The sequence below is a fragment of the Anguilla rostrata genome, chromosome 7, assembly GCF_018555375.3.
Source record: "Anguilla rostrata isolate EN2019 chromosome 7, ASM1855537v3, whole genome shotgun sequence".
Classification (NCBI taxonomy): domain Eukaryota; kingdom Metazoa; phylum Chordata; class Actinopteri; order Anguilliformes; family Anguillidae; genus Anguilla; species Anguilla rostrata.
In genome coordinates, this window is record NC_057939.1 from 43,400,520 (window position 1) to 43,471,781 (window position 71,262).

Here is a 71,262-nt window from a genome sequence, read left to right on the forward strand (position 1 = left end):
TTTTTTAAAAAAAATATTTACTCAAATTATTGGCTTTTGAGATGCCATTTTAATATAGGCATTTCCAGCAGACATTCACTTTAATGGATGGGAAAGACCAGGTTTATCAGCATATAATGTAGCAGCATACGTGCACCATCCCAGAGGATCACCAGGTGCACATCTCTAATACAGTTCTCCACTGGGCTGTACTGGGGTGCTGTATTTGGCTGGTGTGTGGTTCTATACTGGCCTGCACTGAGCTCTATTGGGCTATAATGTGGTTCTGTAACGATCTGTTTTGTGTTTCTATACTGGGCTGTACTGGGGTGCTGTATTAGGCTGGTGTGGGGCTCTATACTCAGCTGTACGGAGCTGTAGTGGGCTGTCTTGTGGTTCTTTATTGGGCTGATGTGTGGTTCTGTACTGGGCAGCAGAGTTCCGTACTGGGGTTCTGTATTGGTCAGAGTATTCCACAGAGTATTCATTGTATCTGGCTATACAGGCTCAGATTACCTGTAAGGCTGTGTCATCTGGCCTGTGAGCCTGTGCTTGGAGGAATGTAGCTGTAGTTTGCTGTAAAATTCAAGGCTATTATAAGGACCATCACTTTGCATGTCTCCGATGTCCATGCATTTCCAGCCAGGCTCCTCTCTGATGTAAAGCCAGACAGAATACACACAATTTGACTTGCCTTCTGTCGCATCTTAATATCTGATTTGCATTGGAATTTGACTTTTTTTTCTTCCCTGTTATGCATTTAAAGCTATGTACATCTCTGTTGGATTTATGCAGCTGAAGTTGCCATATGAACTGTCACGTCAGATATTGTTTTGTTTTTTAGAAGTGGAAAGTTGTGGCCGTTTGCTCAGAGCGGGCAGAACATATGATTCACTGCTGGAACTCTGCAGCCACTCATAAACACGGCCTTGTGACAGAGCAGAGAAAGTGCTTTTCCGCGAGCGTTTAGTTTTGCCTTGCACCGTGGAGTCGTGTCACTAATACAGCCAGTACCCCTGGATCCCCCTCTTTAATGCTGAGCGAATCGCGGTGACCCCCAGCAGTGACATCACAGTGACATCACTGGCAAACCGCGAAGCGGTGACTTAAAGCATTACCCAGGATGCATCACTCAGCCTAGCACTGAACTGCCCCAATATTCTGGGGAGATATTCTCGCTTTAAAGATTTTCAGTGTGGGCTTGAATGAAGGGAAAGGAGAGGTCTAATTAATGCCCCTCCCCCAAAGAAAGTGGTCTGATGTTCTGTGAAACTCATTAATGAGGAACTGGCCTGGGTTTCCCTCTTGTGTCTGCCTGTCTGTCACACCTAAACCCCACCCCCTAGAGGTTCCCTCCACATCACTCCCTCTCATCTCTCTCTCTCTCTCTCTCAGTCCTTCTCTCATTCTGCCCATTCTTGCCCCTTTCCCCGCACAATCATCTAGAATCATCTAGAACCCCCCTTGACCATTTCGAACCCCCCTCTCCTCATGTTATGCCACAGCTGTCCGACATTACTGTGACAAACATCTGCAGGCAGCAGCTCACAGCTGCAGCAGAGACTTCCCCCATATGCAGAACAGCACAGCACCACCTGTTTCTGGGAAAACAGCAGTCAGAACACTAGAGCGGGTACAGCATATGGCCCACAGGTGAGACGAGTGTAGATGAGATGAGGCACAGCCAGGGGTGCAGATCAGGTGGATATAAGGCAGCTGAAAGAGATGCCGTGCAGGAGGTAGGTATAGGGTAGGTATAAGGGGCTTTGAGGATGGTGAATTTCCCTCTGGAATTTATTTACTTACTTGAAAAAATTGGCTTATAATTCCTGGAAATATACAGGAAAATATGTTTATATAACTGCAAACTAGCAGTGCAGAGTTGTATTGAGCACAGGTGATAAAGATAAAAATGGGATTTATATGCTCAGATGAGACTGAATGGACCCCCTGAGTGATGAGTGGAGCATGCTCCTGGTGCAGATGTCACGTCATCTGTCCACGTGTCCCACAGACAGATGACTGTGCTGAAGTTCTTTGATTGAAGCAGGTCTGATGGGATTTTTTCCGGTTTCCTAAAGTTACGCGCTTTCACTGTGCTGCTTTTCATTATAGCGGTCTGTCAATCAGCCACGCCCATAAGATCTATCTGTCTGACAGCCACGCCCAGATTTGAGCTGTCTGTCTGACAGCCATGGTACCGAGATTTACGGCGGACCTGTTGTGCAATTAGAATAAAGGAGTTCCACCCCCTTTTTCTTTTTTCGCGATTAGAAAGGTTTACGGTCTTGTTTAATGCTCCCTGCGCTGTTACAGCTCCCTGACAGCTTAATTGGGGAGGCGTAATTCTGTCCGTCAGAGCGGAGGTAATTATTTCCGTCTGTCTGCACACACTTTACCTCTAGTCCCAAAGCGGATTTCCCCCTGCATCCTTCCACGGGCCAAAACTCTCGCGGCTCACTCTGAACTGAAATGCTTGAGCAGGTCTCTGCTGCTGGTGCGGTGAATTAGCCTACACCATACCGACCCAGAATGATGTAGCCTACACGCACAAAATGTCACCTTAAAACATGCGAATGCTGTCCACGTCACGCATGATTTTGTTGGAAATTAATTAGCCGTGCAACCTTAAACGCCTGAATTTAGCGAGCGCGTTTACTGTTACACGTACAGTATAGGTTATGTCACGTTTCTATTTCCGAAACATGTTTGTTCGGGATCAGATCAGCCTTCATAAAAGTGAGTGCTGTCTTGAGTGAGGGTCGAACCACGCCTCTTCCCTGCTGCATTAGTTTACATTTGAGGCTGTGTCTCGTCTCAGTTCAATTATTTCTTCTTAATTCAAAAATGGGTCTTGGTGTCCGAATGCACACACGTTGTTTTTGCCCACACCGAATTTTGAAGTTGAGCAAGCGCTGGTTCTGTAACAGTACCTGGAAACATGGCTGTCATTTACAAGTGATTCGTTTTAATTTGGCACACAATCAATGGGGCAGGAATAATAACGAGTTTGACGAGATTGGTTGAATTACCAGTAAATGGGCCGCTTCAATTACCATGGCAATTGGAGTTGTCTACATATTTGATTCAGTACGTGCATGGCTTTGAAATAGACTGATTTCACGTCGTCTAAAAAAAATCATGCTTACTGCCAGCGGTAATTTGTGATCATCTTTGGGAATCGGACGTGTCCTGTATTTAATTAGCATTAAAAAATTGGCACTGAAATGTATGTAGATAATTTAAATATGTATGACCCTGTTAGTGCAGTTTTGTGCGCTTCCTACCCACTGCGCGTGAATTGTGAATCATGCATAATTTTTAAGGCACCTGAGACGGTTTAACTGGCGCAAAAGCATCACGATCATTTCATGGGTTCTGCTCAGTGTGATCTTGTGCATGCTGTCGCGCTCACCCGCTTGCTGTATTTGTTTCTCTACTATAGCTTGCGGCATTTACGTGGACTGTCAAAGCCAAAGATCAAAACCTCTCAACGTTATAGTTACATTATATTAATATATAAACTTCCAGTACACTTACACGTCATATTTACCATATTTACACTGGGTCTATATTTGTATATTTAATTCAGTTGTATTTTATGCTGGATGTTGAAATCATCATGGTCATTTGCTGGTCTGGATTGAAGTTTAAGTTGCTTTGCTGATTGTGACCAAGCAGAACCGATTTCCTTGCACTGGTTCCGAGTATCACTCTCTGTCCCTCTTAAATTTAACCTTCAGCCTCACGGTGTCTGTAGCCATGAGAGCTCTTGGGGCCCCCCTCCTGTCTGAAATGGACACCCCCCCTCCTCACTACCCCAGCCCAGAAAAGTCTGAGCCCCGGGTATCGTCTCCGCGTCTGAACCCTCTCTCCGTGACGGCAGTAAGACACACTGCTCCCTCTCACTGCCTGCGCTGTGCTGTGTGTTTTCAACTAACCAGATCTCCACGCGCACCTAGCAAGCTTCTCGTAGGCAATGCTTATGAAAAAACGGTGCTTCTTTGAACGGCCAACTTTAATCATGTATTCAATTGTGCATGCCAAGGGGGACTTGATGTGCTGTGTATTCTGTGCTGTGTATTTGAACCCATGCTTTGAGCAGCATGATTTCATCTGTCTGCGCTGAGTTAATGGACAACAGCAGCAATGACACACAGCTGCTGCTGTAGAACTGGCTCTTAATGGTGTGTGTGTGTGTGTGTGTGTGTGTGAGAGAGAGAGGTGTGTGTGTGTGTGTGAGAGAGAGAGAGAGTGTGTGTGTGTGTATGAGTGTGTGAGAGAGAGAGAATGTGTGTGTGTGTGTGAGAGAGAGAGAGAGAGTGTGTGTGTGTGTGAGAGAGAGAGAGAGTGTGTGTGTGTGTATGAGTGTGTGTGAGAGAGAGAGTGTGTGTGTATGAGTGTGTGAGAGAGAATGTGTGTGTGTGTGAGAGAGAAAGAGAGAGTGTGTGTGTGTGTGTGTGAGAGAGAGAGAGTGTGTGTGTGTGAGTGTGTGTGTGTGAGAGAGAGAGAGAGTGTGTGTGTGTGTGTGTGTGTGTGAGAGAGAGAGAGTGTGTGTGTGTGTGAGAGAGAGAGAGAGTGTGTGTATTTGTGTGTGCGTATGATTGCGGGTTCTTGTGTTCCTTGTCTGTAACTCTCTGTGTCTCTCAGTTGGTATAGGATTCTTCTGCAGGACCAATGTTTGCGTGCTGGGAGGGGGGGGGGGGTGGTCAGGCTGCTGTCTCGTTAGCAAAGTGGGTGGAGAGAGAGAGAGAGAGTGAGTGGTGGTGGTGGGGGGGGGGGGTGTTAGCTCAGACGAGAGTAACAGGAAACCAAACCTTCCCTCCTCCTCCTCCACCTCCTCTCTCTCTCCCTCCCTCTCTCTTCTCTCTCTCGCTCTCTCTCTCTGGCATACCCCGGCCAGCTTTATTGCGCAGCAGTGCTCGTGGTCCTTATCTATGCGCTGGAGGGAACTCGCAGGTCGTCCAGCCCGGCAGCGGAGTAACACAGGGGAACCCTGACGAACGGCGTCACCGCGGGAACCAGGGGAGGGAACCTCAACGGCACGCAGAGCACTCTGTCCAGGTGGGTCCTGAACTGAGCCGGAATGCAGCTGCCGATGTTGAAAGAATCACAGAGGGCAATTAGACAGGTGCAGCGTGTCGTTAGATTGACCGTGAGACTCTCAGCTTTACATTACCGCTCATTGCGATTGCGTTGAGTCATTTTTTAAAAGTTAGTATTACTTTTTTAAATGATGTATGTTGTAGTCTTTCTTACTAATGTCTATCATTGCTGTTATGTGCCGGTGTTTTCCCTTGAAATTTCTTTCATTTTCTTTAAGCATGTTACAAATAAAGTCATGCACTTTATTTGCATGTGTAATGAAAGTTATGTTATTATAACATAGTAATTAATGTGCTGTGGTGAAGTTTTTCTTCAAATTTTTGAGTGATATGTACTCTCTAGCACATGGTGTAAAAGGTGTTGATTTCGTCCTGGCTGGCTGACAGAGGGAACTCTGATTTACAGTCCGATAGCTGGACTGTGTCTTGTGAATTTCGTGGAACTGAAGTTTTTTCAGGTGTGCGTGTGTGTCCATGTGAATAACACGCTGGAGGGACTGTGTGTAAGTGTGTTAATGTCAGTAATGCACTGTAGGGTCTGTGTGTAAGTGTGTCCATGTGAGTAACGCACTGAAGGATCTGTGCGTAAGTGTGTTCGCGTGTGTTACACGCTGATGGGTGAAGTGACACAGTGACAGGGCATGGTGGGTCATGTGATAGGGTGTGGTGGGTCATGTGACGGGCCTTGGTGAGTCATGTGACAAGGTGCCTGGGCATGGTGAGTCATGTGACTGGGTGTGGTAAGTCATGTGACAGGGTGTCAGGGCGTGTGTGTGGGGGCGGGGGGCGATGTGAGTCATTTACTACCAGCATGATGCTTATTCCTCACACAGTTTGGGCCTGAAGCTGGAAGCCGTGCTGAATTAATGTGGTATTTCACAATAATGACTACAAGTGTGTGTTGAAATGGATATTTACACAAGAATAAGCAGGATAATGCCTGAATGGAAAAATTGAGAATTGGAAAGATCCAGGCTTTCATTATGTTCTGTCAGGGAGTATCCAAAATTAGCCCGCAAGATTTACAAATTATTTATAATCACTCATACCTGATGGAGATGCACACACATCCAGAGGATCAAGGGGATTTAACTTTTCCCTGTTTGTGAAATCCTGCTTCACTGAGCCTGAGGCTTTCCCTGCTTAATTCTGAAACAATGAAGGTTCTGGCAAAAACAGCTGGAGCGCACACAATAAACATAACTATAATATTTCCCCTCATAACTGCCTCTTTATCATCTTCAGGATACAGTTTAAGTGCTATTTTAGAAATGCCAGGCAGGCTATAGGGTCTGGATGTGTAAGGGCCATAAACTGTAGAAAAAAATATGGAGAAAGTGATCGTGATGTCACTTTTTATTCTTTTTTTTGTTTGCAAAAGGAAAACATACGAACAGACAGACACAAGAGCTGCTACATACTGATTGTGGCAGGTGAAAAAAACACAAAAATGGCTTATAATACTCTCACCTAGTACTAATCAATCAATTGAAACAAAAAACAATAATAACAAAAAAAGAAAGAACCATACAAACATAAAAATGATTTAACCCATTGGCTTTCCACAGGCTTGTGAAAAGCATTTTGAAACCGGGAAAGTGTACAAACTGGAGCCAGAGGCTGCACAGTATGGTAAAGGGGGGACTTTTATATAGTCATGAATAGGGCTAAAAGTTTGTCTCCCCTTGTTTTCTTGTATTGTACTTCAGTCCTCCACTAGCTAGAGGTAGCTATAGCCTCTTTGTCAAGCACCCTGTCAAACAATTATCCCATTTGCACAACCTCAATGACCTGTTTATACAGAAATTGCCTCTAATTGAGCACAGATGACTGACAGTGATGTTTGCGAGCAACACTCACCTGCTACATTCAGTTTGATTACTTACTACCATAGACATGCTACAGTATTTTAAAATGTTGTACAGGGGCATGATAGGTTCTGTTAAAAGCAGTGGGAAATGTCAAAATGAAAAATGAGAGCAGTTACATAGCACTTATCCTGCGCAAAAAGTTAAACATAATACATTTATGATTCAACTAATTAACTAATCGTGGTTTGCGATCAAAACTTTAAGTAGAATCAGATGTCTTAGTGCTGGGCTAAAACAAAAACCTCCAGCCACACTGGCTCAGTCCGGATGCGACTGGACACCCCTGCTTTATATGGATGCATTTTTCTTTTTGCTGCAGTGATACTCAACCCTGGTCCTGTACAGTCTTAGAGTCTGCTGGTTTTTGTTTTTTCAGCGCACAATCAGCGACCGGTTCAGACCCCAGAAACCAGGTTACCTGAGTTAACTGTGTAGTCAAATGCTTCAATTGGTCAATTGCTGCGCCATTCAAGTTCTGACTAACAATGAAAGCCAGCAGACCCTCTAGCTCTCCATGACCAGGACCACTGGCTCAAAGACATGATTTACATAGCATTAAAACTTCCATCCATGTTCATTTCATTCTTGACTCTCCCCACATTAGATCAGCTAATTGTTTTTATAAATGTCTCAATTAGAAACTCGTTTGTTCAATTAATCACTTGACTGCACTGTTAGAGTGCCTAAGCGGACCCCTGGAGGATGCCCATTGAAATACAAGTTTAAATTCCTGCTTGTCACATAGTGGAGACAACTCGTGGCCTTAGCCACGATGTCCGGGCCCAGTGTCGTCCACTGAGTGTGTGAGATACAGTGACACGCAGTGACTCGGGATCGATGTGACAGTGATACAAACTAGCCCTGATTCATTCACAAAATATGTACTTATTGTCCCAATCTCATGATAACTTTGCATGTTCTTGTGGGAAAAAATTATTGACCGTATTGGCACCACGATTGACTTACATTGAAATAGGTGGCTGAATGACCTATAGTGGAACCAACTGAGCTAAGAGCCCATTGGACTGTAGGGTGTAGATGTATAAGAGCTCATTGTACTGTAGGGTGTAGATGTGTAAGAGCTCATTGGATTGTAGGGTGTAGAAGGTTAAGAGCTCACTGGACTGTAATGTTTAGATGTGTAAGAGTTTATTGGGCTGTAGGACTTATGTGTAAGAGCTCACTGGACTGTAATGTTTAGATGTGTAAGAGCTCATTTGACTGTAAGGTGTAGATATGTAAGAGTTTATTGGGCTGTAGGGTGTAGATGTGTAAGAGCTCATTTGACTGTAAGGTGTAGATATGTAAGAGTTTATTGGGCTGTAGGGTGTAGATGTGTAAGAGCTCATTGGACTGTAGGGTGTAGATGTGTAAGAGTTTATTGGGCTGTAGGGTGTAGATGTGTAAGAGCTCATTTGACTGTAGGGTGTAGATGTGTAAGAGTTTATTGGGCTGTAGGGTGTAGATGTGTAAGAGTTTATTGGGCTGTAGGGTGTAGATGTGTAAGAGTTTATTGGGCTGTAGGGAGTAGTTGTGTAAGAGTTTATTGGACTGTAGGACTTATATGTGTAAGAGCTCATTGGACTGTAGGGTGTAGATGTGTAAGAGTTTATTGGGTTGTAGGGTGTAGATGTGTAAGAGTTAATTGGGCTGTAGGGTGTAGATGTGTATGAGTTTATTGGGCTGTAGGGTGTAGATGTGTAAGAGTTTATTGGGCTGTAGGGTGTAGATGTCTAAGAGCTCATTGGGATGTAGGGTGTAGATGTGTATGAGCTCATTGGACTGTAGGATGTAGATGTGTAAGAGTTTATTGGGCTGTAGGGTGTAGTTGTGTAAGAGCTCATTGGGCTGTAGGGAGTACTTGTGTAAGAGTTTATTGGGCTGTAGGATGTAGATGTGTAAGAGCTCATTGGACTGTAGTGTTTAGATGTGTAAGAGTTTATTGGGCTGTAGGGTGTAGATGTGTAAGAGCTCATTGGACTGTAGGACTCATATGTGTAAGAGCTCATTGGACTGTAGTGTTTAGATGTGTAAGAGTTTATTGGGCTGTAGGGTGTAGATGTCTAAGAGCTCATTGGGCTGTAGGGTGTAGATGTGTAAGAGCTCATTGGACTGTAGGACTTATGTGTATGACCTCATTGGGCTGTAGGGTGTAGATGTGTAAGAGCTCATTGGACTGTAGGACTTACATGTGTATGAACTCATTGGGCTGTAGGGTGTTGATGTGTAAGAGTTTATTGGGCTGTAGGGTGTAGATGTGTAAGAGTTTATTGGGCTGTAGGGTGTAGATGTCTAAGCTCATTGGGCTGTAGGGTGTAGATGTGTAAGAGCTCATTGGACTGTAGGACTTATGTGTATGACCTCATTGGGCTGTAGGGTGTTGATGTGTAAGAGTTTATTGGGCTGTAGGGTGTAGATGTGTATGAGCTCATTTAACTGTTTGCTGTAGATGTGTAAGAGCTCATCATGATGTTTCAGGGTAGCAGCTGTATTCCATTGTAGCTTAATGCTGTAGAAGCAATGTTCAGGAGGAATGTGCAGTGAGCTGGCTGTACAATGAGGTCAATCTGCAGTAATCCGGGTTTGCAGTCAGATGGGTATACAGTGATCTGGGTGTGTAGTGATGGCTCCAGCAGCTGTACAGGTCTCCCTTTTATAGGGATCATCCGCAGTTCTGAAATACTGCCAAAGTACATTACTGCATCTGAGTTTTCCATATGTCTAATGCACAAACACACATGCACACACACATAAACACATGTACATGCACTCACACAAACGCACACACGCACTTCCAAACCCAAAACATATGTACACACACACACAATTCCAAACCCCAAACACATGCACACACAGACACACACACACACACACCCGCACATACACACACATACATGCACTCACACAAACACACACACACACACATGCACACACAAACACACCCTTCTAAACCCGAGCTTTCTCCTGCACAGTGGTGTTCCTGGGTGAGCAGTAAATTCTGTCTCCACCTGGCCCCGCCCTCCGCCCATACCTGCAGCTGGAATCTAAAGGGGTGGGAGGGGGGGCGGGGCTCTCCCCCCAGAGCCAGTTAATATTTTACCAGCCTCATGTTTAACACATGAGCCTGGAGACCTGTTACAGGGGAGCTTTACTTTTCCTTATGTATAAATCATACTGCAGAGAGCTGAGGTGCTGTGGTCGCAGCCATGGACCCTGCAAAGCCTTTCAGGAGAAAGACGCACTCATGCAGAATATGCACCTGTGGACCAAAGTGCAGTCTCTCAGACCCGATCCTATCTCTGAGTACCGCACTACAGCCTGTCTGAGCTGTTCTTTCCGATGATGCTGTCCCTATTAAATGAAGACAAATGGCAGTGCACTTCTTTAAAACGACTTTTTATTTTAACAGTAAAAGCAGCAACGTTTCAGTCCGCTGCCCTTCTTCAGTCTGTGAGAGGCTCTGATTAAAACAACTTTTTCTGCTCTAATAAAACCATGCTGCAGTTTTGCATTGCATTTAATGTTTAATCTTGAGATTTTTGGAATGCAATCTCTTGGGCAACAGCTACAGTTAACCATTTAAGGTGTAAGATCAATATGTGGTTAGTGTGTTATTACATTAACTGTACATTCTAATGCTGATGTAACAATTGCTACTGGTAATTTGAAAGCAGTGGAGTTCTAGAACATTCCAAAGAATGTGCTTCCAAAGAGTTAGAGGTTTTTAAAGGACAGGCACTAAATAAGGTTCTGAAAGAAATATGCTGCTCCTCTGTCTTGGCGAGACAGTAAACCATGACTTTGAGCGCGATGTTTGTCATTTGTGATGTTGTTCTGGTCTACATTCCTGTCTCCTTTGCTGGAAGTTGATTGGACAGCAGGATGTTGGACATCCGACCTGATCTCCATGGTAACACTGGCTCTCTGTGGTTCTGTTCTGCTTGTGTAGGCCTGGAGGCCTGGGTACGGTTCCAGCAGTCATGGGGTGGCCAAAGAGGGGCGTGGCCCAGTCAGCTGGGGTCACGGTGCGGTCAGCGGGCCCACTCCTCCTGCTCCTCGTCATCAGTGTCTCTGGATTCTCCCAGCAGCCCCTGCCCAGAGTCTTCCTGCCCTTCCAAGGTAAGGAGCAGGGCACTTCCTGTTTACGTCTCAGCCCCACTGGAGCGAAACATTAAATAACTATTACGGCCAACTGCTGTCAGACATGTGTAGGACAGCAGCCTGGCCAAGCACCCCTCCCCCCCTTTCCTATCTCTCTCTCTGTCTCACTTCCTCCCTGTCTGTTTGTCTCTCGGTCTCTGTCTATCACTCTCTCTCTCTCTCTCTCTCTCTCAGTCTCCCCCTCTCTCTCTGTCTTTTTCAGGTCTTTATTTAAACATGCAGTGTGTGCTATGCAGGTCTGGTAATTTATCATGTCGTCTGTGTTATGTGTAGTGATGTCACAGAGTTATGCAGACAGGAAGGAAGCTACCGTGGAGGAAGTTCCTGGAGCTTCAGAGAGGGCAGAGTAAATGTCTTTGGCCGTTTTAACATGTTCTTCTGTACCTCTCCTGGAAACGTGGAAAACTGCAGATAAATATTCAATGGCTATATTTTCGGTGGCGTTCCCCCACAGTACAGGGGAACCCAAAGACATTTGGGCATTCTGCTGGCCCTCTTACCCAGAGCAATTATTTATCAGTTTTTATCTTTTACATACAATCAATTTGCTAGATATGTATTTCAGGTGAAGGATTTGAACCTGCAAACTCTGGGACATGTCCCTAAACATTATAGCTACCGCACATTAGAGGCGGCTGCACAAACCCATTAGGAGCACCTCTTCGGTGGGAACGTGGTGGGGTGTGGGGTATGGGTGGGCGTGCCTCAGGACAGATGCAGGTGGTGTGTTGGGGGGGGGAAGGGTGTTATTTCATTTTCTCTGAAGGAGGAGTCTGAAGTTTTTGCTGTTGCGAGCTACGAGTGAGTGAATCTCAGGCAGATGCAGGTTGTGAAACACTGAGGGAGTTTTGGAGGGTGTCTGCCGCTGGTCAGAACTCCTGAGTTTCTGTTTTTCGCTTCTGTAACTCTAGCCGGGGGTAAAGCGGGGTCGCCGAGTCTGCTTTCGCTTTGCAGGAGCCGCTGTGTCCCGCATTCCTTCTCCGTTAGGTTAGCTCCGGTCCCCGATTGGCTCCGGCTACAGAACGGCCGGAGAGGCACGGTGATGAAGAGTTAAATCCGCAGCTCCGGATCTCAGCGCAAAAACACATGAATAAGCGCCAGAACGTGGCTTCATCGTTCAGTAATGAAAAATAAGAATCCTAAAAACTCCAGTGCCACTGAGGAACAGCGAGGCTCCAGTGTTTGGTAAAAACACAACAAAAAAACTAAAAACGTTTGAGACATTCCTGAGCGTGGATCAGCTTCTATTGTCTGCTGTTGACAGCTTAATCTTAGCTTGCATTTAAGGGTCCGTTAAGCAGTCCTTGGCTCGGCCGAATCATTCGCTCCAAAATAAAGAATATTTCCCGTTCACTTTGAGCTTCAGCCAATCAGCCTTGTGGGTCGGGTCAGGTGACAAACTAACACGCTCATTGCTGGCTGAAGCTCGTACTGAAGTAACAACATGTTCTATTTATTTATTGACTTTTAATGAGTTCTGATGTGGTTTCCAACCCGAGATCTCAGAATATTTATCCTGGCAAGATAATATGAAAGGGAACCTTCCTTCTGCGATTCGTCTTCTGCTTTGTGTGGATGTGCGTGTGCTCTTGGTGGTTGTGAGTGAGTGCGTACGTGTGTGTGTGTGTGTGTGGATGTGCGTGTGCATGCATGTGTTCAGCTGAACAAGTAGGAAAAATTCTGTCACACAACTTTTCCTTCATTCCCTTCCTGTTATAATCCGATTATATCACACTGAATGGGAGCACCTGGTGTCCTTAAAACTGTTTCAGCTGAACATTGTGAGAAAAAACAGTAACTACCTGCAAACATTTTTGTGGTGAAAAGTCATCCAGGCATTCAACTAAAAATCCGGTAAGATTTGGCAGAAAAATTAAAGCTTTCTAGCCAACTAGGACATAACTAGGCTATATCCAGGTAAAATCTGAGCTATATTCCTAGGCCAGTTAGGTCAAAATGTCTCTCAGCCTGGATTTCCACCCCTTGAGACGTGTAGATTCTGGCTTTTGTTCACTGAATACTGAATACAGACACACTCCTCTCTAGCCACAGACACCTGTATGGCCACAGACACACACCTGCATAGCCATAGACTGGCCTGTGTCTTTGCCCCCTTCTGCACATAATGAGGGCAGAAATATGTATTCAGCTATTTTGTTTCTGCTATGCACATGGGAAGGTCAATAAAGAAGACTCCATATTAAATAAAAATGGAGCTGATATTGACCTTAAATCCACCATAGTACTTTGAAGGAGAAAAGAAAAATATTTGTAATAATTGAAAATAATTCCAATGTGTACTGTACGGATTTGACCTTTGACCCCGTGGACATTCCTGACTGGCAGCAGAGCTGGGGGTCAGGCTGCTGTCAGGGTCAAAAATGAGTTTATTGCAAATTCTGATCCATTCCACCACATGAGAGGAAGTCATTCATTTTTTCATCTTTTGGTATATTTTAGTGCGCCAAAAGATTTTAATGATGCTGCACTATGACACATTAAAATCAGCAATACTAATTATATGTAGAAGTCAGTTATAATTACATATTAAAATCAGTAATACAAAATGACTTATATGCTGTATTTGCATTATTTTTTTTCTTCTGATTCAAAGACTTGCTTAATATGTTAAGTTGTTGGTCAGTCTATGTGCGTTGATGGAAATTGAGCTGTTCAGCCTGACCTTCTCTTATGGGCCATGTAATGAATCATATCTATGACCTCACCATCGCTAGGCAACATTGGGTCAGCCCTAGGACCTGACTAGCAGCAACCAGGCCATGGGCTAAATTTACATTTAACGTCACTGAAGTCTTCATCTGTCCACGGCAAAAACAACATGGCCGACAGTGCGCACAGTGCTCGTCGTTCCAAAATCCTCCTGGCCCCGCATTGCCCAATGGTAAGCGTATCGTAGCCAATAACAGATTACAAGCCCATGTCACATGACCCAGTGACCATGCCCCCACACACGTCCTGCGTGTAAACACACATTTACAGCCGCAGGGGTCAGAGGGTCAGAGGAGGCCGGACGGAAGGTTCTAACAGGTGAAGTGGGCCAGGTGTTAATTAGGGCAGCAGAAGACACAGTCTCAGTTCTCATTGGCAGGGAACTGAGGACAGCATTACCCAGAACTGCTTCGTGTCTCCTGTAATTCTACTGCATGTGCTCAGACATTAATAAATTACCACCCGAGCACTTACTGTGTTTTGTTTCTTCATGACTGTTATTTTTTTATTATTAAATATTGATAAATGATAATCATTGCAATTTACAGTACACTTAGCAGGCACTCTTACCCAGAGAAACACGCACGGCTTATGAGTTTTTTAAACAAACAGTCCATTCATACTGCTCAATATTTCAAGGAAGAGATTGGCTGAAGTGAATTTTGCTTGCATGTATAGCAGCAGTGTTTGATTTCCGCAGCCTAGTTGCCATAACCACTATGCTACACCGCTGGCTCAGTGCCCCCTGCCCCCCCCCCGCCCCCCCCCCACCACCTCCCTCCTCAGTCAGCACATATCAGGAGCGAGCGTGTTCTCACTGTCTGTGTAAGAATGCAGGCAATGCAGAGAGGACCGACCCAGAGGCGCTCGTCCTGGGTGGTCTCCATCTCCTGTAGGGCATGGCTGCCTGCCGACGAGGCGGGGTGGGGGGGGGGGGCTGGGCGGGTGATATAAGAGGCCTCAGCACAGACAGGGTCCTATCTGTTCCACGGGTTCCCTCATCAGAACCAAAATATCGCCGGTCACCCAGGAAGCAGCTTGCTTCTTTCTTCCTCCGAGTCCAGATCGGGTTCTTCCTCCCTGCCTGTCAAAAAACCGAGCACCCATGAAAGGGAATCTTGTCTTGACACGGTTGCTTGTTACCTCTCACACAATCAGTTCCACACACAGGTATACGCACACACGCACATACACACACACGCACACACACATGCACACACACACACACACATGCACACACACACACACACCACACACACACACACACGCATGCACACACACACACACACTCATACACACACACACACACACGCATGCACACACACACACACATGCACACACACACACACAGACGCACATATACGTGCACACACTCACAGGGTGCCTCCTGAAAGCGTGGCTCCACAGTTACCTGCATGCGCACATGCTTTCAGTCAGGGCAGCAGTCATGGTCTGGAGGCATTAAGGGTGCACTGAGGCCCAGCCACACATATCAATAATGAAAGACCCCCCCACTCCCCCCCATCCGCCCGGCACAGCCGAAGACACAAAAACATCAATCATTTACACGCAATGTGTTTTTGTTTTGCCGTTACAAAGCTGATTTTTCTTACTCTGTCAAGGACTACTTCTGGAACATTGAATGCGAGTTCAAAACAGCAGGGGTGATGTTTTGTTAACTGAGTCGGTGCCTTCGTTTTCTGTGAGGTGTCTGTTATTGCAGCACTCTTTAGGTATATGAAGCATACGACGAGATTGCAATTCTGACCGTTGCTCGTAAATGAAATCCAGAAGAACCTGCGCATTCAGTTCCTGTGGAAAGCTTCATATAAAACGGCTGTTATGACCTTCTTCAATGGAAATACAGCAATGGAAGTCATTTTTTTATGGTTTGCAGTGTTGGCTTGCCTGTCGTTTGTTTATAATCACTTGCAACTGAAGCAGCTCACGGACCACTTATGGAAATGGTCTCATTCACTGCTGGTATGCCACATGTGTAAAGTACGAAATGAGCGACAAATACAGAAATCAGATGTGCGGAAGAGTCCAATTCAGCATGCACAGGACTCTGTACAACTATAAAAGAGTCCTCCGGGCCCCAGTAAGTGAACATACTCAGGAACGTGGCCAATCCCCTGTCTAATATAGGGTGTCAGGGAATACCGTAACCTGTCCATCAATTACTTTATCTCAGGGAATATCGTAACTTGTGCATTCATACCTCCTGATAAAAGGCATGCATTTAAGCCTCAGTCAGTGTGAGATATGTCTGTGTCCTACTATGAGTCTGAAGTAGTCTTCTACTGTAAGTGTGGGATATGTTAGTGTCCTACTGTAAGTGTGAGGTATGTTAGTGTCCTGTAAGTGTGAGGTAGATCAGTGTCCTGCTGTGAGTGTGAGGCATATTAGTGACTGATACTCTACCCATTCAGTTGTCTGATTGCAACCTACTGAGTCTGGTTAGCAGGTACCGTCTGCATGATTTGAATGGGTTGATTTTTTTAAAATTGGGCTCCATTAAAAGGAATGATATTTGCTGTATTTGGTGGGCTTGTTAATTGTTAAATGTTTTTTTCAGTACAATTATTGGGGGAGGGGGGAAATTTTAACTGTTTCCAACATTGGGGGGAACATGTCCCCCCTCCTCGCTTGCTACGCCCCTGTATAAGGCTGAGTTATATTAGTGTCCTGCTGTTCCAGGGTGATTCAGGAAAGTCAAAAGGCAGAGAATAAGTTGTAAAAATGATTTGGTCCTTTGAGAAACAGTGTTCAGAAAGATGTTCATGTTCACAGGTACATGCAGTAATGTGTACATTCTGCATAACTGCAATGCTGCTGCATGTATTATAAACTAACTCTCTCTCTCTGAATGTATGTATTGCTGCATGTGGGTTACAGAGTTGCTGGCCTCCCAGTCCCTGCAATATTACAGTCTCTCTGAGGAGCCCATGGATTACAGAATCCTGGTGATGGATGAGGATCAGGACCGTATGTATGTGGGCTGCAAGGACCACGCCCTCTCCATGGACATCAACAACATCACCCAGGGAACCCTACAGGTGAGTCGCATAGCAACAGCTTCACCCAGGGAACCCTACAGGTGAGTCGCATAGCAACATCACTCCAGGGAACCCTACAGGTGAGTACCCTTAGCAACAGCAACACCCAGGGAACCCTACCAGTGAGTCCCATAGGAAAGGCATCACCCAGGGAACCCTACAGGTGAGTTGCATAGCAACAGCATCACCCAGGGAACCCTACAGGTGTGTGTTTATAGCACAGGTGTGTAATAATAGCTCAAGCGTGTGATAATAGCTCAGGTGTGTGTCTATAGCACAGGTGTGTAATAATAGCTCAGGTGTGTGTTTATAGCTCAAGTGTGTGATTATAATGCAGGTGTTTGTTTATAGCTTGTGTGTGATTATAGCTCAAGTGTGTGTGTGGTTATAGCACAGGTATGTGTTTATAGTGCTGGTATGTGTTTATATCTCAGGTATGTGTTTATAGCACTAGTGTGTGTTTATAATGCAGGCGTGTGTTCGTAGCTCAGTTGAGTGTTTACAGCAGAGGTGTGTGTTTATTGCTCTGGTGTGTGTTCTAGCTCAACGTTCAGTATATCCCCGTAAGAGATCATTAAGTGTGTTATGCGTTTAGTTAATGCTCTCTCTTCAGGCTAGCCTGTATCATGTATCCCGATCCTGATTGAATGCACACTAATGAATATTGATGGGCTCAGCTTCATTGAGATGTGCATTTAATGCAAATGGCTGTGGGTCCCCGATGTCCAGATAATGATCCTAAATCGAGCAGTGGAGATGTTCCATTAGAGTAAACCCGCATGCATTACCGGGATAATGTAAAGAGTTGAGGAGGCACTGAACGTGTTAGCCATTATCTCTAATTGTTACGCCGTGCCTGGATGCTATATTATGTTTGTGTCCTGCTCAAGCTGAGTGTGTCAACAGATGAGTCCATTTCGAACATTCTCAGTGGCTCCATTTGCGGGTTAATTACCAGGTGAATTCACAGAATCTCTCTAATTGCGAGAAGTGGCCAATTACTCAACCTACAGAGGGTGTGACTGCAGGTTCACTTGCGCAGGATGCTGTGGTTTTATGAGCTAATTTAATACAAGTGAGTCATTGTGGGCAGACTGAGTTTAACTCTGTTTTAGCAACCCAGAGGATGTGGTATACTTCAGCAGGTTTTCAATGTGCTTGTTAAACATGGATGTTATATAGAAATGTTCCTTTTAGTTTTCTGGAAAAAGTGCATCCTTTCGGCATCTTCCAGCGAGAGGTTTTCTCTCCTAAATGATCTATAGTATCTGCGCATGAAATTATAATCTCTCTCTCTCTCTCTCTCTCTCTCTCTCTCTCTCTCTCTCTTTCTCACTTACTCTTGGTCCCCCCTCTCTCTATTTCTCTCTCCTGCTGAATCTCCCCCTCTCTCTCTCTCTCTCTCCCTCTTTCCCTCTCTCACTCTCCTGCTCTCGGTCTCCCTCTCTCTCTATGTCTCTGTCTTTCTTTCCTGCCATCCCCCTCTCTCTCTCACTCCCCCCCCCCCCCCAGGTGTTCTGGCCAGCTTCCAGCAGTAAAAAGCAGGAGTGCCAAATGGCAGGGAAAGACCCCACGGTGAGAGGGATAGCCGCTGTTACCGTGACGACCAACCCACCTTATCTCTGCTGCCAAGCGAAGGAGTAAATGAGTGGAAGAATGAACGCTGTGGGAGGGTGAATGTGTGAATGAGTGGAGGAGTGAACGCCTTGCGGAGTGAAGGAGTGAAAGAAAGAGTGAACACAATGGGGGTAGCTCAGGGGTTTGTTAGAATGACCCCCCCACAGGCCCAGGACCCCAGTTCTACTGATGGGTTTAAACTTTCCGACAACCACAAAACCAATATGTTACAATGCTGTGGGTATCAAACACACTAGCATATGGAGCTACGGCTGCTGACTGTGTACAAAGAGCCAAGTTACTACCACCTCCTCTGGTGGCTAATTGATCCAATTATTGCTTGAGTAACTCATTGATTGACTACAACCAATGGCCTAATTCATTAAAATACTGATAATAGGTGATATGGCAATGGCAGTACATTTCTCTCTCCCCTCCTTGCCCCCTCCCCCCCTCTTTTCCAGCATGGCTGTGGTAACTTTGTCAGAGTAATCCAACCCTATAACAGGACTCATCTCTTCATTTGTGGCAGTGGTGCTTACAGCCCTGTCTGCACCTACATCAACAGGGGTCGAAGGCCAGAGGTCAGTATGAGATCTGTCATCCTCCTTTTGGCTGCATCCTGTGGGCCTCTTGAGGTGTTCATCCAGTTAAGGCACTGTTCCAGTGAGGGGCAATGTGGTTAGCAGGCGGGGCAGTGTGGTTTGCTAACGGGGCAATGCATAGCCTAATGTTGAGTTCACATTCACAGATATTCCTCACAGACGAGTCAGTCAGTAGAGCCCAGAGCTCACTAATGTTTCCCACAGACTGGTCAGCAGAGCCCAGAGCTCACTAATGTTCCTCACAGACTGGTCAGCAGAGCCCAGAGCTCACTAATGATCCCCACAAGCTGGTCAGCAGAGCCCAGAGCTCACCAATGTTCCCCACAGGCTAGTCAGTAGAGCCCAGAGCTCACTAATGTTCCCCACAGGCTAGTCAGTAGAGCCCAGAATTGCTCTGTTTCCTTCACTCACCAGAGAGTCACTGAAGAAGGAAACAGACACGCTGTATTTAAAAACCTGTCTGTCATTGGCTCTCCCTTTGCTTGCTTGTCTGTGATTGGCCCTGCCTCTGTTCTGCTGCAGGACCAAGTGTTCTATGTGGACTCAGAGGATGAATCAGGGAAGGGGAGGTGCTCCTTCAACCCAACAGTCAACACTGTCTCAGTGATGCTCAGTGAGTTATCTGCTCCCTCTATAACTCCTCATACCACCCTTACCTTTGTCTTTCTGTTTCCTCCTTTACCTGTGTGTGTGTGTGTGTGTGTGTGTGTAACACCCCTTACCTGTGTGTTTCTGTTACATCTCTTACACGTGTGTTATTGTTTCCCCCTTTACCTGGATGTGTGTGTGTGTGTGTGTGTGTGTGTGTGTATGTCTGTCTGTAACACCCCTGGGCTCTGGGGCTGAGTGAGTGGCATTTGGGGGTGGGCGAGTGGGGTTTTGGGGGTGAGTGGCTGGCGTTTAGTGGTGAATGAGTGGGGTTTTGGGATGAGTTTTACTCAGCTGTCCCTCCTGCCCAGACCAGGAGCTCTTCTCCGGAATGTACATCGACTTCATGGGAACAGACCCCGCCATTTTCCGGAGCCTCACCAAGAGGAACGCCGTCCGGACTGACCAGCACAATTCCAAGTGGCTGAGTGGTGAGGAGAGATCAGAGATTAAATACTGCCGCGATGTCACTCCTGTCCTTTATACACTTTAATTCTTATCTAACATTTATACACTTTAGGTCTTATGTAATCTAACATTTATATGGTTTAATCTTAGGGCAATTTAATTAAATATTTTAACTGCAATCTTTAATGTCGTGCAAAGCACAGAATTTTTTTTCCTGCTTATAATGATAGATCCAGTGGTGTTGAAGTCTTGCTCCTGGTCTTTTCAGAACCCATTTTCATCGATGCCCAGCTGATCCCCGATGGCTCTGACCCGAATGACGCCAAGCTCTACTTCTTCATACGGGAGAGGATGATGGACAACAGTGGCAACACCAAACACATTCACACCATGGTGGCGAGAGTGTGTCCGGTGAGAACATGCACGCGTGCACATGTGTGTGTGTTTGCGTGCCCTGATGCCTGATGTCTTTGATGGTGTGTCTCTTATATACAGTGTATTACATATATCATGTATTGTGTGTTCAACTGGTACATTGGTGCTGTTGGGATTTGTAGTTCTTGCACTGGGAAGGCAGATTCATGGCTGTCAGCATGACTAGTGGAATGAGTCAAACTCTCTGTCTCATAGAATGACATTGGCGGTCAGCGCAGCCTGGTGAATAAATGGAGCACCTTCCTGAAGGCTCGGATGGTCTGCTCAGTGGTGGAGCTTGATGGCACAGAGACGCACTTTGATGAGCTGGGTCAGTGAGATAAGCAAACCATCCTACAAACATCACCCATATCATTCATCAAACCATCCTCCAAACATCCAAAAAGTCATCCTCCAAACCATCCCCCAAACCATTACCTGTACCATCCTACAACCATACCCCAAACAATCCCCCTAACCATCTACCAAACCATCTCCCAAACATCCTCCAACCATCTTCCAAAGCATCCCCCAAAGCATCCTCCAGAAATCCACCAAGCCATCCACCAAACATCCTCTAATCATTCCCCAACCATCCACCAAACCACCCTCCAACCATGCAACAAACTGTCCACCAAAACATCCACCAAGTGCCAACTGTCTGTGAGCCACCTGTAAACTGTCCACCAATTAACAACACTTACCGCCCGCCCCCAATATGAGAGTTTTTTCCCTGTATTAATCATGGTGATCTGTTCTCTCCTGGCAGTGGTTTCAGCTGTGGAGGAAGTGAAGCTGTGATCTGGTTTTTAATTCTAAGTCTTTCTGTTCTCTTCCAGAGAGTATATTTTTACTGGAAACCGAACATCCCAAGAACCTTCTGTTGTTTGGGATTTTTACATCCACAAGGTAGGTCAGCCGCAAATCCTGTTTCCACTCTGGAATCTGACTGCAGTGTATGATGGATGTCAGCACTGCAGGGCTTAATGTCCATAAGGAAACACACATGTTGTTTAAATGCCAAATGTGTAAAAACACCTTAAGGGGTGGGAGGGTTATCCTGTGAAAGCCGTAGGTCTCAGAGTGACGGTAAAGTAAGTTTTGTGTGACTTCCACGCAGTGACTGCGCAGCTCAGTTTGTGAGATTGCATGGTGACTGCACAGCTCAGCTGGTGAGAACATGCAGAGACTGCGCAGCTCAGCTTGCGGGAATGCGCATTAAAGGCTGCTGCAGCAGCAGGCAGTAGACAGTTCAGGCTGTGTGCTGATGTCTCCTCAGCTAATAGAGTATTACAGTTATTACAGTTAAAGTTATTAGTTATTACAGTTACAGTTACTTAGCTGAACGCCTTATTAAAGTTAAGCAGTATTATAATACCTCTACTATTATAATGTATTTGTGTGCGACACTGAGGAATATCCATAGGCCATGATTTATAATGTAGGGAGTGTGTATTTATGACTTTATTATGTTTATGAGCCCAGCGGCCTCTGGGTTGGGAGAGGTCGTGTGTGCGGACTGTTTACGAGCTCAGATCGGCCTTGTGGCTGGGAGAGGGCGTGTGTTCTATGCGCCGTCTCGTGCCCATATAAAGCAGCGCTGCAGCCGCCCAATGAGGTATTCCATCCGCAGCCAACGCAAACAAGGGCACACCACATTAGTCAGAGAGTGTGTTTCTTCCTCTTCCCGTTCGAGCGCTCTGTGTTTGCCCTGCTCGCTGAGGCTTTTCCGCTATTGGCGCTATTATTCCAGCCAAACCGCGCACTCCCGCTAGGATCCGGTTCCTCCGGCGCCTCCTGCAGGAGCGTGCCAGTTGAACCCTCCAATATCTTATAACTGGGAAGTCCAGAAACACAGCCAGGGCACTGAGAGAGCTCACAGGAAGTGCATTCTCTGCCTCGATGGCTCTGACAGGAAAACCATACTTTGTCCCGTCGGTTCTAACAGGAAGTGCATTCTCTGCTCCGGTGGCTCTGACAGGATGTGCCTTCTCTGTCCCGGTGGCTCTAACAGAAAGTGAGTTCTCTGCCACGGCAGCCTTGACAGGAAGTGCTGTTCTCTATCTTGGTAGCACTTACAGGAACTGCGTTCTCTACCTCGCTGGCTCTGACAGGAAGTACATTATTTGCTCCAGTGGCTCTGACAGGAAGTGCATTTTCTGCTCCAGTGGCTCTGACAGGAAGTGTGTTCTCTGTCCTCAGCTCCGTGTTCCATGGCTCAGCGGTGTGCATGTACAACATGGCCGACATCCTGACCATCTTCAACGGCCCCTTCGCCCACAGAGACGGACCCAACTTCCAGTGGGTCCCGTTCCAGGGCCGGATCCCCTATCCCCGCCCTGGCACGGTGAGTCCTGGGGGGGACAACATTGAGATAATGATGATTTATGATTTTATTTTCCTTTCGTTTCATTTCATTTTTTTTTTTTGGTTGAGCTATCCATGTATTTCTCTCTTTCCCTTGAATGAAGCTGTGAATGCCTTGCTTTCCTCCTGTACAAGTGCCCTGTCACTTAAAACCATGTTCTTCACCAAACTAGCTGAGGGGGGGCAGCACTGAGCCTTCAGTCTCAGCAGATATACGAAAGGTTGCTTGGTGTTTTTATATGCTCACGTGCCCTCATACATTAAAATAAAAATGGATGAACTCACATTGTACGCTCTCTGACCAGAACAGGGCCCTGAGCTGGACGTAATTATCTCCATGTTGAGCTGCTCAGTCTGCGGTCCGTGTAGCTGTCTAGTGCCATCCTGAAGGGTTCCAGTGACACATTATGGCTTTTTTTTTATTATTATTGTGTTTAAGTGACATAAATCAGAACAGGATGTTCCCCCTCAGGCCCGTGTTTAACTGGGTCCATCTGAACCAGTCTGTTCAGCAGCTGAGCCCCTGATGGCATTCCCCCCCCCTTATTTGAACTGCGGGACAAAGAAAAGGAACAACTGGAATCAACCAATTACAGCTCACTGATCTGTGTAGTGACATGCAAATCAGCCAATCACAGCCAGTTGTACATACAGGGAGAAGTGCACTAAAGCACAACAGACAAAGCAAGCAAAAAATGAAGGCCATTATCGATTTTAACTTGATGGACAATAATCCTTCAACAAAGACAATAAATGTAAATTTGAATTTTACCCATAGTGCCCTGGGGGAGCCTTCACCCCCAGCCTTCACACCACTAAGGAATTCCCGGATGAGGTGGTGACGTTCATCAGGACTCACCCGGTGATGTTCAATCCCATCTACCCCGTGGGCAGGAAGCCGCTGGTGGTGCGCACGCAGGCCGACTACAAGTACACCGCCATCGCCGTGGACCAGGTGACCGCGGCCGACGGCCGCTACCAGGTGCTGTTCCTGGGCACAGGTAAATGAGAGGAAGGCATCGCCTGAGCTCCACACGGTCACCTAGCTGATTGGTTTAGCCATTGGTTGGTTTATTCATTGATTGCCTGAATGATGATTGATTGATGAGTTCATTGATTTCTTTTCTTTAATTGGTTTTATTGATGTATTTATTGATTGGTTACTCTATTGATTGGCTTTATTGGTCTGTTGATTTATCGATTGTTTTCTTCATTTAATGATTGAGTGGTGGCTGGTTGGCTTTAATGATGAGTTGGTTTATTGATTAATTGTCTGATTGATTGATTGATTAACTGATTGATTGATTGACTTTATTGATGTGTTGTTGATGATTGAGTGATTGACTGATTGATTTGTTAATTCATTGGTTGTTTTATTGATTGATTGATAGATTGGTTAATTGATTGACTTTATTGATGTGTTGTTCATTGATTGGTGGATTGATCGTTTGAGTGGTTGTCATCAGATAGAGGAACGGTGCAGAAGGTGATCGTCCTCCCCACTAATCGTTCACTGGATGAGGATCTGATCCTGGAGGAGCTGGAAGTATTTAAGGTTTGACCTCAAAATTTTCCATGTAGATACCACACCTTTACATACCTTTACAGCAAGGATATACACACCTTTACAGCAGAGATTTACATACCTTTACAGAAGTGATTTACATACCTTTAAAAAAGAAAGATTCACATACTTTTAGATATGTACACACCTTTACATGAGAGGTTTACACAGATTTACAGCAGAGATTTACATGCCTTTACAATAGAGATTTACTCACATAACCAGGCGATATATACACACTTTTACAGTGGAGATTTATACACCTTTACTGCAGAGATTTACAGACTTTTATAGTAGAGGTCTACACACATTTACAGGAAATATTTATACAACTGTGATTTACACATGTTTGCAGGAGAAAGAGTTACACTGGAATGCAGTTCCGTGTGTTTGGTTTTCTAAGCTCAGTCTTCTGGAGTGCACTGAGTGCATTTATGCATCTGTGCATGCACGTGTGTGTGTGTGCGTGTGCCTGTGCCTGTGCGTGTGCATGTGCGTGTGTGCGTGTGTGTGTGTCTGTGCATGTGCATGTGTATGCGTGCATATGTGTGTGTGTGTGTGTGTGCGTGTGCGTGTGTGTGTGTGTGTGTTTAATGCTGCGCTATAGTAGGACAGGACCAGGCATTTCCCTGGGTCTGATCACCAACAGCTGTCTGTGCTGCTGGACTACAAGGAATGTTCTAGATGACTGGCAAATGTGTGATCTCTATTTGATCTCCCCGCACTAAACATGCTGCAGGTTTTTGCTCTAATAAAACATTTGGTCATGTGGGTGGAAATCACAGCAGAATATTTCCATTTGACGTCTTCCTTTTATTGTCTTTTCCAGAATGAGGCTCCAGTGACAAATTTAAGAATTTCCTCTAAAAAGGTTAGTTAATGTGATCATCATGTCAGGATGTTGGTTCGATCAGAGTGATGTTGATTTGTTCAAAGTGATGTGGATTTGACAGAAATGTGGAATTCATTCAGTCCCTTCACTGTTGCATAATCCAGTGAACAGTCCTGTTCTGCTCTGAAATCTACATAGGAAAGTAGAGGGATGTGTGTGTGTGTGTGTGTGTGACTGTGTGTACTCACAAGGTTAGCGCTGTTTCTGTTTCAGCAACAGCTGTATGTGAGTTCGGAGTACGGGGTTTCCCAGGTGTCTTTGCACCGTTGCCATGCCTACGGCACAGCATGCGCAGACTGCTGTCTGGCCAGAGACCCTTACTGCGCCTGGGATGGTCTGACCTGCTCACACTTCTACCCCCTGGGTAAAAGGTACAGCTGTCTCCCCTTTAAACCTACCCCAATTACCCTACATCATATAAGCCCCTTACTCTCTGGGCAAAAAGTGCTGCGATTGCACCATAATACTTACCTCAGTTACCCTACATCACTTAAGCCACTTACCCCTGGAAACAGATACAGACCACCTTTACCCCAGTTACCATACAGTACTTACTGTATCGCTGAGCAATCTACTGTAACAATAATCGTAAAAAAAAATTTGAGCGCAATAACAATCATGGCCACCATGTAATGTATTGCCTTTCTGTTAATATCTTTTTCTTTTTCTCATGCCATAGCAAAAATCTAAACTTCAGAGGTCACATGAAATGCTTTCAGGGAAAAAAACAACACCGCTGATATGTATTGGGTGTTGATAAGACAGCCAATCAGCAGCAAGGCTGTACAACTTCCATGTGATCATGTGTTGCGCTTTGTCAGTCACATGCTGTAAGCCCTTTCTGCTGATTGGCTGTCAACACCAAAAGGATATCAGTGGTGATGGTTTTTTGCCCCAGAAGCAATTTGTGGAGCCTCTGAAGTTTGGACGTATACTACCCTAACTGCATCAGATATGATTAAAGAAGAAAAATAAGAAATTCGATATGCTGCATAGTGGCAATGATAGTTTATCACCCAGCCATACTACTCAGCCTGCTGCACACTTCTACCCCACACAGCCCACATTCCTACCCCACAGGGAACGGGCAGGGGGTATTCATTTCTCCATGTGTCCATGTCCAACATTTTGCACAGAGTGAATTGGACAGAACCATTGTTATTCAGGATCACTGTGTAATAGTCCAGCTGTAAGGCTATTCTGTGTTATTCACTACTAAGCTTTCCTACTGCTCACTCTGCTACAAATTTTATTGCAGCAGCAAGAGTTGCTCAGGGTCCAAGTTTAGTTTGGTTTGAGAGCAAACCTCTGCTTCTTCTAAAATTCTGTTTTTCATCATTCTTGGCCTCTTGACTGCCTTGCTGAGAAGCACCACTGTGAAATGTGTCTCACACAGTCAGACGCGTCCAGCACAGTTTCCCCGCTCACTTGTTGACATAACCTGTTCTTCATTTGGGACAAAAATCTGATAAATTGAAGTGTAAAACATTTGTTCTGTGTGCCTGTATTTGTATGTTTGTGCTCACATGTGTGCATGTGTGTGTTTGTGCGTGTGTGTGTTTGTGTGTGTGTGCATGTGTGTGTGAGCGTAGCAGGAGAAGCAGAAGGCAGGACATCATTCATGGGAACCCTCTGACACAGTGCAAAGGATTCAATCTGAAAGGTAAGATTCACACCATGTACACCAGACATAAACACATCCATGCTAGCCCATGATGCTCCACTCCAGAGGTCATGTGACCCCAGCTTCCCTGTTAAACACAAAGCCAATGGCCCAGCAGCAGGCCTGTAGTGCTGTCCAGCCAATAATATCTCTCTCTGAGCACTGAGTCTATATATATAAGTGTGTGTGTGTGTGTTAGTGTGTTTGAGTGAATTTGTGTGTATATGTGTGTGTGTGTTGCAGAGTACAGGAATGCTGCAGAGATGGTGCAGTACGGCATAAGGAACAACACCACCTTCCTGGAGTGTTTGCCAAAGATCCCACAGGCCTCCATCAAGTGGCTGATTCAGAGGGACAACGACCGGCGGAAAGAGGTGGAGTTTCACGATGACATGACCGCCTATGTTTTTCAGTGCACTGTTCACTGGTGCATGCTAGTGCAGTTTATAGCACAGTGCATGTCAATGAGCTCGGTGTCTTGTGCTGTACGTTGCCACATGTTTAGCACAGTGTGTGTTCATTGGCACGGTGTGTAGCGCTGTGTATCTTACTTTGCATAGTGTTTTCTGCAGTGCAGGCTAATTTGCATGGAGTTCAGCGAAGCCTTCAAGAGCAGGGTTTAGTACAGTGTTTGTTGATTAGAACAGTGTTCAGTGCAGTGTTTGTTATTTAACATAGCATTATGTTAATTAACACAGTGTTTAATGTAGTGTTTGTTGATTAGCACACAGTGTTTAGCACGGAGTCTGTTAATTAGCGCAGTGTTTAGAGCAGCACATGTTACTTAGCGCAGTGCTTAACGTAGTGTGTAAGTGTAAGTGTCTCTGCGCAGGTGAAGCTGAGTAACAGGGTCGTGTCCACGGATCACGGGCTGCTGTTCCGCTCGGTCCAGCCCATGGACCAGGGCCTGTACTACTGCCTGGCCACGGAGAACAGCTTCAAGCGCACGGTGGCTAAGATCCGCCTGCGCGTGCTGAGCTCGCTGACGGACGGGCGGGCGGCCCCCCCGCCGCCGCCGCCGCCGCAGCCCGGGGTCCTGCAGGGGTCGCTGAGCGCCGGCGAGGCGCTGGCCATGCAGCGGTACTGCAAGGAGCAGCAGCAGGCCCAGCGCGTCGGCCCTCTCCGGGGGGACCTCGCCAAGCTGAAGAAGATCATGGAGCACAGGAAGAGCAGGAGCCGCAGAAACCCCCCCACTCGGGACTAGGCGGCACAGTGGGTGAGGCTGGGGGGCGGGGCTGGGGTTTGATGGGGCGTGGCTTGGGGTATACCTGGGAGGGGCACATGTAGACAGACACATGGGCACGCACACACACACACACACACTCACCTCTAGATGCTTTCCTGATGTCTTTTAAAGTTAGTGTGGTGATTTCATAACTTTGCTCAAAGTTCATGATTACATTTACAGAATAATCACCGCTGATTCACTGTTCACTCACACAATGTGAATGTCATTTGAAATGCTCAACCAGGGGTGTCAGATCTTATCCAAAAAAGGCCAGAGTGGGTGTAGGTTTTTGTTTTGGTCCAGCACGAATTCTACTTGGTCTTGATTGAAGACCATGATAAATTAAAGTGAATTAGGTGGATGTGCCATAGTAACGGAATAAAACAAAAACCTACATCCACATTGGCCCTTTGAGGACCAGATTGGACATCCCGTGCAAAATCTACAGGGCTTTTTACAAATGAAATGAAATAAGCTATTTCAGGTCCCGTTTGATGACTTATTAGTATCATTATTTCTATAGAGAATGTCGATAAAAGTGAAATTGCAAGTAATCTACAAAAAATGATCTGTGTGTGTGTGTGTGTGTGTGCGTGTACTTTAATCATGCACACTAAGTACTAAAAAATGAAATTAGTCAGAATGAGTCAGCTGTGCTCTGAATGTACGAATGCTTGGGTATTCCCAAACATATAAAAATGCACGGAATTCTCTCCACATTCACAGATTAATAGCACTCACATACAGGTGTAAGTAATCCTCTTATTCACACAGTCCATGCTGAAATTTTCTAAGTTAAGCAAAAAACTTGACCAAAGCCCTTAACTGTATAAGGGATATATACTTTCTAATACAGTAAGTGAGGGCTTAACTGTGTTTCAGCTAAAAGCAGACTCAGCTGGATGAGGAAAGTATTTTTTTCATTAGTGAATTGGAACCTGCACATTTTGAAATAGTGTTTTTGAAGAATCAGAGGACTTCATTATTTCTCTTGTAATTAAATATTTTCTCTGGAGGAGGTAGAATTTCTGTCACTTTAATTATCTGATTAAAGGTTCTTCTCTGTGATAAAGCATGTTTTGTCTGACATAATCATACCCTCTTTCTTGTTAGACTTATCATTATATGAATTATGAGGCTTCTGTCATTTGAAATGTATCACACAATTAATAAAAAGCTAATATTGCACTTAGATATTCCCTGAGTAATGTTAGTGTTTAGTGGCTAACTGCTATCATAATGTCATAATGCATGTGTTAAACTTGAATGTGACACGTCTAATTCAATTATTACTCATTTAGATCATTGTGCTTTTAAACAGTAGATTAAGCAGTAATGGAAATAATAATAATAATAATAATAATAATAATAATAATACAATATAGAAAATAAATAATAACCAAACATAATAATAATAATAATAATTATTATTATTATTATTATTATTATTATTATTGTACACTGTGTGATATTCCCTGTGGTTTGTTGTATTAGACAAATTGTTAGTATTTGTACAGTTTTTGGTGTGTATGTGTTTGTGTGTGTGGGGGGGGGGGCGGGTGAGTGGGTGCGTATGTTTGCGCGTGTGTGTGTTGTGTGTTGTTGTTGTTGTTGTTGTGATTTGTGTGTCATCATGTAAGTTTGGATGTATTTTTGTTATTAAATTTACAGTATATATTAAATCCTGTATATAATTTAAGAACATTTCTTCAGGTGTTTTAGACCAGATCTGCAAATTGCGGATTGTTTTCTTTTTAACAGTGTTTATTGTTAAATGTTTCCTCTTTACAGTTTACATGGTTTGGAAGATAAAATTTACTGTTTTAAAATTAAAATAATTTGCAAAGTTTTTTTTGCTTATTTTAAAAGTTAAAATTTTTTCAATGTTCATGTATTTTTATTTATGAATGTAATATTATCAATGCCTGATAAAATTTTCATTAAAATGAATATGAATTTGATACATGCCAGTTATCTTGTTTGAAAATGGATTAGTTCCAGGTGCAGTTTTTGGATCTGCTACGAAGCTTCTGTAAATCCTGAAGGGGGAGGGTACATGCCTGTGTATTGCCAGCTGAGGGCGCTGTTGCCTGAGGAATATTTAAAGGCGCTAAACACACAGGGTTGGTGGTACTGGCCTGGTAACTGATTTTTTACATCTGACACAATATTTGTATGGAACTGCAAATTTCCCTTATAATTAATTGAACAACTACTCCTGTTTTCTCACGGTGATGTTATAGTGAAATAATGTGCAATAGCACCAAATAATGTTGTAATTATATGCAACTGTGTCAATATTGTGTAGATGAAACGTAATTGTGCTTGGTGTCCTCCCACTATAGTTTGTACTGTATCTTACCATCTGCAATAATTGCATCATGTCTTTCATTGTGACATTAGTCTTTGAATAAGACAGGAAAATACAGGGGGATAAAATTTTAAAGAACCACTGAGACTGAATTTTTATTACATTCAAACTATTAAAAATACATTAGGAAGGAATCTACACATTTTGAGTATAAAATCCATCTTTTATTGAATAGTAGTTATATATAGTATGAGAAATCAGAATTCAAAGGGAGGGCTTCTCATCTTGCTATGGCGCTGTTCTAGTGCAGGAATCCCAACTGGTGCTGACTGTGTCCCATAGCTCTGCAAGGACAGGGAGGGTTCAGGCCACTGGGATCTCATGCTGAGATTTCCAGGAAGAGTTTAATCCATTGGGATCTCACACCATTAGAATGTTCTCTGTCCTTGACTCTAAGGTACTTCCATCCACCACCTGGAACTGAAGCAGAGCAGACCAGTCCACCGATCTACCTGTGAGCACTTAGCGCCCTCTAGTGCCAGATTCTTATTATGACTGTTTTGCTATTGTCTTAACCCGGGATCGTTGGCCATCAATAGTACGGTAAAGAATATTAATAATAATTTTAAATTATTGTTATTATAGAAACAATCAAAGGAAGGAAGGCCCAATTCCTGTATGGTCCATGCATATTTCAATGTACAAAAATGTGTTTGTTAAAGGTAATTATACTACTATAATCAGAGATAAGGGGGAACAAAAATATAAATATGGAGAGCTAAGAATTGATGATGTGCCAGAAAGGAAAGGGAAATGTTTCCAGGCTCTGGGGGCTGGGGGATGTTTCTGAAGACCCCCCAGGGGTCCTGGCACAGCAGTTTGCCATGTTCAGGCAGTAAACACAGCAATCAGGCCAGCCCAGAGGATCCTGTCCTAACGAGCTCCGCGTTCCTAACGAGCCGGTAATTGATTTGCTTCGTTCATGTGTGGGCTCCAGTAGCACTGGAGGTGCTGAAAGTGCCATCATTAATATTCACCTGTGAGTCTGCTGCTTGCATCTGTAGGGTGCTGATGGTTTGTAATGTACTGAAACACAAATTCAAGCTCACACATACAGTACACACTCAGAAAACTCATGCATACACACAAACACATTCATTCACATGCTCACACATACGCAGTCACAAACTCATACATACACACACATAAACACTCAAACACACACTCCCAAACTCACATACACACACACACACACACACACACACACTTAATAAGCCAGATCAGTGTGAGACCATATGAATCTAACAAGATCTGTGGGGGAGCCTTGTAGCTGAGTGTTTTTCCTGTGTTCATCGGCAGTAGCTTTGGTCCATCTGCAGTGGATTGTCAGGACAGGAGTTGAATTGTGGTGTCAGACAGAACTGTGGACCTGAGACTTTATCAATGTCAAGGCAGCAACCACAATCAATGTAATGACCCCAAAAATCTTTATAATAGTTTTTCACGCTTAATTACAAAATTACAAAGCCTCACAAAAAGTACTTTGCCAATATGACATGCACTATGATAAACACAATCTCCTAGTGTGTGTTGTTATGAAACACTCTAGTTGTGTGTTTGTTGTGATAAACACACTCTCCTAGTTGTGTGTTTGTTGTGATAAACACACTCTCCTGGCTGTGTGTTAGTTGTGATAAACACACTCTCCTAGTTGTGTGATTGTTATGATACACACTCTCATGATTGTGCGCTTGTTGTAATAAACACACTCTCCTGGCTGTGTGTTACTTGTGATAAACACACTCTCCTAGTTTTGTGTTTGTTGTGATAAACACACTCTCCTGGCTGTGTGTTACTTGTGATAAACACACTCTCCTAGTTTTGTGTTTGTTGTGATAAACACACTCTCCTGGTTGTGTGTTAGTTGTGATAAACACACTCTCCTGGTTTTATGTTTGTTGTGATAAACACACTCTCCTGGTTGTGTGTTTGTTGTGACAAACACACTCTTGTTTGCAGGTGTGCCAGTGTGGAGATGCACACAGGCACTGGTTGTGCTAGACGCTCTGTTCTGCACCTGGTTTCCATGGAGCTAAGCAGTGAGGTTTTTCCCGCATGAGCGCACTGGACAGCTTGTGATGGTGGTTTGCATACTCAGCCTCCTGTCTCCATATCAGATTTACATAATACAAATATTATGTAAAGTCACATCATGGAAGAAAGCTTCAGTGGTCCCCCTCAGCCGGGAGCCTGTACGTGTCGACGCCGCACATTAAATAAACCGGAAAGTTCCACCACCCACCAGTCCAGCCAGACCACAGCTGCCCTGAGTATAACCTTCAGCAGCTGAGATTGTGTTCGTTTACAGTGCATCTGTGATTTTTATTCTCCCATATCAGGACACTTTGCGCAAAGTGATTGGGCACTGTGCACACCGACAGGTGTGATCCTATTTCTCTATATAGTACACTTTATAGAATTGCCTTCAGGTCTTCAATAATCCCCTACGCACACCCACGCTATTAGGCTAATATGTCTGACTTGTGATTTGATGGCCGTTGAGTTGTTTAGCATCAGGTGAACACATTTTCCAGACCACTGAGTTCCCTGTCACATTTTTTGTAGTTTTTATTTTCTTTACGAGGGGAATCATTGACACACAGTTTGTAAACATTCACCAGAGATTAGAGTGCACTCTGCTTCCCTAGGAGAAGTTTTGACACTGCCTGTAATGAGGGTATCTGCATTGCTGTGGTCTCCAGCAGACTGTATACCCTGTCCCCTCACTGAAGATAAAAACATTATTTTTATCACAGGCTGAGTTCTCCTCTCTGTCTGTTCGGATGAGGAATGTGAGTTATCTCACCAAGAGTAACACAGCCTGGTGGAGTAAACAGAAGCCCAAATCTTGCTCTTTAGTATTTCCTTTGAATTTTTTTTTTTTTTTTTTTTTAATGGAGTCCTTCTTTATAAATGTGTTTTCACTTATTTTTCAGGAGATATGTTGCAGGTTGGAAAAGCTTATGTGGTTTAGTACTAACCCTAAAGTGTGTAATTATCACTGATGCTAAAGAGTACCAGGTGGAATTATCTCAGATGCTAAAGGGTGCTGGCTCTCTGCTTTCTGGTAATCCAAACCGCTGCTTATCCAAACCGCAGGTTCACATGCAAATCCATGTTTGGCAGATGGCAGAGCGTGGAGCGTCCCGAGGGCCGGCGTGCCGGGAGACAGGAGGCAGAAAACCCCTTGGGAGCCTTTCCATGTCGGCCGGATGTATTCAAATAGGTTCACCCTCCGAAAGAGAGAGAGAGCATCCCATCTTAGCTGAAGATAACTCAGCCAGGTGAACCTAACCTGTGTGCTCACAGGTCATGTCTTAATTTCCATGAATTTGAATACGAGAGATGCTAAATACATACAGTTCTGTAAACACGTAGCCTAAAAGCACCCAGCAGGAGAAGAAACATTAAGCAAACAAGTGAAAATGTGATCACCTGATATTAATACTCAACCTGAACTGTAGGGATTAAGCAAATGTCCAAATTTCACAAATTAGTCATGTGCATTTGCATCAGTACAATTATCAAACTCAGAAATATATTATACATCCAACCAGCACTACTGTCCGTAAAAACACAGCTTACCAATACTGCTGCTTTGTCGGCAATCACCAGGGTCAGTGAGCATCTGTCTGTGCACTGATGAGTCATTATCTTTGCAGAGAAGCAAATTTAGTGGAATAATTTCAAGGCTAATTTTGGTCCCTGTTATGGAATAATTTTATTAATTCAGCCAATGGCAGCATAAACATATCTCTTTTAGTCTGTTGGGGAAATCTTTTTTTGTATGATTGAAAGTCTGCTAAAAACCTTGCACAGAATGTTGCAAATATTTTGAAAATAAAATGCACAAATAATTGTCAAGGTATAATGTAATTTATATTCATAGCATGACAATATTTTTTTTTTTTTTTGAAAATTTAACATCATTTGAGTCCATTTTAATTCAAAGTAGGCCTACAGTGTCACCACCAGGCAGAAAATTAGGCTAAATGTTTAACCACTGAAGTAGCACCAGCCCGTATTCAGCCTGGAGTGAGTATATTTGCACCCATTCCATTTTTTATGGTGAAATCTTCAATCAGTCTGGTCACACAATATGTGTTAAAACCTACAGTTCTATCTTCACATTTTATTATATTTATTTATATTTTACTATTTTATACCGCCAATCTTTTAGCATGAATGGTTCCTTATTTTGTAACGTGGGGTGGCAAAACAAGCTTGGGGTCCTCACCTTCTATAGGTTTTGGACATCCACAGATGACTTAAATCACTGTAGAGTCAATGTTTTTATCATGGCAAGGATCGAGTGAACAAAATCCACAGTCATTTTTAGTCCAAAAAAACTTGGAGAAGTAGCAATAAAATGTCCATTGTTTGCTTAGTAATTCTCTAGGGGAATTATCATTCTTCTCCTTTTTGCCATTATAAACATGCCTAAAGTATTGTGTACATATGAATGTTATCATCTCTGGTTCAGATAGAGTCTCTGAAACAAAGTGAGTCCATCTACAAGCTTCTCTGCCCACCACGCACCAGCCACGACTCGAGCTGGACAGTGTAAGTTCTGCCCCGTACACAGCCAGCCAGTAGAGTTTACAGTGACAACTAAAAAGTATTTTAGCTGATGGCTTTTCTAATGGTATATAGTTTGTTAGGCTTCCATGAAAGGACACATATTGTTTCTCCTGTGTCCTGTGTAAACAAACCAGAAGATTTTCAGTACACCTGCTGAAAATGTTACACACTGGCAAGAAAACGTCTTGAGGCTTTATGCCTAAAAAGGTTGTTGTTTTACAACAAAATGTATTTTTGAATGCCTTAGTCTAAACAGAAGACTCAAAATTTGTGAAAACAGTTTTGATGCCACAACATAGGGCATGTGCAGTGAAAGACTTGATCCCATTTTATACCAATGAGCATCAAATACATTCTCAAAATATATGTATTATTATTCAGTACACTTATAATTAAGGAGATCTGAGTTTGAATAATTAATGTGACGTGAAATTGTAGGATGTGTTTGACTTGTTGCTGGGGGTGGGATATTTGACGAAAACTTCAATCAGTGTACCTCAATCAACGAATTAGTAAACTAGTTTGCAAATGTAGTTCAGGTGGCAAGGGGAGAGAAAGGAGAGGGGGTGGAGAGGCAGAGGGAGGGGGAGGGGGAGGGGGAGGGTGACAGGCAGGGGGAAAGCAAGCTAATTTCAGCAAGCATCTCCAACTAGCATGTAGTGTATAATATATGGTATTTTAGTCCTTCAAACATCCATAATATAATTTGGTTACCAAATGTCCTTTTCGAGTCCCCAAATGGCCTTTTTGGAAACCCACCTACACAAAGCTTACAAAAAGCATGGCATAATTCACATTTTTGACGGTATTGTCATCAAATTTTAACCAGAATTTGTACGGTGTTGTTGCTGTGGCTCCATTGTGTTTCTAAACCCACCAGGCACACCCACAAACATCTTTATGAAGTAACAGAAGTATTTTTCTCACCTAATATATATATATATATATATATATATATATATTAGGTGAGAAAAATACTTCTGTTACTTCAAAAACATTTAGAGAAATTCTGATGGAAAACAAACTCCCAACGGCTACCTTTCAGAAGAGACCAGGATTATGCCTATTATGAAAAAGTGTTCAATACTAATAACCATTTTATTTTTGGTATGTCATTTTCAGACGTGTGTTTAATTACAGAATACAGGGCGATACAGAGGGGGTTAAATAGCACTGTCCAAAACTTCTTAGCAAACCAATGCATATTTCTAGTTAACGGCATGATATAATTTTACAGCTGGGCTATCTATTGTACGGCTGTGGTCCGCTGTTTGTTCGGTGACTTTTCCACTTTCTCCAGAACAGAAGTCTCATTGTGACATATTTTTGTGTCAGTAGGCTATGTGAAAAATCTCAAGTTTGCGAATGCGGATGCATTCTAGCCCCGCCTGCGCTGCAGCCAGGAGCAGCTCCTGCGCAGGGCGGCGCGTGCTCGCTGGGCGCGGTGCGCGCACGAGCCCCAGTGCTTGAGAGCAGAGCTGCGAATGAACGCGGAGAAGGAGTCACCGCGAGTGGGAGCGTCTCCGTGGTTTTAACTGTATTTCTCATTCAGTGACATTCAGGGAAAAAAATTTAAAAACAGAAATCTATTGACTTCAGCAGAAGGTACGAAACGGACACTCGTAGCCTACTCTATTAGCTAGCTGTCGACACACTGTTGCTTATTTCTGTCCGGTGAACCGTCCTGTCTGTCTCACCCAGTGAGTGTTCGCTTGCTACAAGGACGTGAGTGGTTTCTTTGGATGGTATTTTTTCTCCTTGCATGTGGACATCGCATGAAGTTTATCTTTCCGTTCTGACACCGTCCCGAGGACTCGCATGAGGATGGGGTGCACCCTTAGTGCAACAGGGGATAAGTCGGCGATGGAGCGCAGTAAAATGATCGACAAGAATCTGCGGGATGACGGAGATAAAGCCGCCAGGGAAGTCAAGTTGCTCCTCTTGGGTAAGAAGTGGAGATTTTGGTAAACTTTCCACGGTGGTGGTATCAGATACACAGTGTGGCTCCCCGCTGCCAGCATCATCCATTTCAGAAAATCAAGCGAGTTGTAGTTAGTCATTGCAAACTAAGACTGCGATTATGCATGTGGCATCAACAATCGAGCGAATGCACTTTTCATACGGACCTGTGGAGTGAGTGCATCTCCCTGGCAAAGTAGATTGTTAAACTACGCACACGGCTGTGCAAGTCTGTCTATGAGTGAGTCAGCCTATCGAGCGTTATCAAACTTGGCATGCTAGTAAAACCCACAGTAGGCTACTCCAGCATTAATACAACATATTGAGCACAGCGCTAGTACAATGCTGTAACGTTACTGCGAGTGTTTGATCAAAGATTCTAAAGTTTGCAACAGTGCTACACAGTAACCAAACCCATCAAACATTCAATCTGACACACTGTAATCAGCCAACTCGCTATACCGTTTAGTGGAAATGACAGTGGCCACCTTTTTCTGTATTCATTTGCGGTTTGTTTTTTAGCTGTTGTGATAAGCACGTTTTTACTAATAGACACTTTTGCTGATCGGTAAATTGAAACGAAAGTGTAATTTAAAGGCCCAGAAACGTGTCATGATTTGTTTGTAATATGGCGATTTTAAACCCTGACCAGATAGCCCGCCCCTCCATGTCACCATGGCTCGATAGCTAGCGTGATCGGCTAGCTAGTGAATTGACCGCAACACAAATAGCCGACCTGTTGATCTCAAAATGTCGTTGTCGAACGATCGAAACATTTCTATTTAAGGAAAACAGAAGTCATGTTTACATTTGGTTCTTAAAACGATGCTGCGCCTGTCTGATTATCAAAAAGATGGATTGGTTAATCTTGTACTAAATAACATTGGTTGCTAGGCTAACTGCTGGGACTACATCTGTTGCATCACGATGCCGGGGGGCCCTCGGAAAGAATGATTTATTCTTCTAGGACCTAGAATGGCTATGTGAAATGTTAATCTTTCGCAACAACGTTAATCCGACTCATATTTCTTAATTAGCAGAACTAGCCTAATTCACTAATCACATTTTATGAACATGTAAGCAAGCTAGATATGTTGAAATGTGATTATCACAAAGTATCTAACGTTAAACGAGTAGCCTAATTAATGAAAACCATGTAGCGTATTTGTATTTGAGCATTGTCACAAGTTGTGTTTCGAAGGTAATGATAACTTATATTCGGGTTCTGTCTGGTGTGGGTTCACCCTTCAAAAATCGATATTCAGCAAGGTGACAGCGTGCCATGCCTTTGTTGTCAGATGGGTATTGTTTTCGGGATTCCTTTGCGTGAATGAGCCATGCTGATTTCACTACAGGTCGAGTTTCGGCGTGTAAATGCGCTGCACTCTCTACATTAACAGACTCCCTTTACTCCGGAACACAGCGCGCAGGGAAATTATACAGGGTCATAATACAATAAAAGTGACAGAAGGAGCTGATACCGCGAGTTTCCGTCAGTGCAGCATTTCACAATTAACAGGCTTTATATGTTGAGATGTACCCGGTTTGCACAGTTCCCTCTTCTTGGTCGGAAGTGTCCCTGTTTGTAAGGTGGGCTAGCGGATGCCGTGCCTCACTCACCCACCCTCTCCTGCCACCACCACTGTCACCTCAAGCCCCCACCAGTTATTCCTTGTCATTCTTTGACATTTTCAAAGGCAGTTCTGCTTTCCTGAAAACACAAAATAGTTCCCTAGCCCACATTTTTCCTGGCAGGTTTCTGGACCTTATGAAAGGTTGGAATTATAACAGATAAATATGCACCGAGTGTAAAAGCCTGAAAGGTTCTGTGAAATGTTTGTTTGTGAACAGTGCTGAAGTGGAATGAACAGTGGGTACCAGCTGCAGAACAGGGGAGGCTAACACATTTAGACCTTTAGATCAGGTTCTGCCACCGCACAATCACACAAATACTTGATTTCTTTAGTCATGTTTTTGGGTTATAAGCATGTTGGGTGACAGACAGGTGGACTCACAGCCTGCTGTTGGTGTGCGGTGTGTGCAGTCACCTTGAACATCCTGAGATGTTTGCTTTCTGTGTTTCTGAGGCCTGCCTGGTTGCCAGGTAACGCAGATGTCATGTTCAGATTACCAGCTGGGGCAGCGTTTGTGCAGTGGGCTACACTAACCGAAGAATGGCTCTGTAAACTGAGCCTCGCCTCTGAGTGCCATTAAAAATGGAGGAGCTGGGCAGTTTTGTCCTGGATATGAGGAAATTGGGGGAAAGCGGGTAGATGTGATGTGGCATGCCCACTGCCCAGTGCTCAGCAGTGGTGCTCTGACTACTGCTCTATACTGCTGCTCTAACCACTGCTCCACACTGCTGCTCTAACCACTGCTCAACACTGATGCTCTGCCCACTGCTCCACACTGCTGCCCTGCCCACTGTTCCACACTGCTACTCTGATCACTGCTCCATGCTGCTGCTCTGACCACTGCTCCATACTGCTGCTCAGACCACTGCTCCATACTGCTGCTCTGACCACTGCTCCATACTGCCGCTCTGATCACTGCTCCACACTGCTGCTCTGACCTCTGGCCCACACTGCTGCTCTGATCACTGCTTCACACTGCTGCTCTGATCACTTCTCCACACTGCTGCTCTGACCTCTGGCCCATACTGCTGCTCTTGTCACTGATCCACACTGCTGCTCTGATCACTGCTCCACACTGCTGCTCTAGCCTTTTCTCCACACTGCTGCTCTAACCACTGCTCCACACTGATCACAGCATTACACTCTGTGATGTTATTTTATGCTCTTTAAAAGGTTTCCTCTGCCTGGCTTGTGGTTAGGTGATGAGCTGCCTGGTAACAGTGTGGTGTTGGTATGGGGTGAGAGGGCAGGTGAGATTAAGTGAGCTTTAATTGGCTGCTTTGCCCTCATGCGGAGCAGATTAAACACTAACTGGTAAATGGCAGGGAGAGGGAAGCGGAGGTCATGTGATCTGTGAGCAGGGCTGCTGTGAGTGACAGCTGAGACTGTGAAAGTGAGCGTGCTGGTCGCTTATTGGACAGAGCTAAAATAATGAGATCAGGACTGAAACTGTGACCCTGCCCGAGACCAGCGGAGAAGCCTTCATCTCTTTAACCGTAGCAAGAGTGTATCACTAAGGAGACAAATGGTGGCCATGTTCTTAAAATGGGCAGTTCTTGTTGAGTATATTTCCTTGGTGTCATCATAGCTGCAAACATTTTTAGGATGTTTTTCATTTCCGTGTGATTCGCTGATTAAAAAACTGCCAAGCTTGTGCGCCCAGGCGGAACTAGGAAGTGATGTGTGTCTGTCATAGGCTTGGAGGTAATTTCCCAATTTTCTCTTAAGAGCATGAGTCATAAACTCTGTGTGGGTGGCTGGTGTTAATCAGTCTGACCTGACTGATGGTTTACAGTGTAGACTGAGCCCTCTGATTGGTTGAGACCACGCATGTTGTGCAGAGGCACCTGTAGAAGTTCCCCAAAGCACTGGATTAATATGGAGCTTCAAATGCTAGTCTCATGACCAAAACAACACTCACAGAATTCAGTGCCCCTCACTGCAATCAGCGCCCTCTGCTGGTTGGGAATTAAACCACAGCTGTCCCACCACTGTCAAGAAAATGGTAACTACCATTTCTGCTTTATCAGGGCTGGCCAGAGATTTGTAAAGACACCCACTGTTACAGCAGAAGCCAAGTCAGTTTATATGAGCTCAAATGTTGTTTGTACTGAAAAAAAAATGCTGCATTGTTTTTAGCAGTGTTACAATCTCTGTCTCAAAACATGGCTTCATCCAAAATATAAGATCTGTGTGGGAGCAACTGAGAGACAGTAACGTGTGTGTGTGTGTGGGAACAGTGCCATTCAAACACAGGGAGGGTGTTGGCATACAATCAACCCCTGAAAACTGTTTGGTTGGGCAAATGCAAAATATTTCTTGCCAGTAATTTTTACTTATGCTGCAATAATTTCTGTATGGAACCATCTGAATAATTCCTTCAGTTTGTTCTGATGCTCTAAATTGCTGTAGGATCTGACTGGACTGGTGTGGGTGGGGCTGGTGGGGGTGTGTCTCCCTGCCAGGGTGGGTCCCCCGTGGGTGTGGCTCGGCCGGTCCCTTTGGACCGTTTAGCTGTGTGTGTTTGGCTCTGGGCTGCTGCTCTGCGCGCTGGCGCCCCCCAGGGCCCAAGAAGGCACAGCGCTGCCACATTAATTAAAATGAAGAAATAAAAATGCCCTGCAGTGACATCTCTCCCAGCACTGCTCTCCCACAGCGCCCTGCCGTGTGTGTGCGTATGTGTGTGTGTGTGTGTGCTTATGCGCAGCTGTGCATGTGCGTGTTCACGCATGCATTTGTAAGTACATGCATGATTCACTTAGCCATTTCCACCTGTCTGTTAAAGGACAGGAAGAGGAATCTCGCCTTGTGACACGTGCTGAAGAATTTTCTCACTTTCATGAATATCCAAACTACCGAGCACACAGCACACCTTGCCCCTCTGGAACCCCCTGGGCATGCCCTGATATCAGCACTTCAACACTGCGCTTCCCAAACTGAGGGGTCGCTACCACAAGCATGTCTACTTTACACATGCTCGTCATAAGTATTACCAGTGTTATGTTTATGGGTAGATTAGATTAATAGATTATTAGATCTCTTTTGTACAGCACATGTGTTCAAAATCTAATATAGATATAAACAAGTGCTGTAAACAAGCATCCAGACTCCATAACCCCACCCTGTCCATTCTGGGGGAAGTCTGTAGTCGTAGGCCTAGTTGCTATGGCAGCATAGTGTGTGTGAGCCCCAGTCACTATATGAGTGCGAGATTGTGAGTCCTGTCACGTCTCTCGCCGGTGTGTTCCACTGTCAATCAACCCCAATCCCTCACTCTCACTGGCTCTCCTGTGCAGGGTCTCCTCCCCTTGCATTCCCCATGCATCGCAGCCCTGTTGGGGGGGTCAGAGTACCCTCGGCCAAACCTGTCTGAGTGACATAACGCATGAACTGTTCTGGGAGATAGGTGTGGCCTTTTTAGCAAGCAGATCCAGCCTTGTGAGCGAATGCTAATTTTTCTAATGTGTGAAACATCTTTGTCCAGCAATGTCTGGCATGAAAAAAAGATTAAAAATTTTTCCAGTGTTCACCAAATGCACCAAACTCCCCTCCCAGACCACAGAGATAAAGTGCATATTACTGTATTGCAGATTGCACTTCCAGTTATTAATAATTCTGGGGTACAATTACTACTAAAATTTGGGGCACATACTGAATCAAATAGTGAGTAGTGCTAATCAAGGTGTGTCTGATTTGAGACTGTATTCTGAGATGCAGGGCAACACAGTGAAGTGCAGTCAGATTCCGCAAAATTCAGTGAAAGGTTTTTTCTTCTTTGGTGAGTTGAATAGTTGGCACACAGCTTTCTTGTATTACGTATTCACTTGGTGTCCTGTTTATGCATTCACAGTTTATGGTTTTTCTGTAGTTTGTGCCTTTTTTCTGTAGTTTGTACTTTTTAATGTAGTTTGTGCTTTTTCTGTAGCCTGTACTTTTTAATGTAGTTTGTGCTTTTTTTGTAGTTTCTGCGTCTTCCTGTAGTTTGTGAAATCCTTTTGGAATCCTTTTTGCACATATGTTAAAGAAAACAGGGCTTGGAGTCCTGTAGCCTCCCCAAACCAGCCTTTCTCCTGTGTTACAGGCAGACCGATGGCTACATACCTGCATGTCCTATTTATGTAGCATAAATGGCTCCTTGTTTATCATTGTATAGATGACTAAAGTGCACCGTAAAGCTTTATTAAATAGTAAATGTGTGCAAACAAATCAATTTCAGTCCAACCTGCATTGCATTGCTGCTGAATGTCTGTAGACTTCACCTGTTGTTGCTGTAATGAAATCTTGGTGGTCTCAGTTGTTGTTAAACATATATATTGTATTGAAATATTTCTTATAGTTTTATTTAAAAAGTGCATCTTTTCGGTAAATACTAGCAATAGTTTTTCTTTCCTAAATGATCTACAGGATCTGTGCATGAAATGATAATCTCTTTCTCTCTCTTTCTCTTTCTCTTTCTCTCTCTCTCTCTCTCTCTCTCAGGTGCTGGTGAGTCAGGGAAAAGCACAATCGTCAAACAGATGAAGTAAGGGTGTATAAATGAAAGCGCACACCACAGAAACAAACTGAGACAGGCTCCTGTGTTGTTCTAAAAGACGTGTGTTCTATGCAGCCATCTAGAAAACACAGACTTTTCCAAGTTTCCTTCTTCAAAGGTCCTTTTTTGCTGAAACATTTTATTGACTGAGGTGTGTCCCAATCCATCATTTTAAACCTAGTAGGCCTTGTAGAAGCTTTTCAGTCAACCCTTACTTTAAAATGTGGGTGTGTCTAAATGGGTAGTGTCCTCAGTGAAAATGTCGGGGTGTGTGTACGTGCGCGTGTGTATGTTTGTGTGTGTAACACTGATCTCTCTCTCTCAGGATTATCCATGAGGCGGGCTACTCAGAGGAGGAGTGCCAGCAGTACGCGGCGGTGGTCTACAGCAACATCATCCAGTCCATCATCGCCATCGTCCGCGCCATGGGCCGCCTCCAGATCGACTTCGCCGACCCCGGCCGAGCGGTATGTGTGTGCGTGTGCGTGTGCGTGCGCGTGCGTGAGGGAGAGATTCAGGCACAGCTGAGTGAAGAACCAGAAACGTTGAGCATTGTGAGGATAAAAATAAGTTCCACAGTGATGATGATGATGATGCCCGTGTGCTTCCTCAGGACGACGCGCGGCAGCTGTTCGTGTTGGCGGGCTCGGCGGACGAGGGGTTCATGACGGCGGAGCTGGCGGGGGTGATGAAGCGCCTGTGGAAGGACGCGGGGGTGCAGGCCTGTTTCGCCCGCTCCAGAGAGTACCAGCTCAACGACTCCGCCTCATAGTAGGTCCAGTGCTCTTCATCTCTGTCTCCTGCTGCTGCTGCTGATGATGATGATGCCACACTAACAGGGCTGAACACACCTGAACCCCACAGTAACAGGGCTGAACACACCTGAACCCCACAGTAACAGGGCTGAACACACCTGAACCCCATAGTAACAGGGCTGATGGGAAACTACAGAGTGGCAGACGGGTTCACTCAGGAAGTTTCACTTAGCTTTCTGAGTGAACCTGTGTTTACTCCTCCCCCAGCTGTGAAACTGCACAGAACATTCCGTAGTTCTTTCAATTTGCCACATCTCTGCATGGGAGAGACGAGCTGGAATGTTGTTCTTAAAGCACTCGGCTGATGTGGCCCATGGTTGTAAAGGTCGTAATAATGCAGCAGGAATAATGAACCAAATGTACCCGAGCAATATGAGGCAATCAGGCGGAAGAGCCATTCTTTTTTGTTTGTGTTTGAGTGACTGATGCATTGTGGGTGCAGTTTGTGGGACTTTCAGTGACTCCCCCCGTACTCTGCAGCTACCTGAACGACCTGGACAGGATATCACAGCCCACCTACGTCCCCAACCAGCAGGACGTCCTGCGGTCGCGCGTGAAGACCACCGGCATTGTAGAGACTCACTTCACCTTCAAAGACCTGCACTTCAAGTAAGTCTCTGCCCAGGCAGCCGGAACAGTCAGGTGCTGGGAAGAGTTCGAAAACACTCCTGCAGAGAGGCTATTCCTCGTGAGTGATGTAAACAGATAGAGGATGTGATGCAAACAGGAAGGGGATGTGATTTAAACGGGAAGAGGATGTGATGTAAACAGGAAGGGGATATGATGTAAACAGGAAAGTGATGTGATGTAAACCGGAAGGGGATGTGATTTAAACAGGAAGGGGATGTGATGTATGCAGGAAGGAGGAAGTATGTGCTGATGCCACATGGGTTTTGAGGTGGGTTCTGTCCTGTCTGTAAGAGCACTGAGCTCCATCTTAGACCCACCACCCCACAGCCACACCTGCTCTCCTGACCTCACATAGTAGAACCTGTGTGTGTGTGTGTGTGTGTGCGCGCGCGTGTGTTTTTGTGTCTCAGGATGTTTGACGTGGGAGGTCAGAGGTCAGAGAGGAAGAAGTGGATCCACTGTTTTGAGGGCGTTACCGCCATCATCTTCTGCGTGGCACTGAGCGACTACGACCTGGTCTTGGCCGAGGATGAGGAGATGGTGAGCTCAGTCTGACCGTGTTGCACAGCATCGTAACCTTTGTGTTTTGTGTTCGACCGCAGTTTGACCGCGTTTGTGCGTTCCTCAGAACCGCATGCACGAGAGCATGAAGCTGTTTGACAGCATCTGCAATAACAAGTGGTTCACGGACACCTCCATCATCCTCTTCCTCAACAAGAAGGACCTGTTTGAGGACAAGGTCAAGAGGAGTCCGCTGACCATCTGCTTCCCCGAATACACAGGTAGCCACACCCACAGAACACAGGTAATCACGCCCACAGAACACAGGTAGCCACGCCCACAGTATGCAGGTAACCACACCCAGCATGTGCAGGTGTGCCCCCCATGCCCATTCGGGAGTTCAGTGTTAACTGGGTGAAATGGCAGGACGTTGGTATTTGTACCATTCATCAGCAGTGAAATCATCCTTGTCTCTACCCACATCTCACGCTTCTGTCTGTTGCCATGGGAACGCATCATGTCGGCTCGCTGATGCTCTTCTGCTCAGAGGAGCTCAGAGATCGGTGCTTTGATTGGTTAATAAATATTGGCTCAATGGACTGAGAAAATGTTGGCTCTGTGCTTGGAAATAATGCTGTCTCAGTGTGTTGAGGAAACATTGGCTCAGTGCTTGGAAATAATGCTGTCTCAGTGTGTTGAGGAAACATTGGCTTGGTGTGTTGAGGAAACATTGGCTCAGTGTTTTGAGGATACATTGGCCCTGTGTGTTTAGAATACTGTCACGGAGTGTTGAGGAAACATTGGCCTTGTGTGTTTAGAATACTGTCACGGAGTGTTGAGGAAACACTGGCTCACTGCATTGAGGAAGCTTTGGCTCTGTGCAATGAGGAAACATTGGCTCAGTGCTTGGAGATAACGCTGTCTCGGTGTGTTGAGGAAACATTGGCTCTGTGTGTTCAGGAAACATTTGCTCGGTGGGTTGAAGAAATGTTGGCTCAGTGCGTTGAGGAAACGTTGGCTCAGTTTGTTGAGGAAATATTTGCTGTGTGTTAGGCAGCATTGGTTCAGTGCATTGAGGAAATGTTGGCTCTGTGTTAGGAAAAATTGGTTCAGTGTGTTCTCTCCGTGCTCAGGATCCAGCACATATGAGGAGGCTGCTGCCTATGTCCAGTGCCAGTTTGAGGACCTGAACAAGCGCAAAGACACCAAGGAGATCTACTCCCACTTCACCTGCGCCACCGACACCAAGAATGTGCAGTTTGTCTTTGACGCCGTCACCGACGTCATCATCAAAAACAACCTCAAGGACTGTGGCCTATTCTAGAGCCGCCACATTCCCGGTAAGACCGCTTAGATCCACACTGATTGACTGTTTAAAACCCACACTGACTGACTGTATAAATACTCTGACTCACTGCTTGAACACACACTGACTGACTCCTTAAACCCACACTGACATGTAAATCCAATGGCTGAAAAAGAAAGGAGAACCCATTTCTCAGTTTTAAATTGGTTAAGTAAATGTTTGGACTGCATGTGCGCTTGAGGTAACATGCCGTACTAATGCAGTTCCTCTGTGTGTGTGTGTGTGTGTGTGTGTGTTTTCTCATGCAGGGGCAGATGGGGCCACCCTGCATGCTGTTTTTTGGGAACTGCGTGTGTGTGTGAGGAGAGAGTCGGGAAGCACGTGAACAGAACAGAAGTTCATGAGTTCTGCAGCTTAATTTCTCTCTGCCTGGGAACCTTTTAAACTGATTACTTGTGTCAGATGTTTGTATAGTAACTATAGCAGTGGTTTATTCACAGAGCTATTTTTTAAAGAAGGGTATTTTATTTAGCTTTAATTTTTCCACTCTTCCTGTTTGTTTTTTATTTTTTAAAGGAGACTTGCCACACCTTGGTTGAAGAAACTATTTTTTATTTTTCCCCTCAAGATTGTTGGAGGGAAAAACGGTTTGGGTCCTGAATTTGGATCCAGTTTGTAGTACTGGTGCCTTCCGCTTGCTTTCGTTGCAGTCCCTGTTAAACGACGTTTTGCCTGCTGAAATGGCTCCGCCGTCATTTTCATATTTATCCCCTTATCCGCCTCGCTCCAGAGATCATGGAAATCTCAGGTGGTTAAGAGATTGAACGGCAGCGGAAGGGCGATTCTGTGTCTGGGACAGACTGCGCGTGCGCTCAGCGCTTGGCTGACGTGCGAGCCAAGAGGATCTCTCCGTTTAGAACAGGATGTAGTGCCTAATTTTACTGCTCTTAGTAGTGCAGCAGCCTTATTTAAACCCAAATGGAGGTGTGGCCGGGAGGGAGGAGGAAACTAACTCACTGTCCCTTAGGGAGGACTGCTCATGCTCAGTAGTACAGATAAATCTTAAATAGTTTTAAAGCGTTTTAGAAGAGGTGACGGACTGAAGGGGGGGGGTCGTAGCGGCGGAGATGCAGTTTTAAAGTGCAGAAAGGGGGTTGTTGTGTGTGTACGTGGGAGAAACTGTGCTCAGCACTGTCTGTAGCCCTGTTCCCTTTGGGAAGGGAACATTTGTAGAGTCGTTTCCCTTATTTTGCTAATAAAAACGATAACAATCTCAACGCTTGTGTGGTATGTTCTTTCAGTCCTGAGGCTGGGCTGGGATTTTGTGGGGGGGGTGTGAAGTTTTGGGTCCCTACGTCTATATCTGACGTGGATTTGTACGCCTAGTTCACAGCAGTGTGAAAATGTGTGTGTTTGTGTGTGTGTGTGTTTGTATGCCTGTGCATGTGAAAGACAGAGCACCATAAAGAGAGAACACTGGGACAAAACTGCAGTTTTTACAGGGGCTCTACACTGCTCCTACATGTCTTTTACACAGGCTGTACACTGTCTCTACCAGTCTTACACAGGCTGTACACTGTCTGTCTCTACACGTCTTTTACACAGTCTTTACACTGTCTCTACAAGTATTTTACACAGTCTGTAGACTGATCTTACATGGCTTTTAAATAGGTTCTTCACTGCTTCTGTATGTCTCATCCTCAGTGCTGCTGTTCAGTAATTGAGCAAAGTCAATATGGGCCCAGGTGCAGTAATTACCAATTGGCCCTTATCCCAACCCGTTTTTACCACCGGATGATAAAAAATTATAACAAAGCGCAGAGCTCCAACACTCACCCTTTAAAAACTATGGCATGGTATCACCATAGATCTCTGGTTAATCAGGTTTTACGAGTATCACCAGCACACACACACACACACGCACATACACACAGACAGAGAGAGCAAGAGAGAGATAGGACTATGGACGTATCTGCCAGTGTATTTATCTTTTATCTAATTTAGATAGGTAGTAAGGGCAATATTGTTATGGCTACCTGTTGCAAGAACTAGCTGTTGTAGGTCATGGCAGAGGTGCAGGCAAATAGTGGACTGCAGTGGTACTTCGCTCGCTCTGCCCGGTCCTCATTGAAATCACAGGCAGAAGAGGGCACAAAGCTTTGTGGTTTATTTTTTGTGGTAATGCCACCCTTTCCTTTTCTGTGTACCACTTTTATGTTTAAGTATACAGTGAGCTCCATAATGTTTGGGACGAAGTCTTTTTTTTTTCTTGATTTGGTGCCAAAATTGTTATCAATGCGGTTTTCAGTATCTAGTCTGATTCTAGGCTTTTGATTGCCTTTGGAGTCTGTTATTGGCATTTGCCAACATGACGACCAGTGTTATGCCAATGAAAGTTAAGGGGGCCATTATGAAGTTAATAAAAAATTTTAAAAAACAGCGATAGGTGAAACCTTAGGCTTACCACAATCAACTGTTGGAACATCATTAAGAACAAAGAGCACTGGTGATCTCAGAAATTGCAAAGGGCCTGGTAGGCCAGAGAAGACCTCTACAGTTTATGCCCAATAGAATTCTCGCCATAATGAAGAAAAAAAACCCAAACAACTGTCCGACAGATCAGAAACGCTCTTCAGGAGGCAGGCGTGGATGTGTCAGTGACTACTGCAGTAGACTTCATTAACAGAACTACAGAGACTACACTGCAAGATACGAGCAATTAGCAGCAAAAACAGGACGATTAGGTTCGTTTGCTAAGAAGTACCAAAAATAGTCTGCAGGGTTCTGGAAAAGGGTCTTGTCGACAGATGAGACCAAGAGCCACTTGTATCAGAGTGCTGGCAAGAGCAAAAATGTGGAGGCCAAAATGAACTCCCCAAGATCCTTAGCACCTCCCTCATCCGTGAAGGAGGTGCTATGGTTTGGGCATGTATGGCTGCCATAGGTACTGGCTCACTTCCCTTCATTAGAGTACAGAGCCAAATCAAGAAAAAAATGTTGTTCGTAACATTATGGACCTCACTGTAAAATTCATGGCTCATTCTCTCATCTCTTTTGGTGGTAGCTTTTGACGGTGTGCTGTCAAAGTGAACGTGTTTTTCTAGGGAAATCACAGCAGATGACATACGATGTGAAACTGGCATGCGTTGGGAAATACGATCACTTTATGCAAATCATTTCCTACAAGTCATCTGCACGCTGTCCAGGGAGATGATTAAAAATACTTTAACTTCGCTGTCAAGGATTTTTTTTTCAGCTGTATTGTACTTAATAGAAGTCATTCAATTTGACTGTTTTACTAAATTTAACCATGAGTGTGAAATATTACCTAACTTAGCAGTATATAAAGCACGAAAGCAACATTGTTATCAGTGATTTTCTCCAGACAAACACCAACATAAATATCATTAAATGATTTATTTAAAAAATGAAAAAAAAAAAAAATATATGGAACAGTACATATGGAAAGTAGACGTTGGGCCAGCGCTGGTCCAATGGGGTCAGGTTTACTGGGACGATTGGGTGCAGATGGAAGCGTTAATATACTGGTAGGACGAAAGTGCTAAACATTTGCATTCAGTCTGTTAAATTTACGTTTAAGAGCTTTTGAGGAAACGTAACTATTTAAATGTTTCCAATTCAAAACTAAACAATTTGCATGAAACATTGTCTTTGAAGGTTCTTTCTGATTCAACAAGCTCCACAACACTGAGCTCATGGCTCACGGTTCAAAAATTAGAATCCTTGATGGTTGTTGAATGTTGCATCAATCAGAGAGGGACACTATAATTTTCATCAGCACAGTGGATAAGAACGGCACACTTCAGATCTTTCCCCCTTCCCCTGCAATACCTTACTCACTGCGCCCTCTGGTGGCACAAGCCAGAAGCCGCTTTCACATCAAGAAAGGAAAAATTCATCACAAAAGAACTGATTAAATAAAATGTTCAGCGGTATATATGTAAAGATTGTAGGACAGCCTTGTCGCCAAACATGCAGTTTTTCCACATAAGCACTTGCAGCGATACACAGAGTTCAGAGGATTTGTAATTGCATATTTCAGTGAAAAAAATATTTGCCGAATTATATGTTTGCAAACAATTTGAAAATCTTCATGGAACCTTGATTAAAAGTGGCTGATAAAAATAATAATCATCTCTCCTTCTCGGCAGTCAGGTTAGTACGGATGGTAGAATAACAACATTCCGCCTCCTCTCTGCTTGTTTAAGATATCAGATCCAGTCACTGGCTCATTCTCCTGCTGTCACCACAACTGAAATATTTATTTCTGGAAAAAAAAAAAAAACTCAGCTACACCTTGCTAAGGGAGAAAATTAATCCTTTCAGTGTAAAATTTAGTGTGCGTATGTGTGTGTGTGAGAGAGAGAGAGAGAGAGAGAGAGAGAGAGAGAGAGAGAAAGAGAAAGAGAGAGAGAGAGAGAGAAAATGCAGAACAGATGTCCTCTAACCTGTGTGGGAGGGACGGAGTGTGTATCTGTGTGGGATCTGAGGAAGTAAACACTGGGTTAGTCCAGTTTTAACCCTTAACATATTTTCATTTAAATAACCAATTTATTTCAGCTATGATATTAACATCTTAAATAAATAAATCTTTATACAGCTTCTTTAGCTGTACAGCTTCAGTAGTACATGTATGCATTTGAACATTTATATGAAATATTTAGTGGCCATTATTATTCTATTATTGCTTTAATAATATTATTGGAAGACATAATACGTACACTCCCTGCAATAGATTCACGACCTGGCCAGGGTGCATTCCTGCCTCTCGCCCAATGCATGCTGGGATATGACGCTTCAGCTTCAGCTCAGGGACAGATGACCAAGATTCCTTCAGAATTTTCTGGTAAAGAGCAGTATTCGCGGTTCCTTCAATAATTGCAAGTCATCCAGGTCCCGAGGCAGCAAAGCATCCCCACACCATTACTATCACCACCATGTTTGACTGTTGGTATCATATTCTTACTATGAAATGCTGCAACTGATTTGCTCCAGACGTCATGGGACCCTTAATGGGTTCCACTTTTGACTCATCTGTCCATAAAACATTATCCCTAAAGGGATGCTTTTTTTTTTGCAAATGTGAGATGAACATTGGTATCTATTTTGGTTAGCAGTGGTTTCCATCTTGCTACTCTCCCATGACTCCTATTTTTGCCAAGTCTCTTTCTTATTGTGTAGTTATGAACACTGGCCTTAGCTGTGAATGTTCTTCTGGGACCTCTCGTGACTTCCTGGATGAGTTATTGCTGCAACCTTGGAGAAGTTTTGGCAGGCCTGGGACACTGTTCCAAGTGTTCTCCATTTGGAGACAATGACTCACAGTGTGGTTCAGTGGACTCCCAGAGCCTTAGAAATAGCCTTGTAACCCTTTCCAGACTGATATACAGATTTTTTTTTTCTCATCTCATCTTGAATTTTTTTTGATCGTGACAAAGTGTGCTTTTAGAAACTTAGTGGTGACTACTTCACTCTCTTGGTTTAGTTCAATATGAGTGAGGTTTAGTTTCAACAGAGTTGCAATCAAGCCTGGCTGTGTTCAATCACTTGAAACTAATCATCAATTAAATTAGGTTAATTGCTTGATTGAGTAACTAAGACGGCAATTACTTGTTCACATGGTGTCATATGGGCCTTTCATAACACTTTTCATTAAATAAATGAAATAATCATTTTAAAATGTGTTTTGCGTTTACTCCGTTTCCAATTGTCAAAATTTATATTATTTCATTTTGTCTAAAGATCGGAAACCATTCAGTGTGACAGATATGCAATAATAGAATAAATCAGGAAGAGGCAAATCTCTGAAAACAGCACATCTCACTCTTATCAGCATTTTTTTCTAAAAAAAAAAAAAAAAAACATTGAGTGTCAGTTCACACAACTGCAAGTTATACCATGACTTAAGAACCTTGTAAAGCTGCCGTGTATGCACTTGAGCGCCAAGATCGAGAAACCATAAATTTTATTATATAAAAATTAATCTAACTAACGCTCTTGAAATTGGTGAATAACTGCTACTGCCGTGACGTAAATTGCTTATATACGAGCCCAATACTTAAAAGCTGGCTGTAATGCCGAAGAATCTACAGATGAAGCGCGTCAGAGCTAAATAGCAAAAGCAAATAGGGAGTCACTATCACAGCACTAAATTCTATTCTGTGAATGTGTTAAGACCACATTTTACACAGTGAACACCTCCACTTTTGTGGAGTTGGGAGAGATGAGAGGGCGGGTGTTTGGAGTACGGAGACACCAGGGGGCTGTAGCTTATCAGGGGGTCAGATGAACCTGGCCAAGTGCTTCACCTAAAATAACTCTTTCACCAGTTGATCAATCAGTGAATCAAGTTTTATTCATATTGATCATTTTGTAAAGATTTTCCTCAGTACGATTCACAGTATGGACTAAATCCCCACAAAGCAAGCCAAAAGCAAGAGTGTGAAAGATATTCTCAGTGGGAGACCAAATGGGCAGAAGCGCTGGGGCCTAATTTCCTCTCTGTGATGAAAGCCCAGGCACAATATTAATGTTTTAAGGTTGAAAGAGAACACTATCTAATCCGCTTAGTCACCTCACAAAGGGCCAGCGTGTCCCTGAGCTTTCGCAAGTCCTGACAAACTAATGATGCACAGACTCGTTTGATCTCCGCCTCCACAATAAACAAGACGAATTAATAAAAATACGTCATTATTCAGCACCAAATGAATCTCCCGCAAGCGCAATGCAGCTCAAACAAAAAGAATACGGTGAAGGTGACCCCTCAAACACACGCACGCACACACATACCTTCCATTTATCTTTAATAAAAAACTCACAGCGAGCAGACTGTCCTCAAGAGAATTGGAATTTACATTTTCCTACAAAAACAAAAGCAACCGACAGAGTGGAAACTCATTTAGAGTGGAAATAAACGAAGCTGCAACCGCGTGGAGACATTGACGAGCATTAAAATTACCCCTTCATCTCATGGAAGACCGCTGCTGTTCGCGTGCTGACGTGCTTTATGTCTCCTGGCGACCAGCAGTCCTGTTCAAACAAAGATCGCTGCGCTTTGCTTCTGTTGTCAATCCACCAATTAATTGGCTGCATTTGTATGCTTCTTGGAGGCAAAAGGCGGACATTTTACAAACAATATCAAAAGTGAACCCTATTTCTGAATGCAAGTTCTTCGAGTGGTCTTTCGATTAAATACGAGTTTTTCAAACAATCCACAGGCATGGAATAACGTTACGATGTTCTAGTGGCCTTGAGTTCGCACGCACCGATTCGATTATAGTTGTAATGTGATCGACTATTTAGATGGCATGGCCTACTGCATAGTAATCACTGGTAGTGATACAATTAATTACAATTACAACATGTTACGTGTCCTTTTGTTTCATGTGTTTTCCTTGCAAAAAAACGAGCCGCTCTCATAGACAGCGCACCTGGTCCTGTAGGATGGCCCGCGGACCGGGATTACCGGACCTAGAGCGGTTTGTACAGCCGGGGTGAGTAGCCTACATCGTCTCCAAACTGCCGTCTACATGTTTCGGGTTTGCTTTAATTAGGCTACATATTTACACGATATGAGTCAGTTTCTGAAAATGTACAAAATATACATGGCTTTGTTTCTGTTTTGGCTCGAAGAACAACCATGTGACTGAATCAACAGCTTCAGTTTAATCCTTTATTCATATCTTTCATTGGTTTTTATCTCCCTTTACAGGCGAAACGCTCTATCGATCGAGGGATTAGCTGCAATGCAATCTCGATGGAAGGCCCATCCGTGGAGAGATTCCATTGATTTAGTTTGTGTTTTTCGTTTACAGAAACACTTTGGTCCGATCGTAAAATAACTCGCGTCATGTTTTCTGCATGAGTTCAATCGGGTTTAATGATGGAGAAACCGACATTCTTCACGAGGCAAAATCATTTGAGATCAAATCATAGATTCAATCCCTGGTGGTATAACTATGGAACTATGACATTTATATGTTTGTACCGAATGGCCCTTACATTTATTATTATTATTATTGAGGCTGAATTCCTCTTTCCACTCAGCAGTAATTCAAAAGGAAACCATTTTCCGCCCAGCTTTTAGAAACTGACATGGTGATGAGCTTGGGCGATCTGGGCTGATAACCCTCAGATGGAGCGAGGCTTTAGGGGAATAAAAATAAAAAATTTAAATGGTAAACCCTGAGATAAGAAGATAGGCAGAGCGTTATACCTTCTAGATCAATGTGGTACTGATAAGGCACAGGACCTGAATGAGTCTCACTCTCGATGGTCTAACTAGTCCATTGGTGTCACACCCGCATTCCGAGAGCCTCAGACAACCGTATAATGTAACCAGCCACGTGTGTAACTCCGGGTGCTGTTTTGTTTGCAAACGCTAGATGGCAGTATAGGTCTGCTTACTGGCGCAGCTCAATCAGTTTAACGGTCACGTCTGCTGCGGAATGGAATTAAGGGGTGTGCAGCGACACTTGACCTGTGAAACAGTCCAATCTAAACGGCTTTAATTGCACTGGAGTCCGAGCTCATTGGATTCTCACGCCTATCTGAGTGCGCCGGGCTGCAGGGATTGTTGTCCGTATCGCTGGTAATTATCGGAGGAAAACTTTGACTAAGGAGCAGAACGGGCTGCCGCTCCACAGCTTAGCCATTTAGCCAGGTTGTGCAGAATGGAAACTTGTACCATTGGCCCACCTGCTTCTCTGAGATAACCAACAGCCAGAGAATGACAGGACGTGTATGTGTACATGAATGCGTAAGAGAAAGAATGTGTATGAGCGGGAGTGTGTGTTTGTATGTGCCTGTACATGTGTGTGTGTGAGAGAGAATGTGTTTGAGTGAGGGAGAGTGCATGTGTGTGAGAGAAGGTGAGAGTTTCCTAAAGATCTGAACCCTTAGGAGGAGGAGGAAGATCTTTGTATATAATTTCATCATATCTCCTGCTGCTTTCTGCAGGCTGCTCCTCCATAACAGACCCGGTTCAGCTGCTCCTTCTCCATTACAGACCCAGTTCTGCTATTCCGTTATGGACTTGGCTTAGTTAATTTATTCATCCTTTATTGCTTTCCACCCATGTGATACATCTCAGCACCCAGCCAAAATGTGTCCACTACTGCACTGCCATTGGTGCATCACTAACAGGCAAAGAAAATCCCAACAAAGGAAGATAAAATGTCCAAATCCATGCAGAGGCAGCCACATCTGCCCACTTTACAACCTGGACAGAGATCAGCCCGACCCCTCGGGGGCCCCGACTTTATCCTTTCTCGCATCTGAAGTGAGGGCTCTGCCATATTATTTTCACCTGCCTGTGCCGTATCTGTTTGTCTGTCTGTTTGTGGTTTGCCTGTCTGTGCTGTTTGTATCTGTCCTGTATCTGTGCTGTTTGTGTCTGTGCTGTATCTGTGCTGTATTTGTGCTGTATCTGTCCATGCTGTATCTATGCTGTATCCGTCTGTGTTGTATCTGTCTGTGCCGTATCTGTCTATGCTTGATCGGTGCTCTATCTGTCTTGTGCTGTATCGATCAGAAGGAAGGGAACGACGTTACACTTTCTCAGCTCAGATCTGCCAGCAGTTTTGTGCTTTCTCAGCATGGGCTGTGGGCTCATTTGGATGAAGTGAAAAACAAAGAGAATGTAACAGCAGGGCAGAGAAAGAAAAGAACGGATGTATTTTAAGATGATGAGGGACGGAAAGAGAAACGTGCTGTAATCACTGTACTGTTCTCACTGGCAACCAGCAATATGATGCTGTAATAACGATCAATGTGATCATTATTGCAGTATCATCGGTGTTCAGTAGCTCGTTACTCTGGCTGTCGTTAAGGCATTCATTAACACCGTCTAAAAAGTGCAGAGTGGCTGCAGTGGTCTTGTTCCTCCCAAGGATTCTTCTGATCCGTCCATCGAGGGAGTGTGGTTTTTTTTTTTGCTTTTTTGGCGTGTTTTTGTGTAGGGTTTGGGCTGGCGCCTCTGTCGCAGCGCGTATTGTGATAAATGCGCTATGTGCATGCGTTTCATTCAGATTGCAGCTGGAAGGAGCCGGTTCTGTTTAATCCCAGGCTGCGTGTTGCTGGTGGGGTCAGCGGAGGTCGTCAGATCCGCATGAAGCTCCTCGTTAATAACCTGCAGTGTGGGCTGAGTAATCTCACAGGATTAGCAGAAGGAGTCACGTATTCTGGAAGGTTCTGGGCGTTTGAGGCAGTAGGTGTAAAATCAGCTTAGGCAAACCTCATTCCTTTTACAAACTTTGTTACAAACTATTCAGAGAGCTGCAGTAAAAAGGGCATTCAGTGCTGGTATAGCCATCTCAAAACATTTCTGTAATATTACCATGCAGTTATTATGACGCTGAAACATCATCAGACTGAGCAGCTTTTGTTTCGCAATACCAATAATTTCAGATAAATTCCCGGAGCACGCCTGTGTCTACACCACATGCTGATGGGACGATTCGAAATCAGCAGTTGTACCCCTCTGGGAATGTGGGTTCCCTTGTCTGAAAGGGTTGCAGGATTTTGGAAGATGCAGAGTCTGGACTCAGCAGGAACGCTGGAGCCTCCCCAGCAGTACAGCTAGGAGCCACACTCGAGGTGCCGTCTCCCCACGGGACCCACCGTTAGATCCTGTGTCCCCACGGAACACGTTGTGAGGTCCTCTTTTCCCCACGGAAAACACATTGTGAGGTCCTGTCTCCCCATGGAACAACACACTGTGACATTCTGTCTCCCCACGGAACACATTGTGAGGTCCTGTCTCCCCACGGAACACGTTGTGCGCTCCTGTCTCACCTCAGGACACACTGTGGCTCTGCCTGAGGTCACGAAGGCGAATTGCTCTTCATCGGAACCCGAAGCATTCACTTGAGCGGGTTTTCCGGAGCCTTCTAAAGTGGCGTTTCGCATCGTGCGTGCCTCTGATAGGTCGCATGCATAATCAAACTGCGTTTCGCCATGATAACGTAGCGTTAGCACAGCAAATTCTCTCTGTGCATACTGTGCGACTGGAAAGATTCTTCACCCTGCCAGTGTGCTTTCTCTTCTTTGGAGAGATGAACATCAATTCCACAAGGAATGGAAAATTCAGCTTCTTGTGTCCCTGCATATTTATGTCGTGTAGAAACTTCGATGGGCCTGGATGTGTGCGGATCTACCAGAGGAGGTGTGCGTGTTGGGCCGTGGCGAGCGGAGGTGTGTGTCGGACTGCAGAAGGAGGGGAAAACATTCAGATCTCCACATACAGCAAAAATGGCGCGCACCGACCAGGCTCAGTAAATAACACGCTTCGCCGCCCAAATTAAGCCAGTGTTTTAGGTCACACATCACAAGCTACAGCTCTGTGGTGGAAATATGTCTGCTTCAACACTGGTTATCCTGACGGGGGCTGAAATTTGACCGCAAAATAATGGGTCTGCAGTGTGAGGGAAAAACTTCTTTGGAAGTAACTACAGCAGCCTCTGTTTCCCATGGTGCCTAGTTTTGAATTTTAGAATGTATCTGTAAATAGAAAATGCAAAACGGTAACTGATGTGCAGTTTGCTATGGGTTAGTGGGCCCTTTCTGACTGACGTGGAAATCAAACCTCAGATATAATGCAGCCCTAGGTATGATCTGATGGGTGGGGTTGCATATGGTGGGGGGGGGGGGGGTGTAGTTTTCAGGTTTTGAATCCCTCCTTGAAATTCTAAAATTGAATGTGATGTATTTTGGGGGTGTCAGTTCACAACAAAACAGGGTGAAAGTGTGTGTCAAATGACCTTCATTAAGTATCCAGTTGTACGAATGTGTGAATAACATATTCTGTGTATGTAGCTCTGGTTAAGAGCGTCTACTAAATGCTCAAATGAGACACATGAAAACTTCCACATTTTCAGAGTTTCCTGTCCATACAGCCCACAGAGAGCAAAGTTTTTTTAAGGACTGCGCAGGATGAAGGGAAAGCTGTGCTCTGGAATGACAGGCTCACTTCTGCCAGAGCACAGGGTCACTGAGGTATACTGGACATGTTCTGTGCAAATGCAACACAGGCAGGCTTATTTAGAGAGGTAGGAAACCATTTTCCTTTTTAATATTGTTGTACTTCCGTAGTAATTTTTGATTCCAAATCATTTTAATCGAGCATTACATTGCGATAGCTGCGAGTCGGGACAAACTGTATTGCTTTTGAGGGACTTTTTTGTTGTTGTTGTTGTTGACGGGGGTTTGTTTGGTGAATATGGGGTTAAAGGCCTTTCTGCAGAGCTTATGGGATCAGTGTCCAGGCGTCTGTCAGCCTCGCCGATGGTCCTGCTTTAAACACCAAGGGGGAGGGAAAAAAAAAAACCCCAGCGCTGTAATGAATGTTTACTGCGACAATGAAGCCAGGCTGTGATTAATTAGCGGCATCTGCGCTATCAGTACCAGAGTGGGAGCGGGAGCCCCCTGATCAGTCATCCACCTCCCATGTCCCCGCAAGACCGGCGCGAACTGAGAGCTGAATGCTAACCACCCCCCCCCCCCCAGCTAAAAGTGCCCTTACTAAGATTTGTTATTCCAGAGATTACCTCAGGTTACCGAGGGGTGTCTTATGACAGTTTTTTTAATTTCTAAAGTCACTATTATGTCTTAAGACAGACAGCACCAGTTTTTATTAATGAGTATTTCTCTTTATGAGGATGGTCTGCTAATGTTGTTCTGCAGAAAGGGAATGTCCTTCAATGTCGCTCTGTTCCAAGTGCATTCTTCAGTATTGGCTGTATAATTGGTAACTTTCATCTCTTCTGCTAATTAAGTGTTATTTTTAAGCAAGTGAATACAGCGCTGTCTTAGTGACAGTTTTACTAATTTGTGTGTGTGTCTGTGTGTGTGTGTGTGCGCGCATATTCATGTCATAAAATGTATTGGGAGTGTTGCACTATGGGAGGAGTACAATAAGAAGCATACACATGTTAGGCAGAAAGCTTCATTAAAATGGCACAGTGATCTTTTATTGGCGCCCGCCCAGAGGGGGGAGGGGCGATGCAAGAAATGGGAATAGATTAAATATCTACGGTCCTGTCAGAGAAGGGTCGTCACAGAACCGGCGCGTTTCTCCGTGTCTCTCATCCATTATTCATAGGCCTTCGCGATTCTTTCCGCAAAGCTTGCGTTCATTTTCATGCTTCTCCCGTGTCTTTGAGCATAATCACCTGTTAGCATTATTCATTTTCCCCGGCGACGCTCCGTCTCTGTGTTTGCCTCTGAGATGTGAAGCATTGCGCCGTCGGCATCAAATCTTCAATTAGTTTCATAAGTGTGTTTGCAAAGTGTTCTCAGCTCTCAGAATGCAGCTACAAGCAGTTTCGCTCGTTTTATTTTACAGTCTGATTAAAAAAAGTAAGTTGATAACAAATCTTTTTTTTTTTTTTTTTTTCAAAATCAGGCAGACAACGACATGTTTGGAGAAATAAATACAGAATGTGTGTCGTTTTCTTTGAGCTATTTCTGGGCTGTGCTAACGTACTGTACCTGTAAGTGGTGGCCTGACTGATCATGTTTGGTTGCATTGCAGTCCAGCTGGGCGCTAATGCCCGTAGTTGGCACAGAGACCGGAGTGACCTTGCCACGGGTTTGCCACAGTTGGCTCCCATCAAACCATCTGCTGGTAGAAATTGAGTGTGACTTTCAGAACGCCAACATTGGCTGCTGTCTGACGAGAGGCTGTTGAGAGAGGTAGTGTGGCAGCACTGCACCAACACAAGCTGCTGATAGAGCGTGTCTCTCTCTATCTCTCTCCCATGCTCTCTTTCTTACACTTTCCCTCTTGCTCTCTCTCTCTCTCTCACACACTTTCCCTCTCACTCTCCGTCTTGCTCTCTCTCTCTCTTACACTCTCGCTGTTGCCCTCTCTCCCTCTCTCTCATGCTGTCTCTCTCTCTCACTTTCCCTCACACTCTCCGTCTCGCTCTCTCTCTCTCTCTCTCTCTCACACTCCCTCTTGCTCTCTTTCCCTCTCTCTCTCTTGCTTCCCTCACTCTCTCATACTCTCTAGATCCTTGTTCAGGGTGGCTGAGAGCGGAGGTGAGCTCGCTCCTTTTCTTCTTCGTGTGAAAGAGCCGCTTCAAAGGGAAGCCAGAGGTCCTCCAGCCCCAATGACTTATTCTCTCCGGAGCCTGAGCACGCACCTCAGTGCAGCCAAATTCTCACTGCAGCCACGTCCTCTCTGCAGCCAAATTCTCGCTGCAGCCACGTCCTCTCTGCAGCCAAATTCCGTCTGCATCCAAATGTCACATCTGAGCAATTCCACTCAATCCTCTCTGGTTATAGTTTGAGTTTGGTCTCTTGGAAATGGGTGACATCATCAATTTAATAAAGTCTTATCTACCATTGCTGTATAGTAACGCCTGTGTTACAGGGGGGAAATGCATTTCAAAAACAAATCCTATCCTGCTTTTTTTTCTAGTAGATATACAGAAAGTCTATGTGCCTGAGGTAAGCAATTTTTAAACAAGTAATTCTAACCAAATGATCAGTATAATATTATTTTACTCATATACAGTATAATTCCTTATAAAAGGGTCATTCCTCAGCAGGAGTTTTGAATGTTCTTTAATTAGATGCTATATTCTGCTGTCTGCCTCCAAACAGCTGGTGGCGCTGTGGGCTGGGTTCATGGCCGTCCGTTGTGGTGTGTGTGGTAGGTCGTGCGTAATGGCTGCTCTCATTGCATTTAAACATGCTGTCTAAATTCAGAGGGCAGGCCTGGAAATATAAAAATAAAGAAAACATTGTGTTTGCAATTTAAATTGCCGCTGGGCTCATGTTTTCATTGGTATTCGTTCGATCAGAATGTGCCGTTGATTGAAATAGACTGGGGGTTAGTCTCTGTTTCTGCACACTAACGCCATGGGGTTAGTGTCTCTTTACGCTCACGAACATCTGGGGATTAGTCTCTGTTTCTGCCCACTGACACCACACGGTTAGTTGTACTGTTTCTCCAGCAGGAGTTGGTCTTTGTTTATACAAGTTAGTTGGTTTGTTTCTATATCAGAGGTTTGTCAATCTGTTTCTACAATATGGGGATTAGTCTGTGTGTTGCTACAACAGGGGTTTAGTCCTTGTGCTGTCCATACTCATTATTTATTGCCTGTTTGAGTCCAGCATGTGACTCATTTTATTCACCACTAAACACAAGTGTTTGGTTTGGGGTTGATTTGGTTTGGTTTCTTTTTTTTTCACAATCACAGTTCAGTAACATCCACAGATGCTAAAAGTAGGAGAGTGATTTAAAAGCATGATCACTTTTCACAGTAAAGCACAGTTTAGGACGAATGTTGACTGAATCCTGGCCAAAGCCTTTAATTAGCAGGATAATTACAGTGGCGGATTTGGCTCTTTCGCCTCCTGCATACGTTCTGTCCTTCAGTGCCTGAGCGTTAATCATATTTCACATGTACTGTGTTTACTCAACTCAATTTCAGTCTGCCGTGTGAAAAAGCGATTGGGCGACATTAAAGCCTATGAGAAATCTCTGGTTTCATTTAAGGTTTCTGAGGCAGAAGACTGGAACCTGGTCTTCACTGCAGCCCATAAGACTGCTGGTCTGATGGGATAATCCATGTTTGATGTAGATACGAAATGTGCACATGATCATCTAGCATTAATAAGAGGAACATCCTGGTGCTGGAGGGGTACAGCTCTGTTGTAGAGCAGGGAAGTGAGATCTGACGCTCACCTGGAGCAAAGACCGGGGCCCGGAGGCTGCAATCCCATCGACACCTCCGCAGGCATACCTGCCGTGTGTGTGAGCGTGTGCGCGCATGTGTGTGTGCCTGTGTGTGGAGCTGTACAACTGTAAGTCCACACCCTAGGCTCTCTCCCCTAGGCTCTCTCTCTCTCTCCATTTAATAAAAGACACCATGCAAACAGCAGTAATGAAAGCATGGAGCTCTGTGATGCTATATGTGCACCTCTGCCTTAGCAACACCCCCCCCCCCCCCCCCACCTTAGCAACATGTCAAACCCCCCAGCCCCATGATTAGGTTCTTGCTTGGGAATTGCATCCTTTGATTGTTCTGAAGGATTTTGTGTTGAAAGAGTCATCAGTAAAGAGCCACATACTGCTGGGAGGCTGAAACCATGAAAGCATTTTAATTAAATTGATTAAGTATTAATTTTCCCCCGTTTTTTTTTTTTTTCAAAAGGAAGAGAATAAACGTCCTCCGCCTTTCGCTCCATCTGCACGCTCGGCGTCGGGGGAATTACTGCAGCGCCTGAAGGGGTTAAAGCAATCTGTCAGCTGCATTACGGCTCCTCGGTCTGGCAGGGGAGGGACGCACTGAGCATGTGCGGGGAAACCAGCTGCAGAACGGAGTCGGGCTAACGTACAGGATCGCTCCGAAGACCCACAGGCCCGGTCGATTCACCAAAAACTCACACGTTCATCTCGTGCTAGGATTCATGAATAAATCACAGGGATCACTTATCGCATACAGAGCAGGGATGAGTTATCGCATGCAGAGCAGGGATTAGTTATCACATGCTTTGCAGGGATTAGTTAATGCATGCAGTGCGGGGATTGGGTATCTTTTTCAGAGCAGGGATCAGTTATCATATGCATAGCAGGGTTTGATTATTGCATTGAGAGCAGAGACCAGTTATCGCATGCAGAGCAGGGATCAGTTATCGCATGCAGAGTGCAGATCAGTTATCGCATGCAGAGTGCAGATCAGTTATTGCATGCAGAGTGCGGATCAGTTAAGGCATGCATAGCAGGGATCAGTTATCGCATGCATAATAAAGATCACCTATTGCATGATCATAATGGCTGTTTCCACACATGAAAGCATGACCTTTGAACAAAGATGAGTCCCCTTAGATCCTGTTCAGCAGAAGCTTCTGGTTCCAGCTGCAGAGGCCTGATTGTGTTCTCTTTCTACGAGAATGGGATCTGGTGGTGAGCAAAGCTATGATGCAATTCTGTCTGAGCTGTCTAACGGTTTCGATATGAACAAGTAATGTAAGCACTCTGGAGGATAAGTACAGCTTAAAGCACACATGCATTTACTCACAGAACTCATTCAGTTGGTCTGTTCAGCTGGCTCTGAGTCATGTGGGCCTATCTCCAATGAGCTCACCCCCACCCTCCCCCCATACTTACTCATCAACTCTGACCTGTGACCTTTGATCCCTGACAGGATCAGGAAGGGGTATGAGTCACTGAATGTGTGTTAATAGGGGAGTGGCAAAGGTAGGGGCAATAGTTGGGGTAGGTGGCAGGGGTAAAATGTCTGTCAGTGTGATTGACTGCTTGTGCTCTCCCCTCTGTGTCACTGTGTCTGTTCTCCTGTCAGTCAGCGCTGTACTGACCCACACCTGCACACACACATACACACACAGCTGCTCTCTCTCTTTCTCTGTATCTCTCTCACACACACTCACACACAAACACATACACACACATGCAAACGCATACACACACGCATACATGTACACACAGACCAGATGTGTGTGTGTGTATGTGCATGTGTGTGCATGCGTGCATGTGTGTGTGTGTGAGAGAGAGAGAGAGAGAGCACTGACTAAAAGTAGAACAGACAAAGTGACAAAGAGGCGTGCGCACCACAGTCAATCATACTGACACTGATTTTGCCCCTGTCCCCAGCCAAACTTCCCCCGACTCTTGCCCCGACTCCTGCCCCTGCCTCTGGCCCTCCCTCCCCTGTTAACATATGTACGGTGGAGGGGACACTTATTTGGTTCCCCGCCTCCCTAACGCCGCACACAGGAAAGCATGATTTAATATTTGGGTCATCCGAACAAATCTAATCTTGGCAAGGAGAAATATTTATTGAACAGAGGGGGTGACTGGCTGGCGTGGGGTGTCGCCGTAGCCGAGATGTCGCAGAGCATAATTAAGTTATCTGACACGGCGCAGAGTCGCTATAATCCGCTCTGGTGCCGCGAATGCCGCGGGACGCCACGCCTCCGACTCGCGGTGTCACTATCCGAAACAGCGAGCGGGACGGAAATAGCCGCCGTCGCGCGAAGGCCCTCGGAATTGTTCCGACAGGAAGAGGCGGAGTTAATAGAACCGCATGTTTGAATCGGCACGCGTCGCATCACTCGCACACTGACCTATTTTCAGCATGTCCAAGAAAATATGATACCCTTTTCTCTGCTATTTTCCAACGCAAATGTAGGCAGCGCAGCAGTCTTTTTTAGCTGGCTCTAGACTTACTTCCAGACTGAAATCTCTCACATACAAAAGGACAAAACTCCAAATTAAATCTGTTTTGGAGAGCTGAAATGTTTTGGGTGTGAACAGGACAGGAGCGCGGAGTCCTCGCTGTAGCCTTCCCTCTGTCCCATTGAGGGAAGGACGGACTCATTCTCTCCTCTGGGAGCAGGATGGGAGGCCGTACGAGAGCTTCGCTGCTGAAGAGACTGTTTTACAAACACAGCTGAGGATTTCCGGATTTCGTGACTCATCGCCGAACAGAGGAAAAACGGAGTAACTGAACAGGCCATTCACTTAGCAACAAAACCACACTTAACAGCACGTTTTGCTAACATTTCAGCAATGTTGTGGTAATTACAGTTACAATGACAAAGCATTGTCAGACCAAGATTACACATGTTTTATATAATCTAAGACATGTATTCATACTGTCACAAACTGAAATGTCAATATGATGAGCAACTTAATGTAGTATCACAAATCACAAGAGAGTAGTATTTGCACACTGCAGGCTGTTGTTTGCACACTAGACAACAGTGTAAGGATTTGAGCACCATGTTTTACACACTGGAGAATGACATTTTGCTGATTGGAGAGCAGTAATTGGAAAAGGCGGAAAATAATTTTAAGAATTGAGAATGGAGAATCTGAGAGCAATACTTATGCATTAGAAGGATGTGTTTTTGTGTATTTGACAAGTGTTTTGTGTTTTGGGTAATAGTATTTGTGTATTTTAGAACAGTAGTTTGGAGAATCATGTGTGTGCCTTTGAGAACAGTATTTGCTCTCTAGGGAACAGCATTTGTGAATAAGAAATCAGGTTGTGCATGAGAGAACAGTGTTTGTGAATAAGCGATCAGTTTGCACATTAGAGAACTGTGTTTGTGAATAAGCGATCAGTTTGCGCATTTGAGAACTGTGTTTGTGAATAAGCGATCCGTTTGTGCATTAGAGAACAGTGTTTGTGAATAAGAGAATTTTGAAGACGGAGTCGGCATGGCAAAGACCCATGGTGGTGTTTAGACTGACACGCTCCTCCTCAAACTGAGCTCTGCTTTTTCAATATGAACACTGAAACCACATAGACCTATGCCTGGGTTCTTCCAGACACTTTAACACCATACACAAATTACCATGGTGACTGTCATTCTCCTCCTAACACATACTTAAGTTAATTTCTATCATCTGGACATGAATCTGCTTAGTCATCTGTAGCTTGAATTTCACCCTCATTTGAACCCATTTTACACATTGAGCATAGATGGAACACACTTGATGTTACCTATGGGATTACTTCATAAAAACCAATCAGTTCATTCCAATCTTCGATTGGCCAGTGTGACGGGAGTGACTGTAATTTCTGTACTCTGATTGGCCAGCGTGGAGGGGAGTGGCTGTGTTATTTCTGTACATGCCGTCCTCTGTTTGGATGGTGTGCTGTATACAGCTGTGTGATTTCTGTACCTGTCGGCCTCTGATTGGCTGGTGAGGAACTTCTTAGACTGTGTTCACCCTAATGACTCTGCGTGTCTGACACAGGAACATGAAGCACGCCCAGTCAGTGACAGATATTTCCCTGAGGCGATGACCCCCCCCCCCCCCCATAAAGTCTTCTGATCTGTAATGTCTCCTTCATTACCATCCCTAATGCTTCCTGCTCCCAGGGTCAGCCTCTCTGATAAAACAGCCACTCGCTGAAGGGCCGATTGTTCAGTAACATCCACTGGAAATTACACATTCAAATACAAGTGCCTATAATGACACCTTTAACCCAAGCCAACTTAACACAGAATGGAAAAATAGACCAACATTTATATAACTGGTAAATGGACTGCATTTATATAGCGCTTTTATCCAAAGCATTTTACAAGTGATGCCTCTCATTCACCCATTCACACACACACACACACTCACACTCACACTCACACACACCAACAGTGAAAGGTTGCCATGCAAGGTACCAATCAACTCGTTGGGCAATTAGGGGTTTGGTGTCTTGCTCAGGGACACCTTCGACACGCCCAGGGCGGGGGATCGAACCGGCAACCCTCCGACTGCCAGACAACCGCTCTTACCTCCTGAGCTATGTTACCCGAACTGATGCCACTTTTAGAGAGCAGGATGAAAAATGACTCACAGATCTTTGCAGTCCAAGTTTGTAGTCTCTGTTCCTTGTCCAATATCATCTTGTACAGGAAGTATTCAAGGGAATAAGGAAGTACTGCAGTTATACAGCTTGCCAACCACACCCACTGCTTGTATGAACTTGGACCAGTCTCAGTACAGGCTGAGCGGCAAAGGACAGACATCATTCAGTTCAATCAAAGACAAGGAAATCCCGTCCAACCCAGCCTGGTTCCTGTGGGTAAGGGAAGTAATGAGTCAGCCCGGTTCCAGCTCTACAGTGGGGAAGGGCTATTGAAGGAAAATGGCAACATGAAAAAGACAAGATTAAAGAGGAGGGAGATGTACAGAGTTGCAGAGCATACATCAGTGGGGGCAACGGGAGCAACACCTGCCCTGCACCTGTCACCAGTGTGCCCGGCACCATGACGCGTGATTCCACCTCAGTCACACCGTTTCCATTATAAATATATATCCCTGTCACTCCCAAAGCCTGCAGAGACAAAGCAAACTCGCTCCCGGTTCACGGTTTGAAGCCACAGCCCCTGCAATAATACAGCTGCTGAGTGATCTATTTTTATATTTCATTTGTACCTGTCACTCTTCAATTTCATTCTTTTAAATTCCATGGACACTTGCGATATTGTGTGAAAAAGAACAGGCTCTACAAAGCACATTTATGATTAACATAATATAGGCATTAAAATGAGTAGAAGGACAAAGAACAGGAATTCAAGGAACCTGGATTTGAGTCATGACACAGTTAGCAATATAATATCAGCATATGGAAAAATATAACATCCATACACTAATCACAGATCTTCTATATTGCAAAATTAGGCATAGAAACATACTTTTTGTTTGATATGTGGTACAGTTATAAATTATATCATCATTTTGATGGGAATGAATAATCCTGCAAAGAGAAAATTTCAAATAAAGCTGTATAGATTATAATTTAACCAAATATAACGTAGGTTTCCAGGGACATGTTGAAGAGAATGAATGTGCTGTGGGGCACTCATTTTACACTCAGTGATGTAGAATCTGCTTTCAAATTCACAGGCACGAACAATAAATCATACTCTTATGCAGGTTTCATGGCGAACTGAGTCTTGTGATGTCCTGTTATTTGCTCTTCAAATTCTATGAATCAGGAGTTTCCTCCCCTATAAATGCACTGAATACAGTGCTTTTAAAAACTGCGCACAAATAAAATGTACATGAAAGTATTCTCTTGTGCGTCTTGAATTGTCCTGAATGTGTTGCAACTGTATTATAAGCCTACACTAAAAGTTCACAAATTAAATACACTAAGGGGAATAAAATATATATTTTGTCTACATTTTATTATTCTCCAAATTAGGAATCTCTTATTCGGAATTCTCTTGAACATAGACGGCTCTTCTTCTCTTATGCTAATGCTGGAAATTAGCACTGTCCTCTCTACTGCCCACTACCTGATCTGCACAGTCACTGCATCACAGAAGAGCAGCTGGTGCAGCCAGACACGGTGAGAAGATGGTGTCTCTTGCGCAGTGAGACGGGACAGTCCTGCAGACTACAACCCTCCCTCCCTGCCCATGTGCCATAGGCTACAGGGCCCATGGTCACAGTCAGAGATCTGTTCTCTGTTCAAATGACAACTGCTTTAGCTGGACGTGCCACCGGGGAGGTCTGGCAAATTAGATGTAGGCTGCTAATTTTATTTGTCATTTGATTGCATTTGGTTTAGTCCATCTGTTCTGGCAATTTTAGATCTGGAGGCTGCTTTGTCTAATTTCGCTGAGCCGTGCTTTCGCTATCTGTTAAATCACACAGATTCCCTTTCTGTCTCCGCTTCATAAAGTCTCCCGTGGTCTGTCCTCGGGCTGAACGGGTTTCGGTGGAAGGACGCGGTCCTTATTATCATGGCCGAAGGTCTGTGCTCCGCGGTCCCACCGAGTCTTATTGCAGAAGGAGACTTCTGGAAGGTTCTGGCTTCGCTCAGTTCTCCTTGGCAGGTCTGAGCCCTCAGGACTAGTCAGAGAGGGGGCGGAGCCTGTATCAGGGCAGCGAGGTTGAACAGATGGCAGCGAAATAAACATGGGTCGCGGTGCACGCCATCATGCACAGACTGGGACAAACTGGACCAAATCAGTTCTTGGTCCATTGTGTTGCTCTTCTTGGCTCTGCCGAAGTCTCAAAAAAACTCAAAGGCTAATAGACATATGCAGCACTCTGAAGTGACCAGAAGCACAACGGTTTCCCGCAACACAAAGCGCCCACCAGACCTGGGTCAAATACGTATTTGTTTTGGATTCAAATGCTTTTCTACGCTTTACTGATCTTGTCTGGTGTATTGGAACCAATTAAAAAGGGCAATTTCCGCCTTCTGGTCATATTGGCAGGCTCAATTACACCAGCCAAGATCAATAGAGCACAGAAAAATCATTGCCACTCATTTCGGTGTCACCCCCCTCTGATGGTGTCACCCGGTGCGGTCCACACCCCCTGCATCCCCCTAGTGACGCCTCTGATTTGAATCCAAAACAAATACATATTTGACCCAGGTCTGGGGCCCACCACGTGCTGGGATCACAGCTCCTGTTTCAGGGTGTGCTGCAGCCACATTCATCCTTTACTCCTGTCGTCTCAGCTGCACTAAGTGACTCTGAAGGGATGCCTGTTGGATTGACAGCGCCGTGTTGTGGGGTGTCCCAGAGTGAGCTTCACTGTAAGTCTACACATCTGCATCGACTGAACTGTATCTTGGGAGTGTCTGCGTGGGAGATCCAACCATTCTCTGTCTTACAGATATGAATACAACTTACAGTATCAGCTCTGTGCCACACTGGCCTGTGAAGTGTAGTGGTTAGCAGTGTAGTATAATGGGTACGGAATTGGTCTCGTAACCTAAAGGTCACAGGTTTGATTCCCTGATAGGACACTGTCGTTCTACCCTTGAGCAAGGTACTTAACCTACATTGCTTGAGTGTATATCCAGCTGTATAATTGGATGCTATGTAAATGTTAAGTAAGTCGCTCTGAATAAGAGCATCTGCTAAATGCCTGTAATGTAATTAAATACAGCATACAAAGAGGTGGAATAATGTCACGGATCGTGTTTGAAATTATTGAACAAAGGAAACAAAAATGTGTATGTTTTAAGTATTTCAATTAAAACTTCCTGAAGGTACTGTGTGCAGTGCTACTCTTTATTTCACAAATAAGATCATACAGACCTTTTTTTGCCCAGCATCAGATGCAATTTTGAAACTTTGATCCTGAAACTAAAGAACATAAATAGAAGAACAGTTGAGCAGTTCTACGATATGTTACAGAAGTGATTTTAAAGTTGTATTCAAATCATTCGCAAACACGCTAACAGCATGTGATGCGCGTTGTGTTTCCGCAGGCTCTCGGCCATCTTGGCTAGCAGCAGTGTTTTAGAGAAGGCAGGGGTCACCAGCTCCCATCACCCTCAGCTTCCTGTAATCACCCTTACCGTTAGGCTGAAACCCAAAATATCTGCTGGCTAGTGACACACCATGACTATCTTACATCTCATTACAAACTCATTACCCCTGGTGTTTGTGATGGTTCACTCTGCCGTTAGTCAGCAGCCCCGCGTTCCCAAATCACACTGGTTTTGCTCACAATGATTGTTCACTTCTCAGAACACGGCCAGAACTAGCACTGTTTCTAGAACCCCAGAGATTGAACTGAGTTTCGAAAGGAACAATTAGCTTGTGCCCTAATTAGCAAAATGCTCACATTGTGTGTGTGTGTGTGTGTGTGAAAGAGAGAGAAAGAGAGAGAGAGTCAGTGAGAGAGAGAGAGAGAGAGAGAGAGAGAAGACAATGTGATATAAAGTAAAACAAACCTGGGACACCGGAATTTGTGTTTGTCTATGTAAATTTCTCCCAAAATTGAAAACTTTTTGTTAAATTCCTCTCCTTGTTAAAAGCACTACTCTCAGTAAATACATCCAGTTCCCTTCTTGACAAAACACTCCTGACCCCTTATGACCCCCCACTCCCTGAAATGGTCTGTTCTGCCTGTTTGATCGGCATTAAAGTAGGGTCCTCATGTTCCTTCATTTCAATGGCACGCATGCTGGTACTCTCAGACGAAATCACCCCCAAGCACAGCATGAACCGGCCCTTCCAGGACGCAGCCTTCGTAACAAAAACCAGGGAACAACTCTTCCCCTGGTGCCATTTTAATATTCCCAACAAAGTACTTTCTCCGGGTTTCATTTAGAAATATTCAGTGCGTAATATCGAGCTCCAAT

General features: G+C 44.6%; 2 protein-coding genes and 1 long non-coding RNA gene across 4 annotated transcripts; 2 read left to right on the forward strand and 1 right to left on the reverse strand.

The window, feature by feature from the left end:
* Positions 1-4,790: 4,790 nt before the first annotated feature.
* LOC135259774 (semaphorin-3C-like) lies at positions 4,791-30,272 on the forward strand. Its single transcript, XM_064344502.1, has 18 exons — positions 4,791-5,043; positions 10,905-11,074; positions 16,745-16,905; positions 18,418-18,480; positions 18,987-19,106; positions 19,650-19,740; positions 20,087-20,206; positions 20,452-20,594; positions 20,814-20,928; positions 21,437-21,506; positions 22,800-22,944; positions 23,743-23,965; positions 24,431-24,519; positions 25,358-25,399; positions 25,634-25,791; positions 27,013-27,083; positions 27,327-27,457; positions 27,916-30,272. The coding sequence occupies exons 2-18, from the start codon at positions 10,936-10,938 to the stop codon at positions 28,285-28,287; spliced, it is 2,253 nt and encodes a 750-aa protein (XP_064200572.1). The 5' UTR covers positions 4,791-5,043; positions 10,905-10,935; the 3' UTR covers positions 28,288-30,272.
* Positions 30,273-36,679: 6,407 nt separating this feature from the next.
* On the forward strand, positions 36,680-47,919 carry LOC135259775 (guanine nucleotide-binding protein G(i) subunit alpha-1-like). Of its 2 annotated transcripts, XM_064344504.1 has the most exons (10): positions 36,680-36,988; positions 37,075-37,208; positions 43,336-43,378; positions 43,716-43,857; positions 44,004-44,161; positions 44,686-44,814; positions 45,246-45,375; positions 45,464-45,617; positions 46,470-46,676; positions 46,951-47,919. In XM_064344504.1, exons 2-9 carry the CDS (start codon positions 37,082-37,084, stop codon positions 46,658-46,660), a joined length of 1,074 nt encoding a protein of 357 aa, XP_064200574.1. In that variant the 5' UTR covers positions 36,680-36,988; positions 37,075-37,081; the 3' UTR covers positions 46,661-46,676; positions 46,951-47,919. The 2 variants fall into 2 exon arrangements, with proteins under 2 accessions (XP_064200574.1, XP_064200573.1); XM_064344503.1 differs by having other exon boundaries at positions 36,681-37,208.
* Positions 47,920-50,104: 2,185 nt separating this feature from the next.
* On the reverse strand, positions 50,105-51,603 carry LOC135258622 (uncharacterized). Its single transcript, XR_010331044.1, has 3 exons — positions 51,385-51,603; positions 51,112-51,148; positions 50,105-50,930 (listed from the first exon to the last, which is right to left on the reverse strand). It is a non-coding gene; the product is annotated as an uncharacterized LOC135258622 (long non-coding RNA).
* Between the last annotated feature and the right edge of the window lie 19,659 nt (positions 51,604-71,262).

Bases quoted from the DNA above. Each gene is read 5' to 3' on its own strand.
- LOC135259774 (XM_064344502.1), top strand. From the start codon at position 10,936: ATGGGGTGGCCAAAGAGGGGCGTGGCCCAGTCAGCTGGGGTCACGGTG. The intron at 16,906-18,417 runs GTGAGTCGCATA...CCCCCCCCCCAG, and splicing joins TCACCCAGGGAACCCTACAG to GTGTTCTGGCCAGCTTCCAG. The intron at 19,741-20,086 runs GTGAGTTATCTG...CCTCCTGCCCAG, and splicing joins CACTGTCTCAGTGATGCTCA to ACCAGGAGCTCTTCTCCGGA.
- LOC135259775 (XM_064344504.1), top strand. From the start codon at position 37,082: ATGAGGATGGGGTGCACCCTTAGTGCAACAGGGGATAAGTCGGCGATG. The intron at 37,209-43,335 runs GTAAGAAGTGGA...TCTCTCTCTCAG, and splicing joins AGTCAAGTTGCTCCTCTTGG to GTGCTGGTGAGTCAGGGAAA. The intron at 44,815-45,245 runs GTAAGTCTCTGC...TTTGTGTCTCAG, and splicing joins TTCAAAGACCTGCACTTCAA to GATGTTTGACGTGGGAGGTC.